Here is a 72089-nt window from a genome sequence, read left to right as displayed (position 1 = left end):
TTGGACTACTGGTAACAAAATCTTGTATGCCCTGCACACGAGCAGCAAGCTGATCCACACTTGTAATCAAAGTCTGGACATTCATGTCTGCAGCAAGCACAAGCCACTCAGAGGTAAAGGGGAGGAAAAAAGAGAGGAAAGAAAAAAAAAAAAAAAAACTCAGACTTTCCTTTCTTGTAATCCCACTTCTGCAATGCATTAAACATTCAACCTTGGCCTGGCATACTGTTATGACCCCAATGGCAGAGGGTCTCAAAAGTACATACCAAGTCTGCAAACACAAAAAACCAGCTCATAGGGCAGTGGTAACTGGGCTGACCATATATCTAATCCTAGCACCACAAATAGCAGCAGCCGGGGAACGTGCCTACGTTGGTTCTAGACGTCTTGCGCCAGCCGGAGAACTAACTAACCCTAGAAGGGAAAAGATAGACCTTTCTTGCCTCCAGAGAAAAGACCCCAAAAGTTGGATACAAGCCCCCAACAAATAATAACGGTGAGGTAAGGAGAAAAGACAAACGTAAGAATGAACTAGATATTTAGCTAAGAGAGGCCCACTGACTAATAGCAGAAAATAGTAAGATGACTTATACGGTCAGCAAAAACCCTATCAAAATTTCCACGCTGGATATTCAAGAACCCCCGAACCGTCTAACGGCCCGGGGGGAGAACACCAGCCCCCTAGAGCTTCCAGCAAAATCAGGAATCACATTTAGTACAAGGTGGACAAAAATAAGAGCAATGCAAATAGCCAAAAAACAAGGAAGCAGGACTTAGCTTAATTTTGCAAGATCCAGGACCAGCAGACAGGAGCAAACAGAAAGGAACTGATTACAACAATGCCAGGCACAGGACTGAGAATCCAGGAAGTTTAAATAGCAACACCCCTGGACTAACGACCCAGGTGGGTGCCAAACTGAGGAAAGACAATCCCAGAGTCATATCACTAGTGACCACAAGAGGGAGCCAAAAAAGTCTAATTCACAACATCTGCCCCAATGTCCAGCATTGCCCCCAGTGTGTCCAGCAATCTGCCCCAGTGTCCAGCATTACCCCCAGTGTGTCCAGCATTGCCCCCAGTGTGTCCAGCAATCTGCCCCAGTGTCCAGCATTGCCCCCAGTGTGTCCAGCAATCTGCCCCAGTGTCCAGCATTACCCCCAGTGTGTCCAGCAATCTGCCCCAGTGTCCAGCATTGCCCCCAGTGTGTCCAGCAATCTGCCCCAGTGTCCAGCATTGCCCCAGTGTGTCCAGCAATCTGCCCCAGTGTCCAGGATTGCCCCCACTGTCCAGCATTGCCCCCAGTGTGTCCAGCAATCTGACCCAGTGTTCAGCATTGCCCCAGTGTGTCCAGCAATCTGCCCCAGTGTCCAGCATTACCCCCAGTGTGTCCAGCATTGCCCCCAGTGTGTCCAGCAATCTGTCCCAGTGTCCAGCATTGCCCCCAGTGTGTCCAGCAATCTGCCCCAGTGTCCAGCATTACCCCCAGTGTGTCCAGCAATCTGCCCCAGTGTCCAGCATTGCCCCCAGTGTGTCCAGCAATCTGCCCCAGTGTCCAGCATTGCCCCAGTGTGTCCAGCAATCTGCCCCAGTGTCCAGGATTGCCCCCAGTGTCCAGCATTGCCCCCAGTGTGTCCAGCAATCTGCCCCAGTGTTCAGTATTGCCCCAGTGTGTCCAGCAATCTGCCGCAGTGTCCAGCATTGCCCCAGTGTGTCCAGCAATCTGCCCCAGTGTCCAGCATTGCCTCAGTGTGTCCAGCAATCTGCCCCAGTGTCCAGTATTGCCCCCAGTGTGTCCAGCAATCTGCCCCAGTGTCCAGCATTGCCCCAGTGTGTCCAGCAATCTGCCCCAGTGTGTCCAGCATTGCCCCCAGTGTCTCCAGCATATTGCCCCCAGTGTGTCCAGCAATCTGCCCCAGTGTTCAGCATTGCCCCAGTGTGTCCAGCAATCTGCCCCAGTGTCCAGCATTGCCCCCAGTGTGTCCAGCAATCTGTCCCAGTGTCCAGTATTGCCCCAGTGTGTCCAGCAATCTGCCCCAGTGTTCAGCATTGCCCCAGTGTGTCCACCAATCTGCCCCAGTGTCCAGCAATCTGCCCCAGTGTCCAGCATTGCCCACAGTGTGTCCAGCAATCTGCCCCAGTGTCCAGCATTGCCCCAGTGTGTCCAGCAATCTGCCCCAGTGTCCAGCATTGCCCCCAGTGTGTCCAGCATTGCCCCCAGTGTCTCCAGCATATTGCCCCCAGTGTGTCCAGCAATCTGCCCAAGTGTTCAGCATTGCCCCAGTGTGTCCAGCAATCTGCCCCAGTGTCCAGCATTGCCCCCAGTGTGTCTGAGTCAGACATAAAGAAAAAAAAAATGTAAAATCCTCACCTCTCCCGTTCCCAGCGCAGGTCCGGTGCACTCAGCGTCTCTCCAGCTCTGCAACGCTCAGGACAGAGAGGCTGAGCGCGCAGTGATGAAGTCATCGCACCCTCTGCCCTGAGACGTCACAGAGTCAGGGGGTGCCAAAGACGCTGCAGCTGCCGCAGGAACCAGGAGAGGTGAGTATTAAAGGGGGGCCCAATGCCAGCGCTGATATCGGGGGGCCGTCGGCACCGCCCGAAGATTTAAAGGGCCCGCGTCTCTTTTTTTTTTCTTCCTCCTCCTCCTCTCTGGGTCGGACCCGCCCCCGGCATTGTGCCGCCCGGGGCGGCCTGCCCCCCCCCACACCCCCCTTCCTACGGCACTGGGAGCAGCTGACGTTACTGAACCCCAATAACAGAGGAGCGACTGTTGACTGTGCGGACAGCACTTCCAGGCACCAACTAGCGGTCGTGGAGCCCAGGGACAGCAGGAGGAGCAGATAGGAGGTATTGCAGCACACACAGCAGGGGAGCAGCTGACGTTACTGAACCCCAATAACACGGCAGCAAGTGTTAACTGTGCATCCAGCACTTCCAGGCACCAACTGGCGGTGTTAGAGCCCAGGGACAGCAGGAGGAGCAGATAGGAGGTATTGCAGCACACACAGCAGGGGAGCAGCTGACGTTACTGAACCCCAATAACAGAGGAGCGACTGTTGACTGTGCGGACAGCACTTCCAGGCACCAACTAGCGGTGTTGGAGCCCAGGGACAGCAGGAGGAGCAGATAGGAGGTATTGCAGCACACACAGCAGGGGAGCAGCTGACGTTACTGAACCCCAATATCAGAGGAGCGACTGTTGACTGTGCGGACAGCACTTCCAGGCACCAACTAGCGGTGTTGGAGCCCAGGGACAGCAGGAGGTGCAGAGGAACACCGTTTAGGCTGAAGCCTGATTGGAGCAAGTCGAAAGGTAACCTTTAACCCCCACCCCAAAAGGCGTTTGTAGCTGAAAAAGCCAGCTTTTGCATCACAAAGGATGCCAAAGGAAAAGTTGGCTCTTTTCATTATGCTCCTTGCAAACACAGAACTAAACACTTAAAGTGTGTCCACTGATACCGTAAAACCATCCCGGAGGTGGGACTTTCCTTTGTAATGTGACGCAGCCCAGCCGTCATTCCTACCCCCTTGGTGCCATGCGCCGCCTTCTCAGCGTTGCTTGATTCCGTCCCGGAGCCTGTGCTGTTATGTTATCCCTTGGCCAGGCGCACTTTGCGGTGCCCGTCTTCTGACATCATTTTGTGTCAGGCTGGCTGCGCCTGTGTGGCCGCGCTGGCCGAGATCCCACCTCGCAGTGTCGTCTAATGTAATCCCACCGCGGGCCTGGGATCCGAGGCCATGCGCAGTGCATATCCTCGCCTCTCACTCCCCTCCCTCCGGATTCTTCAGACTGTGCGGTGTCACGGCCGTGGCATGCTATTAGGGATCAGCTGACGGCGCACAGTCTGAAGAAGGTGGAGGGAGATGAGTGAGAGGCGGAGGTGAAGATATGCACTGCGCATGCCCATGGATCCCAGGCCCGCAGTGTGATTAAATCAGAAGACACTGCGAGGCAGGAACTCGTCCGGCGCGGCTGCACAGGCGCAGCCAGCCTGACACCAAATGATGTCAGAAGATGGGCACCGCAAAGTGTGCCTGGCCAAGGGATAACATAACAGCGCTGGCTCCGGGACAGAATTAAACAACGCGGAGGAGGCGGCGCACGGCACCAAGGGGGTAGGAATGATGGGTGTGCTGCGTCACATTACAAAGGAAAGTCCCACCTCTGGGATGGTTTTACGGTATCAGTGGACACACTTTAAAAGTGTTAAGTTCTGCGTGTGCAAGGAGCTAAACAAAAATAGTTACCTTTTCCTTGTGCAGCATAACTGCTGCACAAGGTGGCTATTTCAGTAACAAACGCCTGGGGGGGGGGGACAGGTTCCCTTACATTTCAGTTGTTGTGTCAGCGTGGCGGTCGCAGGACACATTGCCGGCTACACAGCTGGGGATCAGCTGACGTTACTGACACCCAATAACACTGGGTCGTATGTTTTGACTGTGCAGACGGCACTTCTGAGCCTCAACTGGCGGAGTTGGAGCCCAGGAATTACAGTTCAGGTGGTAGAAAGATGAACACAACAGGAGACCTGGATACTGTAGACAGTCACCCAATTATTTAATCAGGAACAGGAGTGGCAAATTCCTGCGAGATCCAGGCCTGGTTCATTTTCAGGAAAGTAAGCCGGTCAACGTTATCGGAGGATAGTCGCATGCAACGGTCAGTTAGTACACCACCTGCAGCACTAAAGACGCGTTCCGATAATACACTAGCCGCAGGGCAAGCCAGCACCTCCAATGCATACTTGCTTAGCTCTGGCCATGTATCCAGCTTAGAGACCCAAAACTTGAAAGGGTAAGAGCCGTCTGGGAGTACAGCAAGAGGGCAAGACATGTAGTCTGTCACCATCTGACGGAACCGTTGCCTCCTGCTGACTGAAGCCGTCTGTGATGGTGTAGACATTTGTGGCGGGCACAGAAAACTGTGCCACAGTTGGGCCATACTGGTCTTGCTTTGGGCAGAGGCACTGCTTCTGCTCCCTCTTTGTGCAGAGCCTCCTCCACTGCCTGGATGCACTGAGCTGCTTTGTAAAGCACTAGCAGCACTTCTCTCAGTTGGACTGGAGAAGATGATGGAATTCACCAGTGTGTCTTGGTACTCCCGCATTTTACGCTCCCGGTTCAACGGTTTGATGAGGCTTTGTACGCTGTCCCGGTAGCGTGGATCGAGGAGGGTGAACACCCAATAATCAGACATGTTGAGAATGTGGGCGATGCGGCGGTCTTTTCTCAGGCACTGCAGCATGTAATCAACCATGTGCTGCAGACTGCCAGCTGGCCAAGAAACGCTGTCCCCTGCTTGAGGCGTGATCTCTGCCCGCTCGTCATCACCCCACCCTCGCTGTACACACTGACTACTGGACAATTGTGTAACTCCCTCCTCTGGACGGATGTCTTCCTCCTCCATTGACTCCTCCTCATCCTCCTCACAAAGTGTCCCCTGCCTACGCGTTTGTGAGGAACCACGTGGCGCTGACTGTCCAGAAGATGATGGAAATGGTGAATCCTCATCCTCCACCTCTTCCACAACATCATCCCTTAGCGCTTGCAGTGATTTTTCAAGCAGGCAGATAAGGGGGACAGTCATGCTGACTAGTGCATCATCTGCACTCGCCATCCGCGTGGAATAATCGAAGGGACGCAAAACCTGGCAGACGTCCTTCATAGTGGCCCACTCTGTGGTTGTGAAGTCTGAACGGCGCGGAGTGCTACTTCTTTGCGCCTGATGCAGCTGGTACTCCATTACTGCTTGCTGCTGCTCACACAACCGCTCCAACATATGTAACGTGGAATTCCACCTGGTAGGTAGGTCACATATGATGCGATGTTCCGGAAGGCGGAATCGGCGCTGCAGAGCCGCAATGCGCGATTTTGCCGTGCTGGAACACCGCAAGTGAGCACACTCTAGGCGGACCTTGTGCAGCAGTGCATCAAGATCCGGATAGTCCCTCAAAAAACTCTGCACGACCAAGTTGAGCACATGTGCCAGACATGGGATGTGAGTGAGGTTGCCGAGGCCCAGAGCTGCCACCAGATTTCGGCCATTATCACACACTACCATCCCTGGCTGGAGATTCGCTGGCACAAACCACACTTCGCTCTCCTGCTTGATGGCATTCCAGAGCTCCTGCGCTGTGTGGCTTCGATTCCCCAAAGAAATTAATTTCAAGACGGTCTGTTGACGTTTAGCCACGGCTGTGCTCATGTCGGTCGTAACAGGTAAACTTTCATGGGTCCATGTGGAGGTGGACTGTGACGGCTCCTGCAGCGATGATTCTGAGGAACTTGTGTAAGAGGAGGAGTCAATGCGTACAAACTGGATTCCTGCAATCCTTGGAGTGGGCAGGACACGTCCTGCGACACTCGCACGATCTGTACCCATCTTAACAACATTAACCCAATGGGCAGTGAGGGAAAGGTATCGCCCCTGTCCATGTTGACTGGTCCACGCATCGGTGGTGAGGTGGACCTTGCTACTGACGGCGTTCAGTAGCGCGTGTTTTATGTGTCCCTCCACATGCTTGTGCAGGGCAGGGACTGCTTGCCTGCTGAAATAAAAGCGGCTGGGCACATTGTACTGTGGGACTGCCAATGACATCAAGTCACGGAAGCTGTCAGTCTCCACCAGCCTGAATGACAGCATTTCCAGTGACAGAAGTTTGGCAATGCCTGCAGTCAGAGCCTGTGCTCGTGGGTGGTTTGCCGAGAAAGGCCGCCTTTTCTCCCATGCCTGTACTACCGATGGCTGTAGACTGGCCTGGGAGTGTGAGGATGACTGGGAACGTGGTGCTGCGGGTGGAATTACAGTGGGTCTCTGGACAACAGTGCCAGAGGTTCTTCCATGGCGATCCTGGGAGGAAGCCGAACCAGCTGTGTGTGAGCTGGAGGAAGAGGCAACACGAGCTGAAGAGGTGGTAGCTGCCGCTGTTGGTTGGCCTAGCTCTTCAGTGTGTTTCTGTAACTCCGCCGCGTGCCTGGTCCGCACATGTTTCCACATGTTGGAGGTATTGAGGTTTCTGACATGTCTCCCTCTTTTGACTTTGTGATGACACACCTTGCATTTGACATAGCAAATGTCATCTGCAACTGTGTCAAAAAAGGACCAGGCACTGCAAGTCTTGGGAGCGCCCTTTTTGGCTTTTGGAAGAGACACGCTCCTAACGGGTGCCAAAGTGGAGGCTACAGGATCCGCAGTCTTCCCTCTCCCTCTCCTTCTTTGGCCCATTCGGGGAATCTCTTCCTCAGAGCTGCTCCCACCACCTTCCTGTCCCTCACGCCACGATGGGTCAAGGACCTCATCATCTACACTACCCTCTGCCACCAACTGCTCCTCCTGGGTAGTCTCAGCAGCAGAGCACGCACCAGAAAGTGGCACCTGAGTGTCATCAGCGGATGCGTTCTGCGGTGTGGTGACCGGAGGCACTGGCCCACCCGCCTCTTCAGACTCAGAGAGAAAAACCTGTTGGGCATCACTGCACACTGCCTCTTCTTCCATTTCTCCAATGCTGCTTGGCTGGCCCCCTGTTTCCAAGCCAAGAGATTCAGAGAACAGAAGTAGAGACGGCTCCTGTCCTGGGCTCTCTGTCTGCCTGGGCAATTTGGCAGGTGGCGAAGAGACACATGGGTGCTCTCCAGTGCTCTGTGTCTGAGAGGATGTGGCACTAATTGAAGTCGATGCGTTAGCTGCCATCCATCCGACAACGGCTTCTTTTTGGTCTTCACGCAGCAGCGGTGTACGGCGCTCTCCGACAAAGCTGCGCATGAAGGACTGTTCCCTGCTGAAACTGGGTGATGATGAGTCACCGGTGCCCGCAGCAGGCACAGAATCCCCACGTCCTCTCCCTGCTCCGCGCCCACGCCCACGTGCCTTACTCCCTGCCTTCTTCATCTTGGTTGACTGATACAGATAAGCAGAAAAGTACTAACGGCTTAGTGTGCTTATTCCTGAACAGCTCCTAACAGGTATAAGAAACACTAATTTTCTAAAGTGTGGACTAGACTTTAATATGAGCTAATGTGGCCTACACAACTGTAAAGTGGTGTGTTTGGTGAACTTTATTCTTTATTTATTTTTTGGGGGATGAACTGACAACAGGGAGAGCTGCACTCACACGGAGACCATGCAGACAGCCGTAAACGGCGCTGCAAGGCCCAAAAAAACTACTCTAGGTTATCCTATGTAGTGTTTTTCCACAATTTAGCTGGATATGGGTGGAAAGTCACTAATAGGAATTATTTGAAAAAAATGTGCAGCAGCCTGCACTACTTGCAAAAAAGGACAATGGAATGGATAGAACTGTATGAGTCAGTGAACCACCCTGAGCTGCATACAACCGGCTGTGGCTGCACACAGACTACAGGGCGAGCTGCACTCACACGGAGACCGTGCAGACAGCCGTAAACGGCGCTGCAAGGCCCCAAAAACCTCCTCTACGTTATCCTATGTAGTGTTTTTCCACAATTTAGCTGATACGGGTGGAAAGTCACTAATAGGAATTATTTGAAAAAAATGTGCAGCAGCCTGCACTACTTGCTAAAAAGGACAATGGAATGGATAGAACTGTATGAGTCAGTGAACCACCCTGAGCTGGATACAACCGGCTGTGGCTGCACACAGACTACAGGGCGAGCTGCACTCACACGGAGACCGTGCAGACAGCCGTAAACGGCGCTGCAAGGCCCCAAAAACCTCCTCTACGTTATCCTGTGTAGTGTTTTTCTACAATTTAGCTGGATACGGGTGGAAAGTCACTAATAGGAATTATTTGAAAAAAATGTGCAGCAGCCTGCACTACTTGCAAAAAAGGACAATGGAATGGATAGAACTGTATGAGTCAGTGAACCACCCTGAGCTGGATACAACCGGCTGTGGCTGCACACAGACTACAGGGCGAGCTGCACTCACACGGAGACCGTGCAGACAGCTGTAAATGGCGCTGCAAGGCCCCAAAAACCTCCTCTACGTTATCCTATGTAGTGTTTTTCCACAATTTAGCTGGATACGGGTGGAAAGTCACTAATAGGAATTATTTGAAAAAAATGTGCAGCAGCCTGCACTACTTGCAAAAAAGGACAATGGAATGGATAGAACAGTATGAGGCAGTGAACCACCCTGACCTGAATACAACCAGCTATGGCTGTGCAGCCCTGATGACCGCAGTGACAAGCAAAGATCCCTGAGTGTGATAAGTGACTGCCCAGTGTGTGTGTGACAGCGTTATTACAGAAAGACTGTCAGCCTGGTACACAGAGGCTCCTGCAGCAGCGACGGAGGCTGTGCTATTTCCTGGTTCCAGTTTCACTTTGAGAAGAACAGGCTGCAGAGGCTTAACCCCGGACTTTCCAGGAGACACAGAAGAGACTTCAGGATCTCAAGCCCTGCTGGTGACTGTATCCACATTGGGAAATAAGGACCCTCCAGTCAGGACCTCCCTGGGCTGATAAGTTACCAGAACACTCGTTAACCCTTTTGATTCCGCTTAATTGTTTATGGTTTACTGTTTGACTCCATTAACCCCCTGTTTACTCCCTGCGAGGAGAATTTCACCCCTGTTAATAAATCCCCTTCAACAGTTGGTCTGTCTGTTCCGTGGTGACATACGCAACCCTGCACTCTATTACACTGCCACTATGACTGGAAGAGCAAGGCTGCTAGGAGGAATAAAGTTAATTTTCTCCTGACAGTGGGACTCTCAATGTGGGTGCCGTGCGGTGTCAGAATGCTATTAACTATTATAATGTGTTTTGGGGAAGCAGTGGAGACATCATTCTATGTATAGGGAACTCTGGGGGACATCATACTGTATGTATGGGAGCTACAGGCCCATCAAAAAGTGTATAAGGGAGCTGTGAGCCCATCATACTGTGTATAAGGGAGCTGTGGGCTCATCATTCTGTGTGTAGGGGAGCTGTGAGATGAATTATACTGTGTATAAGGGAGCGGTTGGGCCCATTATACTGTGTACAGGGGAACTGTGGGGGACATGATACTGTATGTATGGCAGCTGTGGGCCAATAATACTGTGTATAAGAGAGCTGTGGGACCACCATACTTTGTATAGGGGAGTTGTGGGGACTTTATACTGCGTATTAGGGAGCGGTTGGCCAATTATACTGTGTACAGAGGAACTGTGGGGAACATCATACTGTATATACGGGAGCTGTGGGCCCACCATACTGTGCATAGGGGAGCTATGAAGGCATTATACTGTGCTTAGGGGAGCTGTTTGCCCATTATACTGTACATAGGGGAGCTCTGGGGGCATAATACTTTCTATAGTGGAGCTCTGTTGGCATAATACTGTGTATAGGGGAGCTGTGGGCTCATCATACTGTGTACAGGGGAGCAGTGGGCATATCTGTTATGACCCCAATGGCAGAGGGTCTCAGGAATAAATACCAAGTCTGCAAACACAAAAAACCAGCTCATAGGGCAGTGGTAACTGGGCTGACCATATATCTAATCCTAGCACCACAAATAGAAGCAGCCGGGGAACGTGCCTACGTTGGTTCTAGACGTCTCGCGCCAGCCGGAGAACTAACTAACCCTAGAAGGGAAAAGAAAGAGCTTTCTTGCCTCCAGAGAAAAGACCCCAAAAGTTGGATACAAGCCCCCAACAAATAATAACGGTGAGGTAAGAGGAAAAGACAAACATAAGCATGAGCTAGGTATTTAGCAAAGAGAGGCCCACTAGCTAATAGCAGAATATAGTAAGATGACTTATATGGTCAGCAAAAACCCTATTAAAATAGCCACGCTGGATATTCAAGAACCCCCGAACCGACTAACGGCCGTGGGGAGAACACCAACCCCCTAGAGCTTCCAGCAAGGTCAGAAATCACATTTAGTACAAGCTGGACAAAAATAGAAGCAAGCAAATAACTCAAAAAACAAAGAAGCACGACTTAGCTTAATTTTGCAAGAGCCAGGACCAGCAGACAGGAGCAACAGAAGGATCTGATTACAACGATGCCAGACACTGGACTAAGGATCCAGGAAGTTAATATAGCGACACCCCTGGACTAACGACCCAGGTGAGTTCCAAACTGAAGAAAGACAATCCCAGAGTCATACCACTAGTGACCACAAGAGGGAGCCAAAAAGTCAATTCACAACACATATCATACTGTGTAGAGGGGAGCTGTGGACTCATCATACTGTGTATAGGGGAGCAGTGGGAACATCATACGGTGCTTAGGGAAGTTGTGGAATCATCATACTGTGTATAGGGGAGCTGTGGGGAAATGTACTGTATATATAGAAGCTGTGGGTCCACCATATTGTGTATAGTGGATGTGTACATGGGGGTAACTTAGGGGACATTATAAAATATTAAGTGGGCACTTAAGCATTATTGTTATAGGGGCACTCAGAGTATTGTGACCATCAAAGTTGCATATGGGGCATTATTACTTTTTAGGGACAAAATGTGGTGGGTACTAGCACAGGGCGTTAATATTTTCTAGGGGGAATTTTACTATCTAGAGAGCACAAAGGAGTCATTATTACTATGTAAGGTGCTCAGTGGTGGCATTATTATGTGGGTTAGTAAGAGGAGCCGTTAGCTGTTATTGTACCACACAGCAGGTGCTGTAGGACACATACGGCAGCAGCGGCTCAGTATTGGGGTATCAGCAGATTGATCGGTTTGTGCAGGTTGGGAATAGATATGGACCGTGCTGGAAATGTGAGAAGTCAGATGTGTTTTTGTTGTAATCTCTGCAGACGAGTCCTGGCTGGAGAAGTTGTCATGTCGGTCTGGGCTAGATGGAACAGATGGGAAAAGTGAACGACTCCATCAGAAAGAACGTCAGCGGTAAGTCATTATCTGTAACTGTGCTGTGATCTCTTATATGGTCTGCTGGACTGATATCCAACACTGAATGTCACCATATGTAATCACTAGTGATGAGAGAGCCTGCTCGCAAATACTTGGTGCTCGCACGAGCATCGCACTGCTCGCGAAGCTCAGAGCTTGCCGAGTATCTGGCTGTAAAATTTACCTTCTGGAATTTTTTTTGGAGGGGGCATTACTGAGGTTCACAGACAAAGCCAGCAGGGCACATGTCCTACAAGTGTGTTGTGCACTGCTTCTATAGTGCTCCATGCACAAGTATAGCATTCTAAATAATATTATTTCAGTAGCTAAATGGGAAAAAGCCTGCTGTATCCCACATATTAGCTAGTTAGCTAGGTGGTTGTGTATTAGTCAGATACTATAGGTAGCTAGTGTCTAGTGTGGCTGTTAAAGGGAATCTGTCACCCCAAAAATCGTATATGAGCTAAGCCCACCGGCATCAGGGGCTCATCTACAGCATTCTGTAATGCTGTAGATAAGCCCCCGATGTAACCTGAAAGGTAAGAAAAACAGGTTATATTATACTCACCCAGGAGCGGTCCCGCTGCGATCCGGGTCCAATGGGCATCGCGGTCCGGGTCCGGCGCCTCCCATCTTCATACGATGCCATCCTCTTCTTGTCTTCCTGCCGCGGCTCCGGCGCAGGCGTACTTTCTCTGCCCTGTTGAGGGCAGAGCAAAGTACTGCAGTGTGCAGGCGCCGGGACTCTGACTCTCTGGGCTTATCTATAGCATTACAGAATGCTGTAGATAAGCCCCTGATGCCGGTGGCCTTAGCTCTTATACGATTTTTGGAGTGACAGATTCCCTTTATATTTACCTTCCAGCACTTTTTTTTCTTTTCAGGCCATACTGAGGTACAGAAAGAAAGCCAGCAGGGCACGTGTTGTGCACTGCTTCTATTGTGATCTATGTACAAGTATAGCATTCTAATTCACATGTAGCTAGTTAAAAAAAAATTTAACCCCTTAACCCCCGGAGATTTTTTCAGTTTTGCTTTTTCATGTTTCGCTCCCCTCCTTCCCAGAGCCATAAGTTTTTTATTTTTCCATCAATATGGCCACGTGAGGGCTTATTTTTTGCGGAACGAGTTGCACGTTTGAACGACACCATTGGTTTTACCATGTCATGTACTAGAAAATGGGAAAAATTCCAAGTGCGGTGAAATTGCAAAAAAAAGTGCAATCCCACACTGGTTTTTTGTTTGGCTTTTTTATAGGTTCACTAAATGCTAAAATTGACCTGCCATTATGATTCTCCAGGTTATTACAAGTTCATAGACACCAAACATGTCAAGTTTATTTTTAGTCTAAATGTTAAAAAAAAAAATTCCAAACTTTGAAAAAACAAATTGTGCAATTTTCTGATACCAGTAGCGTCTCCATTTTTTGTGATCTCGGGTTCGGTGAGGGCTTATTGTTTGCGTGCCGAGCTGATATTTTTAATGTTACCATTTTGGTGCAGATATGTTCTTTTGATCACCCATTAATGCTTCTTAATGCAATGTCGTGGCGACCCAAAAAATTAATTCTGGCGTTTTAAATTTTTTTTCTCGCTACGCCGTTTGGCGAACAAGTTAATCTTTTTTTATTGCTAGATTGGGTGATTCTGAACGCGTCTATACCAAATATGTGTAGGTTTGATTTTTTTATTGTTTTATTTTGAATGGGGCGAAAGGGGGGTGATTTGAACTTTTATATATTTTTGATTTTTTCAGATTTTTTAGAACTTTTTTTTACTTTTGCCATGCTTCAATAGACTCCATGGGAGGCTAGAAGCTGGCATAGCCTGATCGGCTCTGCTACATAGGAGCGATTCTCAGATCGCTACTATGTAGCTCAATTACAGCATTGCTATGAGCGCCAACCACCGGGTGGCGCTCACATCAATCTGGCATCAACAGCCATAGAGGTCTCCAGTAAACGTCTGGTTGTCATGCCAATGCACCGATGACCCCCGATCACGTGACGGGTGTCAGTGGTGCGCGCCTTTCTGGCCCAATGGCCAGAAGCGCTTGTTAAGTGCCGCTGTCAGAGGTTGACAGCGGCATTTAACTAGTTAATAGGCATGGGCGGATCGCGATTCCACCAGCGGCTATTGCGAGCACATGTCAGCTGTTCAAAACAGCGGACATGTCCCGGCTTTGGTGCGGGCTCACCGCCGGAGCCCACATCAAAGAGGGGGTTCTACCATTGGATGTAGTATTCCGTCCGATGGCAGAAAGGGGCTAAACAGCCTGCTGTAACCCACCTTGTCATTTAGTGCTATGGTGATATAAGATTATAATTTTTCAGTTGCAAAAAGTTAGACAACCTGCCATATCACACTTTGTCATTTGCTTGGGTTGAAATTAAGCTGTAGAGGCCTGATCCAGAGGCCACAAAAATTCTTCTGTTATTAACGTCATACAGTAAGGGACCGGACTTTAAAAATAGTTTGTAGCATCTAGTGTGTTATAGAGGCCTGATCCTTGGTCCAAAAAAAATCCTTTTGTTATTAACGTCATACAGTTAGGGACTAGGGAAATCCCATCCCAGTCTGGTGCGGTAGTGCTCTGTGGTGCAGGGGCTGCACTGGCATTTTGTGAAAGCCCGGAGGCCCCGCACATCCAGGAGCGGTCCATGCCCAGGTTGAGATCTCAGCAACGAGATCTCGTCTCGAAAATCTCGTTGGCGCTCATTCTGAGCATGCGTCGTCCCCGGTGTCCAGTTTACCGGAGGCCACGCATAGCAGCAATGGATGTGGGGCCTCCAGGCTTTCACAAAATGCCGGTGCAGCACCCACACCACAGACCAGCCTGGGAAGGGAGTGTGATCATAGCCCTGCAGCATTGGACCGCCACAGAATCGCCCGACTCCTGCTGCCGCCACACTATTTGCAAGTTTATTCCGACTATAAGACAAAACCCCATTTTCCCAAAACTTTTTTGAGAAAAAAGTGTGTATTATCGTCTGAAAAATACGGTAATATAGTATTAAAAATAACAATGCTATCTAAAGAGAGAAAACAGGGGCTCCAGAGCATCGTGTGGTACCTGAGATAGATAGGAGACCCAGCGTCTCTAATAATAGTCAGGTATACTCAAAGAAGTTCTGACATAAAAGAATGAATAATGATGGGCGAGCACTAAAATGCTCGGGTTGAGCAAATGGGAATGCTCGGGTGCTCGACCCGAGCAATGAGCCCAATGTAAGTCTATGGGAAACTCAAGCATTTTTGCCGTATGTGGAGTCAGGAAGGAATTTTTTTCCCCAATGTGAAGCTTACTCTTTGCCACATGGGTTCTTTTTGCCTTCCTCTGGATCAACATGTTAGGGCATGTAAGGTTACGATATGGGTTGAACTAGATGGACTTAAAGTCTTCCTTCAACCTTAAAAACGATGTTACTATGTTACTTTTACAGACTCACAATAAAACATACAAAAACGAAACCATGGATTTTCCTAGGAAATATGTTAAGAAACATACTTTCCAGGGTAATGACTTGTATATAAGGCAAAATAAATAACCAAAAACAAAAATGCTCCTCTACACCTTGGCCTATTGTAACACCCCAGGGTCCTGGTTGTTAAAGTGGCATTGCTTTCCTCGCGGGGAGAGTGATGTCACGCTTGGAGGCAAGGGAAGATCTACTCTATCAGGTAATCACAAGCATACATGTTCACACTCCAGGCCAGAAGGGGGATCTCTGATCCAGCTTACGGGTGGCTCCCCTGGATATATATTCTGGTCTGGAGGGAAAGTGGTCAGATTGTGAGAGGACAGTGAAGCAGAAAGATGTGCTAAGAAGGAGCTCCCTGTCAGAGGGGGCTAGAAAGAGATTGCCAGAGGGGAGCTTGTCGAGGAACATCAGCTTAGGTGGAGTTGGTAAGAGAGGAGTGCAGCTGAGAAGATGTAGGAGTCTGCAGCTCCTGGCAGACAGAGAAGAGAGACAAAGGACTGAGGGGCCGTGCAGCCACGCGGGTGCTGCAGCTCGTGGACAGAAACAACATTGAAGAAAGAAAATATTGTAGTGAGCGTGGAGGAGAGCAAAGCACAGGAGAGTGAGAACTGGGGAGAATAGCTGCGATTGAGCTACGCCCCTGCAGAACGCAGATACCGGTAGCCGGAAGACCAGGGTTGTATCGTACTCCACGAGGCACAGCAGAGACTAGCAGGACAGCTGGACTACATATCACCTGCCCTCCCTAACACCTGGAGACACAGTGGCGCATAGAGCCCGGGTCATGATAGGGACCCTGTAAAAAGGCTCGAGCCAACTGTCATGTAGGTTAGTGTCTTACCCTTTAAGGAGGACAGAGAGAGAACAGTGAGGACCTTGACAGAAGCTACAGGCAGCAAGGAACTATACCACAGCGCTGGTAGGAAGGCTTCTAACTCCACCTGGTAAAGAGGACTCTGAACGTGCTTCCAAGCTGGCCGGACCCTGCCTGTACCCATGATCTGGTGCCCTGGACTGCTGCCTTCTGAAGTCTTCAGTAAACCAGGTAAAGAGACTGCAAACCTGTATCCTCCATTTCTTACTGCACCATTCACCATCTCCATCTCTACACCGGGAGCCCTGGGGACCCAGCTTCACCTGTGGGAAGCCATACCATCTCAGCTGCCATAACACTACCCCAGAGGACCCCTTTAAACAGCGTCGGTCACCTCTGACTGAGAACCACAGGTGGCATCACGAACACAAACTTTATTCACTAATCCCTTTAAAGACATTCCTTTTTACATGGGCACTCAGGGCCACTGACCGGGTTGCCGCCACCATGACACATCCCCTTAAATACTGGACCTGGTACCCCACGGCCCTGGCGGGCGTTCCACTATGTTCACACGTAGCGTGTTTGATGAGTTTTTGAACTTTAGAATTGCTTTCAAAAAAGACAAATGGATTCACTGGGAAATGTCATTTAATATTTTACAACCTTATCTGGCCATGTGGTGTGTGACACATCATCAGACACATCCTGTTTCATTTACAAAGGTAGGACTCTGAGGGTATGTGCACACGCTGCGGAATGGTGTGCGGATTTTTCAGCACTGATTTTGGTAAATCCGCACTGCGGATTTACTGCGGAATTACCGCGGATTTACCGCGGTTTTTCCACGTTTTGTTGTGCGGATTCCACCTGTTGTTTTTCACGTGCGGATTTCAATTATGGAGCAGGTGTAAACCGCAGCGGAATCTGCACAAAGAATAAACAATGCTGCATTTCCATGTGTTTTTTTCCGCATCATGTGCACTGCGGATTTTGTTTTACATAGGTTTACATAGTACTGTAAACTCATGGGAAACTGCTGCAAATCCGCTGAGGCCAATCCGCTGTGGATCTGCAGCAAAATCCGCAGTTTGTGCACAGACCTTGAAAGTCACAAAGCCTATATTTATAGGGCCATCAGGTGGCTTTTACTATTCTTAAACTCTTTCTGCCATCCGACGTACTATCCCGTCGAGGTGACCTGGGCCTGTCTGACCATCGACGGGATAGTACGTCATACGCAATCAGCCGCACTCACGGATGGAGCGTTGCCGGGTGTCAGCTGATTATCACAGCTGACACCCGGCACTATGTGCCAGGAGCGGTCATGGACCGCTCCCGACACTTTAACCCCCGAACCACTGCGATCAATCAAAATGGCAGCATTACGGTGGCATAGGGAAGCTGCATGCTTCCCTGAGACCCTCAGAACAACGCGATGTGATCGCGTTGTTCCGGGGGTCTCCTCCCTGCAGGCCCCCGGATCCAAGATGGCCGTGGGGTCCTTCTGGGTCCTGCAGGGAGGTTTCTTGTCAGTGCCTGCTGAGAGCAGGACCTGAGAAGCCTCTTTCACTGCCTGTCAGATCGCTGATCTGACACAGTGCTCTGCAAAGTGTCAGATCAGCGATCTGACACTATAGTAATCATGTCCCATCGTAGGACAAAGTAAAAAAGTAAAAAAAATATATTTTTAAAAATTCCTAAATCCTCACAGACTTACCAGTGGAAAAGCCAAACTTCACATGCCAGAAATGCAAGCTTTTGTCCATGTTGGAGGAAAATTTGCAAAATCTAGAAGAAAGGTTAGCTACATTGAAAACCATTAAGGAAGGTGAAGAGTTCTTAGACAGAGCAGAATTATCTCTTCATGTTACAGAAAGAGAAGAAATTCGAAGTGCATCTGAAGAAACAGAGAAATGGAAGCATGTGACCCAGAGAAGCAGGAGGATCAAGAGGCAGTCAGCACCCATACTGCTCAGGAACCAGTACCAGGCTCTCACGCAGGAGAACAATGAACAAATACATCAAGATAAGACTTTACCCACAAAGAACAACCTTCTACACCCTCAGAGTTCTCCTGGATGGAGAAAGAAAAATGCTGTGAAGAAGAAACGGAGAGTTGTGGTCATGGGGGATTCCCTATTGAAGGGAACAGAGGCCGCAATCTGCAGACCGGATATAACCTCAAGAGAAATGTGCTGTCTTCCAGGTGCAAAAATTGAAGAAGTGTCTGACAGGATATCAGGACTCTTCAGACCTAAAGATGACCACCCATTCCTGCTAATACATGTGGTGACAAATGACACCGCAAGAAACAACCTGGAAACCATCTGCAGTGACTTTGAAAACTTAGGTAAGAAAGTGAAAGAACTGGGAGCGCAGGTGGTCTTTTCTTCCATCATTCCAGTGGATGGATCCAGTGGAAGATTCTGCAGGTGAACAACTGGCTACGTTGATGGTGCCGTCAGCAAGGATTTGAATTTCTGGATCACGGAGTGAATTAGCTATACGTCTAGTACTTGCTAGAGATGGGGTGCACCTTACAAAGACTGGAAAGCATGTATTTATTTGGAAGTCGCCTTGCTACACTCATCAGGAGAGCTTTAAACTAGAACAATGTGGGAAGGGAAGCAAAAGGACAGAAAAAGCCATACACCTGACAAATACTAGTAAGAACTCTGCTATTAGAAGTGGAAAAAAAGAACAAAGACAAAAAAAATCTAAATAATAAAAATATTGGAGGAAGCAAAATCAATCACAAACTAAAATGTTTCTATACAAATGCACAAAGCATGGGCAATAAACAAGGAGAATTGAAACTACTAACAGAGGAGAAGAAATATGATGTCATTGGAATCACTGAAACTTGGTGGGACGATACACATGATTGGAATACAAGGCTAGATGGATACAACTTATTTGTAAGAAACAGACTTGATAAATGAGGAGGAGGTGTCGCATTGCATCTTAGAAAAGCATATATCTGCCCAGAGATTGAAGCTTCAGAGACTGGGAGTTCTGTGGAAACTGCTCAGAATACAAGGAGAGAACAACGGAAAGGACACCATTATAGGCATTTACTACAGGCCACCTGTGCAAGCAGAAGATATGGATGAACTCTTTATGCATCAAATGGCTAAGTTCTCCAAAAAATATGACATACTTGGGAGATTTCAACTATCCAGACATTTGTTGGGAATCTCTCTCAGGCAAAACTAACAGGTAAAGCAAATTCTTATTCTCTCTTGCTGACAACTTTATCTTCCAAAAAGTAGGTGAGAAAACATGGGGATCTGCTACATTGGATCTAATGCTCATAAACAGGGAGGAAATGGTTGAGGAAGTAAGAGTGGCTGGGACCCTAGGAGGTAGCGACCATTCTATTTTAGAATTTTGGATAACTAGAGGAGGAAGACCTGTGAAGACTCAGACGTCAAGGTTAGATTTCAGAAAGGCAGATTTTAAGGGACTTCGAAAGAGAATCGGAGGGATCCAATGGCTGGATATCCTTGAGGACAAAAATGTCCAGAAAGGATGGGAAATTTTGAAAAATTAGATTCTCAAAGCACAATCATTAACAATTCTGAAAAAGGGAAGAATAGGAAGCATTTAAGGAAACCAGGATGGATGAACACAGAGCTTAACCCCTTCACCCCCAAGGGTGGTTTGCACGTTAATGACCAGGCCAATTTTTACAATTCTGACCACTGTCTCTTTATGAGGTTATAACTCTGGAACGCTTCAACGGATCTTGGCGATTCTGACATTGTTTTCTCGTGACATATTGTACTTCATGATAGTGGTAAAATTTCTTCGATATAACTTGCGTTTATTTGTGAAAAAATGGATATTTGGCGAAAATTTTGAAAATTTCGCAATTTTCCAACTTTTAATTTTTATGCCCTTAAATCACAGACATATGTCATGCAAAATACTTAATAAGTAACATTTCCCACATGTCTACTTTACATCAGCACAATTTTGGAACCAAATTTTTTTTTGTTAGGGTTAAAAGTTGACCAGAAATTTCTCATTTTTACAACACCATTTTTTTTTAGGGACCACATCTCATTTGAAGTCATTTTGAGGGGTCTATATGACAGAAAATACCCAAGTGTGACACCATTCTAAAAACTGCACCCCTCAAGGTGCTCAAAACCACATTCAAGAAATTTATTAACCCTTCAGGTGTTTCACAGGAATTTTTGGAATGTTTAAATAAAAATGAACATTTAACTTTTTTTCACATAAAATTTATTTCAGCTCCAATTTGTTTTATTTTACCAAGGGTAACAGGAGAAAATGGACCCGAAAAGTTGTTGAACAATTTGTCCTGAGTACACTGATACCCCATATGTGGGGTAAACCACTGTTTGGGCGCATGGCAGAGCTCGGAAGGAAAGGAGCGCCATTTGACTTTTCAATGCAAAATTGACTGGAATTGAGATGGGACGCCATGTTGCGTTTGGAGAGCCCCTGATGTGCCTAAACATTGAAACCCCCCACAAGTGACACGATTTTGGAAAGTAGACCCCTTAAGGAACTTATCTAGATGTGTGTTGAGCACTTTGACCCAACAAGTGCTTCACAGAAGTTTATAATGCAGAGCCGTAAAAATAAAAAATCATATTTTTTCACAAAAATGATCTTTTCGCCCCCATTTTTTTTATTTTCCCAAGGGTAAGAAAAGAAATTAGACCACAAAAGTTGTTGTGCAATTTGTCCTGAGTACGAAGATACCCCATATGTGGGGGTAAACCACTGTTTGGGCGCATAGCAGAGCTCGGAAGGGAAGGAGCGCTATTTTACTTTTCAATGCAAAATTGACTGGAATTAAGATGGGACGCCATGTTGCGTTTGGAGAGCCCCTGATGTGCCTAAACATTAAAACCCCCGACAAGTGACACCATTTTGGAAAGTAGACCCTCTAAGGAACTTATCTAGATGTGTTTTGAGAGCTTTAAACCCCCAAGTGTTTCACTACAGTTTATAACGCAGAGCCATGAAAATAAAAATTCCTCTTTTTTTTCACAGAAATGATTTTTTAGCCCCCAGCTTTGTATTTTTACAAGGGTAACATAATAAATTGGACCCCAAAAGTTGTTGTTCAATTTGTCCTGAGTACGCTGATACCCCATATGTGGGGGGGAACCACTGTTTGGGCACACGGCAGAGCTCGGAAGGGAAGGAGCGCCATTTGGAATGCAGACTTAAATGGATTGGTCTGCAGGCGTCACGTTGCATTTGCAGAGCCCCTGATGTACCCAAACAGTAGAAACCCCCGACAAGTGACCCCAAATTGGAAACTAGACCTCCCAAGGAACTTATCTAGATGTGTTGTGAGAACTTTGAACCCCTAAGTGTTTCACTACAGTTTATAACGCAGAGCCGTGAAAATAAAAATTCCTCTTTTTTTTCACAGAAATGATTTTTTAGCCCCCAGCTTTGTATTTTTACAAGGGTAACATAATAAATTGGACCCCAAAAGTTGTTGTCCAATTTGTCCTGAGTACGCTGATACCCCATATGTGGGGGGGAACCACTGTTTGGGCGCATGACAGAGCTCGGAAGGGAAGGAGCGCCATTTGGAATGCAGACTTAAATGGATTGGTCTGCAGGCGTCACGTTGCATTTGCAGAGCCCCTGATGTACCCAAACAGTAGAAACCCCCCACAAGTGACCCCAAATTGGAAACTAGACCTCCCAAGGAACTTATCTAGATGTGTTGTGAGAACTTTGAACCCCCAAGTGTTTCACTACAGTTTATAACGCAGAGCCGTGAAAATAAAAATTCCTCTTTTTTTTCACAGAAATGATTTTTTAGCCCCCAGCTTTGTATTTTTACAAGGGTAACATAATAAATTGGACCCCAAAAGTTGTTGTCCAATTTGTCCTGAGTACGCTGATACCCCATATGTGGGGGGGAACCACTGTTTGGGCGCATGACAGAGCTCGGAAGGGAAGGAGCGCCATTTGGAATGCAGACTTAAATGGATTGGTCTGCAGGCGTCACGTTGCATTTGCAGAGCCCCTGATGTACCCAAACAGTAGAAACCCCCCACAAGTGACCCCAAATTGGAAACTAGACCTCCCAAGGAACTCATCTAGATGTGTTGTGAGAACTTTGAACCCCCAAGTGTTTCACTACAGTTTATAACGCAGATCCGTGAAAATAAAAAAAATTTTTTTCACAAGAATGATTTTTTAGCCCCCAGTTTTGTATTTTCACAAGGGTAACAGGATAAATTGGACCCCAAAAGTTGTTTTCCAATTTGTCCTGAGTATGCTGATACCCCATATGTGGGTGTAAACCACTGTTTGGGCGCATGGCAGAGCTTGGAAGGGAAGGAGCGCCGTTTGGAATGCAGACTTAGATGGATTGGTCTGCAGGCATCACGTTGCATTTGCAGAGCCCCTGATGTACCTAAACAGTAGAAACCCCCCACAAGTGACCCCATATTGGAAATTAGACCCCCCAAGGAACTTATCTAGATGTGTTGTGAAAACTTTGAACACCCAAGTGTTTCACTACAGTTTACAACGCAGAGCCGTGAAAATAAAAAATCCTTTTTTTCCCCACAAAACGTATTTTTTAGCCCCCAGTTTTGTATTTTCCCAAGGGTAACAGGAGAAATTGGACCCCAAAAGATGTTGACCAATTTGTCCTGAGTACGCCGATACCCCATATGTTGGGGTAAACCCCTGTTTGGGTACACGGGAGAGCTCTGAAGGGAAGGAGCACTGTTTTACTTTTTCAACGCAGAATTGTCTGGAATTGAGATCGGATGCTATGTCCCGTTTGGAGAGCCCATGATGTGCCTAAACAGTGGAAACCCCCCAATTATAACTGAAACCCTAATCCAAACACACCCCTTACCCTAATCCCAACGGTAACCCTAACCACACCCCTAACCCTAATCCCAACCCTATTGCCAACCGTAAATGTAATCCAAACCCTAACCCTAACTTTAGCCCCAACCCTAACTGTAGCCTTAACCCTAGCCCCAACCCTAGCCCTAACCCTAGCCCTAACCCTAGCCCTAACCCTAGCAGTAACCCTAACCCTAGCCCTAACCCTAACCCTAGCCCTAACCCTAGGAATAACCCTAGCCCTAACCCTAGCCCTAACCCTAACCCTAGCAATAACCCTAGCCCTAACCCTAGCCCTAACCCTAGCAATAACCCTAGCCCTAACCCTAGCCCTAACCCTAGCCGTAACCCTAACCCTAGCCCTAACCCTAGCCCTAACCCTAACCCTAGCCCTAACCCTAACCCTAATGGGAAAATGGAAATAAATACATTTTTTTAATTTTTTTATTTTTCCCTAACTAAGGGGGTGATGAAGGGGGGTTTGATTTACTTTTATAGCGGGTTATTTATCGGATTTTTATGATTGGCAGCCGTCACACACTGAAAGACGCTTTTTATTGCAAAAAATATTTTTTGCATTACCACATTTGAGAGCTATAATTTTTCCATATTTGAGTCCACAGAGTCATGTGAGGTCTTATTTTTTGTGGGACGAGTTGAAGTTTTTATTGGTAACATTTTCGGGCACATGACATTTTTTGATCGCTTTTTATTCCGATTTTTGTGAGGCAGAATGATCAAAAACCAGCTATTCATGAATTTCTTTTGGGGGAGGCGTTTATACCGTTCCACGTTTGGTAAAACTGATAAAGCAGTTTTATTCTTCGGGTCAGTACGATTACAGCGATACCTCATTTATATAATTTTTTCATGTTTTGGCGCTTTTATACGATAAAAGCTATTTTATAGAAAAAATAATTATTTTGGTATCGCTTTATTCTCAGGACTATAACTTTTTTATTTTTTTGCTGATGATGCTGTATGGCGGCTCGTTTTTTGCGGGACAAGATGACGTTTTCAGCGGTACCATGGTTATTTATATTTGTCTTTTTGATCGCATGTTATTCCACTTTTTGTTCGGCAGTATGGTAATAAAGCGTTGTTTTTTGCCTCGTTTTTTTTTTTCTCACGGTGTTTACTGAAGGGGTTAACTAGTGGGGCAGTTTTATAGGTTGGGTCGTTACGGACGCGGCGATACTAAACATGTGTACTTTTACTGTTTTTTTTTTATTATTTAGATAAAGAAATGTATTTATGGGAATAATATATATATTTTTTTCTTTATTTAGGAATTTATTTTTTATTTATTTTTTTACACATGTGGAAAAAATTTTTTTTTAACTTTTTTACTTTGTCCCAGGGGGGGACATTACAGATCAGTGATCTGACAGTGTGCACAGCACTCTGTCAGATCTGCGATCTGCTGTGCAGGGCTGCAGGCTTACCAGCGCCTGCTCTGAGCAGGCACTCGGTAAGCCACCTCCCTCCCTGCAGGACCCGGATGCCGCGGCCATCTTGGATCCGGGACCTGCGGCGAGGAGGGAGGTAGGAGACCCTCGGAGCAACGCGATCACATCACGTTGCTCCGGGGGTCTCAGGGAAGCCCGCAGGGAGCCCCCTCCCTGCGCGATGCTTTCCTATACCGCCGGCACACCGCGATCATGTTTGATCGCGGTGTGCCGGGGGTTAATGTGCCGGGGGCGGTCCGTGACCGCTCCTGGCACATAGTGCCGGATGTCAGCTGCGATATGCAGCTGACACCCGGCCGCGATCGGCCGCGCTCCCCCCGTGAGCGCGGCCGATCGCGTATGACGTACTATCCCATCGGTGGTCATACGGGCCCACCGCACCTCGACGGGATAGTACGTCAGATGTCAGAAAGGGGTTAAACACATGCTAAAAAGGAAGAAAGAAATGTTTATCAAATTGAAAGAGGGAGGCATATCTAAAGAAGAATATAATGCTGTCGATAGAACCTGCAGGGCACAAATCAGATTATCTAAACCTGACAACAAATTAAGACTTGCAAGAGATGTCAAAATCAATAAAAAGGATTTTGGGGATATGTCAAAAGTAAAAGAAAAGTCAAAGATGCTATGGGATTTTTACAGGATGAAAATGATGAAATGGTAAGACAGGATGTTGAGAAGGCCGAACTTTTAAATTCCTATTTTGCATCTGTTTTCGCTCAGAAAGAAAATGTAACATCAACTGATTTTCACTGTCCTATTAAGGGAATAGAATAATCCAGGATATCTATAAAGAAAAAGATAGTGAGGAAACACTTAGCTAACATAGTCATCATGGGTGACCAACATCCCCACTGATACCATTCAGTCAAACGCCTCCAAACTTCTGTCCCTTACTTCATCTTTTGGACTTACTCAGTGGTCCTCCGCAGCCCCCCACACAGACGGACATACACTAGACCTGGTCTTCACCCGTCTCTGCTATCTATCTAACTTCACCACCTCCCCTGTCCCTCTATCCGACCACCATCTGCTCACCTTCTGATCCCTGTCCTCCTCACCAGTCACCCATGTCCAGCAATATGCACCCCCCCGCAGAAACCTTGCACACCTAGACACCCACACACTCTCTGACTCTATCCTACCACTGGCATCCATATCCTCACTCCACGACACAGACAGTGCCACTGCTTTCCACAATGCCACTGTCGCATCAGCTATTGACAAGGTTACCCCTCTCGTTCATGGCAGAGTGCGACGTATCAATAGACAACCCTGGCACAATAACACCACTAAATAGCTGCGGCAAGTGTCCAGGGTTGCAGAGCGGCATTGGAAGAAAACACATTTGCAAGATGACTTCACTGCATTCAAACAGGCAACACTCACTTTTAAATCTGCTCTCACCTCTGCTAAACAGGCCTATCTCACAACCCTTGTATCTTCCCTATTCTTCAACCCCAAACAGTTATTCAAAACCTTTAACTCCCTCCTCCGCCCCGCACTGCCTCCTCCAACCTCCTTCATCTCTGCTGAGGACTTTGCCACACACTTTAAAAATAAGATCTACCAAACAAGGCAAGTCTTCATTGTTCAACCACTACAACCCCTTTGTATACCAGGCCTATGCCCAAACCCCATAACCTCCCTAACCAACATCAAAGAAGGGGGGCTTAATTGTCTCCTATCCAAATCGCACAACACCACCTGTGCGCTTGATCCCATCCCATTCCACCACCTCCCCAACCTCACCACCATTCTTATCCCATCCCTAACCCACCTCTTCAACCTATCACTAACTTCTGGCACCTTCCCTTCTGCTTTCAAACATGCCACAATCACGCCTATCCTTAAAAAGCCAGCCCTCCACACAACAGCTATATCCAGCTATCGCCCAATATCGCTGCTCCCATTCGCCTCCAAACTCCTGGAGCCGCACGTCCATGCTGAACTTTCCTTCTACCTCTCATCTAACTTGCTGTTTAACAATCCACAATCTGGTTTCCGCCCCCATCACTCAACTGAGACAGCCCTGACCAAAATCACTAACGACCTACTTACAGCCAAAGCTAACGGACAATACTCTGTACTCTTCCTTCTAGACTTGTCCTCTACTTTCGACACAGTTGACCACTGCCTCCTACTACAGATCCTCTCCTCCTTTGGCACCAAAGACCTTGCCCTATCCAGGATCTCCTCATACCTTTCCAACCGCACATTCAGCGTCTCCCGCTCCCACACTACCTCCTCATCCCACCCTCTCTCTGTTGGAATTCCATAAGGCTCTGTTCTAGGATCTCTACTCTTCTCAATCTATACACTCAGCCTGGGACAACTCATAAAGTCTCATGGATTCCAGTACCACCTTTATGCTGATGACACTCAGATCTACCTTTCTGGCCCAGACGTCACCTCCCTGCTGTCCAGAATCCCGGAGTGTCTATCAGCCATATTCTCCTTCTTCTCCTCTCGCTTCCTCAAACTCAATGTGGGCAAATCTGAACTCATCATCTTTCCTCCATCTCATAGATCTTTCCTTACCTGACCTATCTATCGCATTAAAGGACATCACACTTTCCCCCGTACAGGGAGTCCGCTGCCTCGGAGTAACCCTTGACTCTGCCCTGTCCTTCAAAACACACATCCAAGCTCTTTCCACCTCCTGTCGCCTCCAGCTCAAAAATATCTCCAGAATCCGTCCTTTCCTCAACCGTCAATCTACTAAAATTCTTGTGCATGCCCTCGTCATCTCCTGCCTTGACTACTGCAACATCCTTTTCAGTGGCCTCCTTGTTAACACCCTTGCACCTCTCCAGTCCATCCTTAACTCTGCTGTCTGACTAATTCATCTCTCTCCTCGCTACTCCTCCGCTTCCTCCCTCTGCAAATCTCTTCACTGGCTCCCAGTCCCTCAGCGTATCCACTTCAAATTACTAATACTGACCTACAATGCCATCCATAACCTGTCTCCTCCATATATCTCTGAACTAATCTCCCGATATCTTCCCTCACGTAATCTCTGGTCCTCCCAAGAACTCCTTCTCTCCTCCACACTTATTCACTCCTCACCCAACCGCCTCCAAAACTGCTCCCGAATATCCCCCATCCTCTGGAATTCTTTGCCCCAACATGTCTGACTATCAACCACATTCGGATCCTTCAGATGTAACCTGAAAACCCAGAAAAATGATGAAGGACAGCATCCAATCCAGGTGAAAAAAACTTCTTTTATTGTGCCAAGTGCAACGTTTGAACCATCAAAGGTCTTTTTCAAGCATACAAAATGATTAAAATGGCGGCTTTAAATAGGGAATGGTTGTAAATCCCACCAATCTCTTTACAAGAAACCGCCCATATAATTTACATACAAATATATAATAAAGTGATCAATATATAAAAACACACATTTAGGCCATGTGCACACGTTCAGGATTTTTCGCGTTTTTTTCGCGTTTTTTCGCTATAAAAACGTGATAAAAACGCGAAAAAAACACTAACCTATGCCTCCTATTATTTACAGTGTATTCCGCATTTTTTGTGCAAATGTTGCGATTTTTTCCACGAAAAAATCGCATCGCGGAAAAAAAAGCAACATGTTCATTAAAAATGCGGAATTGCGGGGATTCCGCACACCTGCATTGATGCAGGTGCATTGATCTGCTTACTTCCCGCACGGGGCTGTGCACACCATGCGGGAAGTAAGCAGATTATGTGCGGTTGGTACCCAGGGTGGAGAAGAGGAGACTCTCCTCCACGGACTGGGCACCATATAAGTGGTAAAGAAAAAAGAATTAAAATAAAAAATAGTGATATACTCACCTTCGATGTCTTCCCGCCTCTCCGCTGCATGCTGCTGCTTCGGTTCCTGTAGCTGGTGTGCGGTGAAGGACCTGCGATGACGTCACGGTCCTGTGATTGGTTGAGACCGATCATGTGACCGCTCACGTGACCGCGACGTCATGGAAGGTCCTGCGCACACACACCATCTATACGGAACGGACGCCGCTGAGGTCTGCAGGTGAGTATAAGCATTTTTTTTATTATTTTTAAACATTCTATCTTTTACTATAGATGCTGCATAAGCAGCATCTATAGTAAAAAGTTGGTCACACTTATCAAACAGTATGTTTGACAAGTGTGACCAACCTGTCAGTCAGTTTTCCAAGCGATGCTACAGATCGCTTGGAAAACTTTAGCATTCTGCAAGCTCATTACGCTTGCAGAATGCTAAAAAAAACCGCAAAAAAAACGGAAAAAAACGCAAAAAAAAAAATGCGGATTTCTTGCAGAAAATTTCCGGTTTTCTTCAGGAAATTTCTGCAAGAAATCCGGACGTGTGCACATACCCTAATACATCACATCTACCTAAATAAATGTGTCAATTCTTATTTATATGGAGAGATTCCTAATAAAAACGCTATAGATGTCACTACTAGCACATGGAGTACATCAAATGTAAATAAACAGAAACATGCTGTTGTATCTAAACCAATCGTTACATCAAAAGGTGCTTTGGTCACTAATTCACTACCAATAAGATGTAACCTAACAAAGAGTGGTCACATGTCCAGATTAAACCAATCACAGCTCTAAAAAAGTCAACAAATCACAGTGTTATCTCTAGCATGGTCTAATACCAGGACTGCCATTGGCTACCAAAAAAATGGTCACATGTCCAGTTTAACCCAATCAGGGCTCCAGATATATCAGCAAATCACAGCGCTACCTCCAACATGGTTTACTACAAGGACTGCCATTGGCTACCAACAAAAAGTGGTCACATGTCCAGTTTAACCCAATCAGAGCACTAAATATATCAACAAATCACAACACTATCACCAGCACAGTCTGATACAGTGACTGCCATTGGCTATCGCGCCAGAATCTCAGGCCGACGCAGTAGAACCAATCCAAAGAAAACTCCACATCACCTGATCGGGGCCTAGCTTACCCGTCATATCCAGCAGAGATTCGGCTTCTCTCCAACGTGCAGTGCCAACTCCGGTATGCGAATACGCATGACACCCAGCTCCACATGAGCAGCGCCCATTGGACACGCCCAGGAGAGCCGTAAGACACGCCCACACACAAACACGGTGCCAGCTCCCACACTGTAGGAGGACAAAGTTACATAATCATGGCATGTGATTTATATAAATTTTCATATCCAGGATCGTAATTCTACTCCACCTCGGAAAATAAAATATCACGCCAATACATCACAACGATATTAACTTCCACAATGACCACAGGAGAACCAGTATTCTAACTGGGCGTATGCACATAACAAGAGGCTAAAAAAACTCGCCATTCAAAAACCTATACCCCCTACTTGCCTAACATTTATACACCATATCCATGGTTTCTTGAAAGGAAGGGGACCAATATATCTTTATACACGCTATACACGCTACCCAGAAAACCACCAGTTTTTTTCTTTTTTTCTAGTAAAAGGCACCCAAGCCATCATATCGGGGATTCCCAGCCAGTCTCCCATGTTGGTACTTACCCAGCCTCAAGCTGCTTAGCATTTGTGATTTGATGAGGACAGGCACATTTTACTTAAAGTGGCCATAGCTATCTTATTAGAATAACAATGTAGATAGTCTATATTCAGACCCCACAATAATAAACCATAGGAAAACGTAGGTGAGACCACCATGGGGGTCAAGGCACGAATTGGTAAGCACAAAAGCACCATCAGGACCAAATTGGTGGAATTGCCGGTGCCTAAGCATTTTGTGGAGAGTGGTCACTCGGTTAGTCAGTTGAGGTTTAGGGTAATTGACAGTGTACCCCCCTTGAGGAGAGGAAGTGTTAGGGTCAGATTGTTGAAACAGAAAGAACTAAAGTGGATCTCTAGACTTGGTTCCCTTTATCCGGGAGGTTTGAATATTGAATATAACCTACAGCTTATGTGCTTCTTAAATATACGTGCGGTATCTAGTCAGTGTAGTTTGTTTTTAATAATTGGTTGTTTTAATTGGTGTTTTGTATGGAGAGTTTTCCTATGGTTTATTATTGTGGGGTCTGAATATAGACTATCTACATTGTTATTCTAATAAGATAGCTATGGCCACTTTAACTAAAATGTGCCTGTCCTCATCAAATCACAAGAGATTGGTGGGATTTACAACCATTCCCTATTTAAAGCCGCCATTTTAATCATTTTGTATGCTTGAAAAAGACCTTTGATGGTTGAAACGTTGCACTTGGCACAATAAAATAAGTTTTTTTCACCTGGATTGGATGCTGTCCTTCATCATTTTTTTGGGTATGTACACTTCCACTTTGGTCCGTGGGACTAGGACGGGCATCCCATTGCCAGTTGTGCTGTCAGCTACTCTCTGAATTAGGAACCTAAAAACCCAGCTCTTCAGGAAAGCCTACAGCCTGCCCTGACCCTGTTGCTGTTGTGAATTAGACTTTTTGGCTCCCTCTTGTGGTTACTAGTGATATGACTCTGGGATTGTCTCTCCTCAGTTTGGCACCCACCTGGGTCGTTAGTCCAGGGTTGTTGCTATATAAACTTCCTGGATCCTTAGTCCAGTGCCTGGCATCGTTGTAATCAGATCCTTTCTGTTTGCTCCTGTCTGCTGGTCCTGGTTCGTGCATAATTAAGCTAAGTCCTGCTTCTTTGTTTTTTGGTTATTTGCTTTGCTCTTATTTTGTCCAGCTTGTACTAAATGTGATTCCTGACTTTGCTGGAAGCTCTAGGGGGCTGGTGTTCTCCCCCCGGGCCGTTAGACGGTTCGGGGGTTCTTGAATATCCAGCGTGGATATTTTGATAGGGTTTTTGCTGACCATATAAGTCATCTTACTATATTCTGCTATTAGCTAGTGGGCCTCTCTTTGCTAAATACCTAGCTCATTCTTACGTTTGTCTTTTCCTCTTACCTCACCGTTATTATTTGTTGGGGGCTTGTATCCAACTTTTGGTGTCTTTTCTCTGGAGGCAAGAAAGGTCTTTCTTTTCCCTTCTAGGGTTAGTTAGTTCTCCGGCTGGCACGAGACGTCTAGAACCAACGTAGGCACGTTCCCCGGCTGCTGCTATTTGTGGTGCTAGGATTAGATATATGGTCAGCTCAGTTACCACTGCCCTATGAGCTGTTTTTTTGTGTTTGCAGACTTAGTAATTATTTCTGAGACCCTCTGCCATTGGGGTCATAACAGTATGCCAGGCCAACATTGAATGTTTAATGCATTGCAGAAGTGGGATAATAAGAAAGGAAATTCTGAGGTTTTTTTTTTTTTTTTTTTCCTCTCTTCCTCCCCTTTACCTCTGAGTGGCTTGTGCTTGCTGCAGACATGAATGTCCAGACCTTGATTACAAGTGTGGACCAGCTTGCTGCTCGTGTGCAGGGTATACAAGATTTTGTTACCAGTAGTCCAATATCTGAACCTAAAATACCTATTCCTGAACTGTTTTCTGGAGACCGATTTAAGTTTAGGAATTTCAGGAATAATTGTAAATTGTTTCTATCTCTGAGACCCCGTTCATCTGGAGATTCAGCTCAGCAAGTTAAAATTGTTATCTCTTTTTTACGGGGCGACCCCCAGGATTGGGCTTTCTCGCTAGCGCCAGGAGATCCGGCATTGGCAAATATTGATGCATTTTTTCTGGCGCTCGGATTGCTTTACGAGGAACCCAATCTTGAAGTTCAGGCAGAAAAAGCCTTGCTGGCTATTTCTCAGGGCCAGGATGAAGCTGAAGTGTATTGCCAAAAATTTCGGAAATGGTCCGTGCTTACTCAGTGGAATGAGTGTGCTCTGGCCGCAAATTTCAGAAATGGCCTTTCTGAAGCCATTAAGAATGTGATGGTGGGTTTCCCCATTCCTACAAGTCTGAATGATTCCATGGCGCTGGCTATTCAAATTGACCGGCGTTTGCGGGAGCGCAAAACCGCTAATCCTCTGGTGGTGTTGTCTGAACAAACACCTGATTTAATGCAATGTGATAGAATTCAGACTAGAAATGAGCGGAAAAATCATAGACGTCCGAATGGGTTGTGTTTTTACTGTGGTGATTCTACACATGTTATATCAGCATGCTCTAAACGCCTAACAAGGGTTGTTGGTCCTGTCGCCATTGGTAATTTGCAACCTAAATTTATTTTGTCTGTGACGTTAATTTGCTCATTGTCTTCTTACCCTGTTATGGCGTTTGTGGATTCAGGTGCTGCCCTGAGTCTTATGGATCTGTCATTTGCCAAGCGCTGTGGTTTTGTTCTTGAACCGTTGGTAAATCCTATTCCTCTTAGAGGTATTGATGCTACGCCATTGGCGGAAAATAAACCGCAGTTTTGGACGCAGGTAACCATGTGCATGACTCCTGAACATCGGGAGGTGATTCGTTTTCTTGTTCTGCATAAAATGCATGATTTGGTCGTTTTGGGTCTGCCATGGTTACAGACCCACAATCCAGTCTTGGATTGGAAGGCAATGTCTGTGTCAAGTTGGGGCTGTCAGGGAATTCATGCTGATTCCCCGCCGGTGTCTATTGCTTCCTCTACTCCTTCGGAAGTTCCTGAGTATTGAGGGAAGACTATTTAATCTGTCTGTACCTGAGCATACCGCAATGCGTTCGTATATCAAGGAGTCTCTGGAGAAGGGGCATATCCGTCCATCCTCTTCCCCTCTTGGTGCGGGATTCTTTTTTGTGGCCAAGAAGGACGGATCTTTGAGACCTTGTATTGACTATCGGCTTCTGAATAAAATCACTGTTAAATTTCAGTATCCTTTGCCTCTGTTGTCGGACTTGTTTGCCCGGATTAAAGGTGCCAAGTGGTTCACCAAGATAGATCTTCGTGGTGCGTACAACCTTGTGCGCATTAAGCAAGGAGATGAATGGAAGACAGCATTTAATACGCCCGAAGGTCATTTTGAGTACTTGGTGATGCCTTTTGGGCTCTCTAATGCTCCATCAGTGTTTCAGTCCTTTATGCATGATATTTTCCGGAAGTATCTGGATAAATTTATGATTGTTTATCTGGATGATATTCTGGTTTTCTCTGAAGATTGGGACTCACATGTGGAGCAGGTCAGGATGGTGTTTCAGGTTTTGCGTGAGAATGCTTTGTTTGTTAAGGGCTCAAAGTGTCTCTTTGGTGTACAGAAGGTTCCCTTTTTGGGGTTTATTTTTTCCCCTTCTGCTGTGGAGATGGACCCAGTCAAGGTCCGAGCTATTCATGATTGGACTCAGCCCACATCAGTTAAGAGTCTTCAGAAGTTCTTGGGTTTTGCTAACTTCTACCGTCGTTTTATCGCTAATTTTTCTAGCGTTGTTAAACCTTTGACGGATATGACCAAGAAAGGTTCTGATGTTGCTAACTGCACTCCTGCAGCCGTGGAGGCGTTCCAAGAGTTGAAGCGCCGGTTTACTTCGGCGCCTGTTTTGTGCCAGCCTGATGTCTCACTTCCCTTTCAGGTCGAAGTGGATGCTTCTGAGATTGGGGCAGGGGCCGTTTTGTCGCAGAGAGGTCCTGGTTGCTCGGTAATGAGACCATGTGCTTTCTTCTCTAGGAAGTTTTCGCCTGCTGAGCGGAATTATGATGTTGGCAATCGGGAGTTGCTGGCCATGAAGTGGGCATTTGAGGAGTGGCGTCATTGGCTCGAGGGTGCTAAGCATCGTGTGGTGGTCTTGACTGATCACAAAAATGTGATGTATCTCGAGTCTGCTAAACGCCTGAATCCTAGACAGGCCCGCTGGTCATTGTTTTTCTCCCGTTTTGACTTTGTGGTCTCGTATTTACCAGGTTCAAAGAATGTGAAGGCTGATGCTCTTTCAAGGAGCTTTGTGCCTGACTCTCCTGGAGTCGCAGAACCAGTGGGTGTTCTTAAAGAGGGAGTTATCTTGTCGGCCATTTCTCCTGATTTGCGACGTGTGTTGCAGAGATTTCAGGCTGGTAGACCTGACTCTTGTCCACCTGACAGACTGTTTGTTCCTGATAAGTGGACCAGCAGAGTCATTTCCGAGGTTCATTCCTTGGTGTTGGCAGGGCATCCGGGAATTTTTGGCACCAGAGATCTGGTGGCTAGGTCCTTTTGGTGGCCTTCCTTGTCACGGGATGTGCGGTCATTTGTGCAGTCCTGTGGGACTTGTGCTCGAGCTAAGCCTTGCTGTTCTCGTGCCAGCGGGTTGCTCTTGCCCTTGCCTGTCCCAAAGAGGCCTTGGACACACATTTCCATGGATTTCATTTCAGATCTCCCGTGTCATGAATCCCAATGGCTAGGGATAGCAAGGGACAAGCAAAGTAAAAATAACGGACGAGCTCTAGGGTGATGGAACCTGGGCTGACCGCTGCCCTACTCCTGACAAACACAACTAGAGATAGCCAGGGAGCGTGCCTACGTTGGTTCTAGACGCCACGCACCAGCCTAAGAGCTAACTAGTACTGCAGAGGAAATAAAGACCTCACTTGCCTCCAGAGGAATGAACCCCAAAAGGTATAGTTGCCCCCCACATGTATTGACGGTGAAATGAGAGGAAGGCACACACATAGAGATGAACATAGGTTTAGCAAATTGAGGCCCGCTGTAACTAGAAAGCAGAATGATACAAAAGGGGTCTGAGCGGTCAGCAAAAAACCCTAATCAAAAACCATCCTGAGATTACAAGAACCCATGTGCCAACTCATGGCACATGGGGAGAACCTCAGCCCACTAGAGCTACCAGATAGCATGGAGTCATAATAAGCAAGCTGGACAAAAAACCAAACAACTGAAAATCAGCACTTAGCTTATCCTGAAAGATCTGGGAGCAGGTAGTCAGGAACCAAACAGAGCACATCTGAATACATTGATAGCCGGCAAGGGAATGACAGAAAGGCCAGGTAAAATAGGAAACACCCAGCCTCTGATGGACAGGTGGAAACCAGAGGCACAACCCACCAAAGTCACCCAGTACCAGCCGTAACCACCAGAGGGAGCCCACAAACAGAATCCACAACACTCCCGGTGTCTCAGGGCATGTCTGTCATCTGGGTGGTATGTGATCGCTTTTTTAAAATGGTCCATTTGGTGCCTTTGCCTAAGCTGCCTTCCTCTTCCGATCTGGTTCCTGTGTTCCTTCAGAATGTGGTTCGTTTACACGGCATTCCTGAGAATATTGTGTCTGACAGAGGATCCCAGTTTGTTTCCAGGTTCTGGCGATCCTTTTGTGCTAGGATGGGCATTGATTTGTCGTTTTCGTCTGCCTTTCATCCTCAGACTAATGGACAAACGGAGCGAACTAATCAGACTCTGGAGGCTTATTTGAGGTGTTTTGTTTCGGCAGATCAGGATGATTGGGTGACCTTCTTGCCGTTGGCTGAGTTTGCCCTTAATAATCGGGCTAGTTCCGCTACTTTGGTTTCGCCATCTTTCTGCAACTCTGGTTTCCATCCTCGTTTTTCCTCGGGACATGTGGAGCCTTCTGACTGTCCTGGGGTAGATTCTGTGGTGGATAGGTTGCAGCAGATCTGGAATCATGTGGTGGACAACTTAAAGTTGTCACAGGAGAAGGCTCAGCGTTTTGCCAACCGCCGCCGCGGTGTGGGTCCCCGACTTCGTGTTGGGGATTTGGTATGGCTGTCTTCTCGATTTGTTCCTATGAAGGTATCCTCTCCTAAATTTAAGCCTCGTTTCATCGGTCCTTATAAGATATTGGAAATCCTTAATCCTGTGTCCTTTCGCTTGGATCTTCCGGTGTCGTTTGCCATTCACAACGTGTTCCATAAGTCTTTGTTGCGGCGGTACGTTGTACCTGTGGTTCCTTCTGTTGAGCCTCCTGCTCCGGTGTTGGTTGAGGGCGAGTTGGAGTACGTGGTGGAGAAGATCTTGGATTCTTGTCTCTCTAGACGGAGGCTTCAGTATCTGGTCAAGTGGAAGGGCTATGGTCAGGAGGATAATTCCTGGGTGGTTGCTTCTGATGTGCATGCGGCCGATTTAGTTCGTGCCTTTCACGCTGCTCATCCTGATCGCCCTGGTGGTCTTGGTGAGGGTTCGGTGACCCCTCCTTAAGGGGGGGTACTGTTGTGAATTAGACTTTTTGGCTCCCTCTTGTGGTTACTAGTGATATGACTCTGGGATTGTCTCTCCTCAGTTTGGCACCCACCTGGGTTTTTAGTCCAGGGGTGTTGCTATATAAACTTCCTGGATCCTTAGTCCAGTGCCTGGCATCGTTGTAATCAGATCCTTTCTGTTTGCTCCTGTCTGCTGGTCCTGGTTCGTGCATAATTAAGCTAAGTCCTGCTTCTTTGTTTTTTTGGTTATTTGCTTTGCTCTTATTTTGTCCAGCTTGTACTAAATGTGATTCCTGACTTTGCTGGAAGCTCTAGGGGGCTGGTGTTCTCCCCCCGGGCCGTTAGACGGTTCGGGGGTTCTTGAATATCCAGCGTGGATATTTTGATAGGGTTTTTGCTGACCATATAAGTCATCTTACTATATTCTGCTATTAGCTAGTGGGCCTCTCTTTGCTAAATACCTAGCTCATTCTTACGTTTGTCTTTTCCTCTTACCTCACCGTTATTATTTGTTGGGGGCTTGTATCCAACTTTTGGGGTCTTTTCTCTGGAGGCAAGAAAGGTCTTTCTTTTCCCTTCTAGGGTTAGTTAGTTCTCCGGCTGGCGCGAGACGTCTAGAACCAACGTAGGCACGTTCCCCGGCTGCTGCTATTTGTGGTGCTAGGATTAGATATATGGTCAGCTCAGTTACCACTGCCCTATGAGCTGTTTTTTTGTGTTTGCAGACTTAGTAATTATTTCTGAGACCCTCTGCCATTGGGGTCATAACAGTTGCCTCCTCACCACTACCGAAGCTATCGCCTCACCAACACCGGAGCTCCTGCAACCCTCAACCTTTTGTCTCTATCCCCACCATCATCTAGAATGTAAGCCCACAAGGGCAGGGTCCTCGCCCCTCTGTATCAGTCTGTAATTGTTAGTTTGCTTACTGTAAGCAATATCTGTAATTACTACATAACCCCTTCTCATGTACAGCACCATGGAATCAATGGTGCTATATAAATAAATAATAATTAATAATAAAACAATTCAAGTCTCCGGGTCCAGATGAATTACACCCCAGAGTACTGAAGGAGATAGCAGAAGAAATCTTTGAAAATTATTGGAGAACAGGAGAAGTCCCAGAAGAGTAGAGAAGAGCAAATGTTGTTCCTATCTTCAAAATGTGAAGAAGGTGGACCCAGGGAACTATAGGCTGGTGAGTCTGACGTCTATACCAGGAAAGATCTTTGAACAAATTATTAAACAACATGTATGTAAGTACCTGGATAAGAATGAAGTGATTAACCAGAGTCAGCATGGGTTTGTAACTAATAAGTCATGTCAGACTAACCTAATTTCCTTCTATGACAGAATCACTGACTGGGTGGATCAGCGAAATGCTGTAGATATAGTATATCTTGACTTCAGCAAAGCATTTGACAAAGTATCTCACACAGTCCTTTTTGAAAAAATGACTGGATTCCTAACTGGCTTAGTGATTGGACCCAAAAAATGGTCGTAAATGGCTGCACATCCAGTTAGAAGAATGTCTCAAGTGGGGTACCACAGGGCTTTGTCCTGGGCCCTGTATTGCTCAACATCTTTATCAATGATTTAGATGAAGGAATTGAGGGTACACTGATTACATTTGCTGATGACACAAAGAATGGTTTTTAACAAGGGAAAATGCAAAGTACTACATCTGCGCAATAAAAATGAAAAAAGCATATACCGAATGGGAGGAATAGGGCTAAGCAACAGCACATGTGAAAAAGACTTGGGTATACTAATAGATCACATATTGCCCTCTAGTCCTCTTTGGTCAGACCTTATCTGGAATACTGTGTCCAGTTTTGGGCACATTTTATTGATCAATATATTTTTATTAAGCAAGAAGGTGGAGTTCACAAACATTATAATGGTAACCATTTATATTAGTAACAACATTCCACCCCCCTCCCTCTCATCAGTAACACCACTACCACCATGGTGGTTCTATAGCAGTTTATACATTCTATTTGTATATAACATGAGAAGGAATAGAGTAGGTCGCACTCACAAAAGGAAAAATAAAGAGACACAGAGAATGTTAAGAAAAGAAAGAAAGGAAAAGAACGGAGGTCAGTAGAGGTATAATGATAGGACTCCAACAACCCACAACCTGGTAATTTTTCCATTATGAGGGACGGGGTAGTACACCCTGCGATAACCACAATTGTAAATGTTGAGCCTCTTTAAATTGAATCCACGGATGCCACACCGCATAGCAGCTGACACCCGACCTGTCATCAAAAGCCCTCATCTCCTCCATCCTGCACAGGACATCCAACGCCTCCACCCAGTCGATCCGCCTCGGAGCTACCGGGGACCTCCATAGTCTGGGAATGATTTGGCACATTGCATTCATGAAGTATGGCAATACATTCTTCTTATTTGTGGACACAGAACCCGGGAAGATTGACAATAAGGCTATCTCTGGTGTCACCTCTACTTGCTTGTTAGTAATGTTATTATATAGCGCAAATATTTAATTCCAGAGTGGTCTGACACCACTGCAGCTCCACAATATGTGTAGTATGGATCCCACCGCCCGGGCACCACATTTTATAAAAGACATCAACAAACTGGAGCAAGTTCAGAGAAGAGCGACCAGAGTGGTGACTGGTCTGCAAACCATGTCCTATGGGGAAAAAAAAAGACAGAGAGGAGACTTAATAGCTGTCTACAAATATCTCAAGGGCTGTCACAGTGTAGAGGGATCATCTTTATTCTCATTTGGACAAGGAAAGACTAGAAGCAATGGGATGAAACTGAATGGGAGGAGACACAGATTAGATATTAGAAAACATTTTTTGACAGTAAGGGTGATCAATGAGTGGAACAGGCTGCCTCAAGAGGTGGTGAGTTCTCCTTCAATGGAAGTCTTCAAACAGAGGCTGGACAGACACCTGTCTGGGATGATTTAGTGAATCCTGCTTTGAGCAGGGGGTTAGACCAAATAACCCAGGAGGTCCCTTCCAACTCTAACATTCTATGATTCTATGATTCTATTCTATGAACCATGGTACCGCTGAAAATGTCATCTCATCCCACAAAAAACGAGCCACCATACAATGTCATCAGCAAAAAAATAAAAAAGTTATAGCCCTCAGATGCAAAAATAATTATTTTTTATATAAAATAGTATTTATTGTATAAAAGCGCCAAAACATAAAAAAATGATATAAATGAGGTATCGCTGTAATCAATCTGACCCAAAGAATAAAACTGCTTTATCAATTTTACCACACGCAAAATGGTATAAACGCCCCACCCAAAAGAAATTCACGAATTGCTAGTTTTTGCTCATTCTGCCTCCCAAAAATCATAATAAAAAGCAATCAAATGTCATGTGCCTGAAAATGCTACCAATAAAAATGTCAACTCGTCCCGCAAAAAAGAAGACCTCACATGACTCTGAGCCAAAATATGGAAAAATTATAGCTCTCAAAATGTGGTGATGGAAAAACTATTTTTTTGCAATAAAAGGCATTTTTTTAGTGTGTAATAGTGTTGAGCATTCTGATACTGCAAGTATCGGGTATCGGCCGATACTTGCGGTATCGGAATTCCGATACCGAGATCCGATACTTGCCGCATATCGGATACCGGAATCGGAAGTTCCCAGGATTCAAACTGCACGAATTCAGCCAATGAGGAATGATTCCAAGTGTGGGCACATCCTGTTCAGCATGGTGGGCATGAAACTACTGGCAAGGCTGTGATTGGCTGCTGAAATGATGTCATGCTGCAGTTTAAAAGTCGCTGGCGCCATTTTGGGCTCACTCTGCTGTGAATTCAGTTAGTGACAGGACGCTGTGTTCTGACTGAGGGCCAGTTGAGATAGCGATTTGCTTCTTTGTGCTTTTCCCAGGCTAATTTAGCAACCGCTGTGTGTTCACCTTGCTTTTGCCTTGCAGCGCTGTTTTCACAGCGATCTGCAAGGTCTGTGTGTGTGTGTGTGTGTGTGTGTGTGTGTGTGTGTGTGTGTGTGTGTGTGTGTGTGAGTGCAGCCCACTCTGTAGTCTGTGTGCAGTAGGGTGACCGGATCTTATATGGGTTTGAAAAAATGTGGGAATCTTGTCCGTCTGGACCCCACAAAACGATTCCCCTTTCCGGATATTGAGATAGCCAAACTTAGAGCTCGATCAAACGACGTTAACCCGTGCCGCTCGTCGCTCAAAGTTTGAAAAAATCCGAATTTTTGCCCAAAAAGCTGACATATGAAGCCATAACTCCAGAATGGTAAATAATAAAAACACACTTAATATCTCAAAAGAAAGCTAATGTTGTTCTTCAAAATTTGTATTTTATACATAATTGTTATTTTAAGTCAAACTGAGTTAAAACATCTTTTAGCCCCAAGAACGTGACCTGGTACCACTAGGAGCATACTTCGTATATTTTGTTATTAAGTGATACATTTTTTTTTTTTTGGTATATTTTTGAGTTTAAACTAGAAATATACCGTATATACTCGAGTATAAGCCGAGATTTTCAGCCCAAATTTTTGGGCTGAAAGTGCCCCTCTTGGCTTATACTCGAGTCATGATCGGTGGTGGGGTCGGCGGGTGAGCACTGTCATATACTTACCTGCTTCCGGGGCTCCTGGTGCCCCCCCTGCACGTCCCACTGTCTCCGGGTGCCGCAGCCTCTTCCCCTGAGCGGTCACGTGGGACCGCTCATTAGAGAAATGAATAGGCTGCTCCACCTCCCATAGGGGCGGAGCCGCCTATTCATTTCTCTAATGAAGCGGTGCCCGTGACCGCTGACAGAGGAAGAGGCTGCGGCACCGAAGACAGCTGTCCGGGGGAAGGAGCGGGACGCCGGGAGCAGGTAAGTATCGCATATTCACCTGTCCGCGTTCCACACGCCGGGCGTCGCGCCATTTTCCCGGCGTCTCTCTGCACTGACTGTGCAGGTCAGAGGGCGCGATGACGCATATAGTGTGCGCGCAGCCCTCTGCCTGATCAGTCAGTGCAGAGAGACGCCGGGAAGATGGCGCCGAGGAGCTGCAAGCAAGACAGGTGAGTATGTGTGTTTTTTTTTTTTTTATTGCAGCAGCAGCAGCACAGATTTATGTGGAGCATCTATGGGCCAATGGTGCAGAGCACTATATGGCACAGCTATGGGGCAACAGTGCAGAGCACTATATGGCACAGCTATGGGGCAACGGTGCAGAGCACTATATGGCACAGCTATGAGGCAACGGTGCAGAGCACTATATGGCACAGCTATGGGGCAACGGTGCAGAGCACTATATGGCACAGCTATGGGGCAACAGTGCAGAGCACTATATGGCACAGCTATGGGGCAACGGTGCAGAGCACTATATGGCACAGCTATGAGGCAACGGTGCAGAGCACTATATGGCACAGCTATGGGGCAACAGTGCAGAGCACTATATGGCACAGCTATGGGGCAACAGTGCAGAGCACTATATGGCACAGCTATGGGGCAATGGTGCAGAGCACTATATGGCACAGCTATGGGACAACGGTGCAGAGCACTATATGGCACAGCTATGGGGCAATGGTGCAGAGCACTATATGGCACAGCTATGGGGCAACGGTGCAGAGCACTATATGGCAGAGCTATGGGGCAACGGTGCAGAGTACTATATGGCACAGCTATGGGGCAACGGTGCAGAGCACTATATGGCACAGCTATGGGGCAACGGTGCAGAGCACTATATGGCACAGCTATGGGGCAACGGTGCAGAGCACTATATGGCACAGCTATGGGGCAACGGTGCAGAGCACTATATGGCACAGCTATGAGGCAACGGTGCAGAGCACTATATGGCACAGCTATGGGGCAACGGTGCAGAGCACTATATGGCACAGCTATGAGGCAACGGTGCAGAGCACTATATGGCACAGCTATGGGGCAACGGTGGAGAGCACTATATGGCACAGCTATGGGGCAACGGTGCAGAGCACTATATGGCACAGCTATTGGGCAACGGTGCAGAGCACTATATGGCACAGCTATGGGGCAACGGTGCAGAGCACTATATGGCACAGCTATGGGGCAACGGTGCAGAGCACTATATGGCACAGCTATGGGGCAACGGTGCAGAGCACTATATGGCACAGCTATGGGGCAACGGTGCAGAGCACTATATGGCACAGCTATGGGGCAACGGTGCAGAGCACTATATGGCACAGCTATGAGGCAACGGTGCAGAGCACTATATGGCACAGCTATGGGGCAATGGGGCAGAGCACTATATGGCACAGCTATGGGGCAACGGTGCAGAGCACTATATGGCAGAGCTATGGGGCAACGGTGCAGAGCACTATATGGCACAGCTATGAGGCAACGGTGCAGAGCACTATATGGCACAGCTATGGGGCAACGGTGCAGAGCACTATATGGCACAGCTATGGGGCAACGGTGCAGAGCACTATATGGCACAGCTATGGGGCAACGGTGCAGAGTACTATATGGCACAGCTATGGGGCAACGGTGCAGAGCACTATATGGCACAGCTATGGGGCAACGGTGCAGAGCACTATATGGCACAGCTATGGGGCAACGGTGCAGAGCACTATATGGCACAGCTATGGGGCAACGGTGCAGAGCACTATATGGCACAGCTATGGGGCAACGGTGCAGAGCACTATATGGCACAGCTATGGGGCAACGGTGCAGAGCACTATATGGCACAGCTATGGGGCAACGGTGCAGAGCACTATATGGCACAGCTATGGGGCAACGGTGCAGAGCACTATATGGCAGAGCTATGGGGCAACGGTGCAGAGCACTATATGGCAGAGCTATGGGGCAACGGTGCAGAGCACTATATGGCAGAGCTATGGGGCAACGGTGCAGAGCACTATATGGCAGAGCTATGGGGCAACGGTGCAGAGCACTATATGGCAGAGCTATGGGGCAACGGTGCAGAGCACTATATGGCAGAGCTATGGGGCAACGGTGCAGAGCACTATATGGCAGAGCTATGGGGCAACGGTGCAGAGCACTATATGGCAGAGCTATGGGGCAACGGTGCAGAGCACTATATGGCACAGCTATGGGGCAACGGTGCAGAGCACTATATGGCACAGCTATGGGGCAACGGTGCAGAGCACTATATGGCACAGCTATGGGGCAACGGTGCAGAGCACTATATGGCACAGCTATGGGGCAACGGTGCAGAGCACTATATGGCAGAGCTATGGGGCAACGGTGCAGAGCACTATATGGCACAGCTATGGGGCAACGGTGCAGAGCACTATATGGCACAGCTATGGGGCAACGGTGCAGAGCACTATATGGCACAGCTATGGGGCAACGGTGCAGAGCACTATATGGCACAGCTATGGGGCAACGGTGCAGAGCACTATATGGCAGAGCTATGGGGCAACAGTGCAGAGCACTATATGGCACAGCTATGGGGCAACGGTGCAGAGCACTATATGGCACAGCTATGGGGCAACGGTGCAGAGCACTATATGGCACAGCTATGGGGCAACGGTGCAGAGCACTATATGGCACAGCTATGGGGCAACGGTGCAGAGCACTATATGGCACAGCTATGGGGCAACGGTGCAGAGCATTATATATATGGCACAGCTATGGGGCAACGGTGCAGAGCATTATATATATGGCACAGCTATGGGGCAACGGTGAAGAGCATTATATATATGGCACAGCTATGGGGCAACGGTGCAGAGCATTATATATGGCACAGCTTTATGTGGAGCATCTATGGGGCCATAATGAATGGTATGGAGTATCTATTTCTAATTTTGAAATTCACCGGTACCTGCTGCATTTTCCACCCTAGGCTTATACTCGAGTCAATAAGTTTTCCCAGTTTTTTGTGGCAAAATTAGGGGGGTCGGCTTATACTCGGGTCGGCTTATACTCGAGTATATACGGTAATAAAAAAACAAGTAATACTGATAAGTCTAATGACTTTTTTTATTTTAAAATATAAAAATGAGGTATTTAATACATACAAAACAGACAGAAAAGATACAGACGTAGTACCTACATGAGTTGATAATTTTACATAGTTATCTAATCTTACCAAACTCTCCCCGCTCCAATCTGTCCTGAATGCTGCTGCCAGGATCATATTCCTCACCAACCGTTACACCGATGCCTCTACCTTGTGCCAGTCATTACACTGGCTACCCATCCACTCCAGAATCCAGTATAAAACTACTACCCTCATCCACAAAGCACTCCATGGCTCAGCACCACCCTACATCTCCTCTCTGGTCTCAGTCTACCACCCTACCCGTGCCCTCCGCTCCGCTAATGACCTCAGGTTAGCATCCTCAATAATCAGAACCTCCCACTCCCGTCTCCAAGACTTTACACGTGCTGCGCCGATTCTTTGGAATGCACTACCTAGGTTAATACGATTAATCCCCAATCCCCACAGTTTTAAGCGTGCCCTAAAAACGCATTTGTTCAGACTGGCCTACCGTCTCAACGCATTAACCTAACTATCCCTGTGTGGCCTATTAAAAAATAGAAAAAAAAAACAAAACAAACAAACAAAAAAAAACAACACATAATCAGGTTCCTTGCATCGTGTTCTCATACACTTTATGCAGTTAATAGCATTCTGTGTCTGTACTGCTACATACTTAGGCAGTTAACTGGTTCATGCAGCTTTACATGAACACCCGAGCCTTACACTATGGCTGGTCCAAATAACTAAAGCAATTGTTACCATCCTCCTCTCGTGTCTCCCCTTTTCCTCATAGTTTGTAAGCTTGCGAGCAGGGCCCTCATTCCTCCTGGTATCTATTTTGAACTGTGATTTCTGTTATGCTGTAATGTCTATTGTCTGTACAAGTCCCCTCTATAAGTTGTAAAGCGCTGCGGAATATGTTGGCGCTATATAAATAAAAATTATTATTATATATTATAATCTATTCTAGAGGTTTTGTTAAAGTAGTTTTTGAAACGTCAGAATATAATGCTCGGCATTTGCTTACAACTTGCAGGACATATTGCTTTTGTTCTTCATTTTTTGTCAGAAGGTCGTTAAAGTCGGTTATTAATTTAACACCACGCTCAGCCATATCATTAACTACTTTTAATGTTTTGACAATTTTCAATCCTTCTTGGAAGTCATTATTTTGAAGCCAGGTGTTTGGATTTTGTCTTAGGAAATCCGTTTTTATATTAAATCGGTCAAAGAATGTAAATGTTTCTTTGGTAAGTAAATTTAACAATCCTCCATCAACGACCTCTTTTACTTTTTCTTTCTTAACGTTTGGATTTACAACCCTAGCGTGCTCTGATGGTTCATCTGTGCTACTGAGCAATTTATTAGCCATTAACAACTTTTCATCGTCTGTAATGTTGGGATCAAAAAACGATAATCCCACCAACTCTGCATTCAAATACCACAAATGGTTCGAAAATTTGGTCAGGGCTATTTCTGCAATGTCGTTGTCACATTCTTTATAGTCTAACAGACTATGCAAAATACCTAAATCTTGCTTTGGCGCAAGATGAGCTTTTGGAGCATTGAACCAAGCTTTACAATAAATTTTAACTAGGAAAACAGAAATGGCACGCACAGAACTTTCTTCTTCTTTAGACATCTTAAATTGACGACGAAAAATGAACATTTTTAAGCAGTAAATAGCCTTTGCCATTACCTAGCGTGATGAATGGCTCCTGGAGTTCTAAAACCCACAACATTGCCGTCTAGTGATCCAACAAATACGAGAACCAACTGCAACAGCTCCTTGTAGTCATCTCTGGGGTGGCTCTCAGTTAATTTGGTCTCGAATTCAGCAGTAACATTTGCAATTACTTCTGTAGTTAGCTGCTTTTGTATTAGCTTGTCACTGATACCTGTGTCGTATTTTCCTTTGTCTATCTTGGGCCACGCAGTGAGGAATCTTTTGAAAATGTCTGCATGAGGTCCAGTGGTTGATCCCATTTTTGTGTCGAATACGCCTCTTAACACAATTTCCAAGATATGGTGACGGCAAGCTAGGTGTAGCAATTCTCTTCCTAACATTCCCGTGTTCGATGCTGCAGTGTCGAAGCACATCGCCTTGACGGTGTTGGGAAGACCCCATTCCTGTAGGCATTCATATACGGCTACGGCTTGCTCCTCTCCAGAGCTGCTTGCTGTTACAGGAACTCCCAGCAGCTGTTCCTTTTCGCCATATGAAATAGCAATAGCTATTCGCTCACATTGCTCATTTTTTAAAACACCCGGTAAAAGTTTACAGTCCCAATGGACAACCACGGGCTCTTTTTCAGGAATGTTTACTTTATCTAACATGTTTTTAGTATATTGTTCTCTGAACGTTTGCCTTCTAGAATGTAATAAAGTTTTCGAGACTTTGTACTCAAGAGGGTCAAGGTTTAGTGCTTCTAGAGTAGCTATTAAAATTCTCGTGGCATTTCTGTCGGATAACTTACATCGATCTAACACAATGGATAATTTCATGTTTAAAATCTCTTTAACGCCCCTTGCAAATGAAAGTTTCATCCTCTTGCTCTCAGATGGTCCTGGATCTTCTGCAGCTTCTTCAGGGATGTTGTCCATTTCCTCCAAGCTCTCAAGTGCTTGGTAGATGTTGTCCTCTTCAGTATCTTCTTCTTCTTTTCCTTCTTCGAGCTTGTCTTCATCATCCGTCTCTAAGAAGTAACAAAAGAAAGAGAAAAAAAAGACTATAAAAACTTGTCGTTTTAGCAGAATAGTAATAATACATAGGTACTAAATTACCTTCTTCTAATTATCAATAGGTATTATTTTAAGAATATAAACTCAATCATAAAGATGCCAAATGATGCTTTCATGTACAATTTTCTTTCAATTATATTGAAACTATTTACTTATTTGTTTATCTACTTTTTAGAATAATAATAATAAAATAAACTCACCAATATCAAAAGTTTCTTCTTGGATTTGTCGGTTCATTTTTGCAAGTTCCTTTTGCGCCTTGATTTCTTCAGCTTGACACAACTTGATGTCCACTCCAGCCATGGAACCTGGGCGGCCCTTCTGCCTCTGTTTCACGAGAAACGCCTTATCTTCTTCCGATTTCAACAGAGCCAAGGCATCTTGTTGAGCAATATCAAAGAGATCATCCAACCTTTCAACAAACTGTTTAAATTTGTTCTTGGCCGTTTCCGATGTTTTCTTCCGGTCTTTTTGAAGACTTCTCCACGCGGCGTGAACTTTTTCCAGCTTAGTAATTGCATCTTGCTCATGTTTAGTCGGGATTCGAGCTTTCCACCAAAAAATGAACACTTCTTGTATGGTCAGTTTTGCTGATTCTCTTAAAGTCAATTTCACAGTACGTAAATTATAAAATAAAGCACATAAGACTTGACGATTTGAGGGTAGTTTACAACCGGTGATCTGGTGAATGGGATAGCCCACAAGAAATAATTTATCCTTGTTCCGGCTTTGTACACCTGATGTGAATGCCATTTCAGAGTCCAATAGGTAAATAACAGTTAACTAGAAAAACGAAAAAAAATATATTAACTTAAATTTCAATAAAATATTTTCAAATATCTTTTAAAATAATACTATAATAGCTATAAAAACAATAACACACACTTGGAAAATTTTAAGCAGCATGTGCTTGTTTTTATGAGGAGCGCAGTCAGATTAGATTAGATAACTATGTAAAATTATCAACTCATGTAGGTACTACGTCTGTATCTTTTCTGTGTCTGTTTTGTATGTATTAAATACCTCATTTTTATATTTAAAAAAAAAAAAGTCATTAGACTTATCAGTATTACTTGTTTTTTTATTATGATTCTACTTTAAACTCAAAAATATACCAAAAAAAAAAAAAAAGTATCACTTAATAACAAAATATACGAAGTATGCTCCTAGTGGTACCAGGTCACGTTCTTGGGGCTAAAAGATGTTTTAACTCAGTTTGACTTAAAATAACAATTATGTATAAAATATAAATTTTGAAGAACAACATTAGCTTTCTTTTGAGATATTAAGCGTGTTTTTATTATTTACCATTCTGGAGTTATGGCTTCATATGTCAGCTTTTTGGGCAAAAATTCGGATTTTTTCAAACTTTGAGCGACGAGCGGCACGGGTTAACGTCGTTTGATCGAGCTCAAATTTTGGCTATCTCAATATCCGGAAAGGGGAATTGTTTTGTGGGGTCCAGACGGACAAAATTCCAACATCGATTTTTTTGTGGTCACCCTACTGCACAGTCACTGTATCTGATTCAGGAGGCTTCCAAATCTACACCCCCGCATCCAGCCTTCACGCTGGTGGGTATCTCAGCCTCAGTGCCCTCACGGGGAGCACTACTTTTAGGGGAGCACGGCGCTGCAGCCTGCCCTCTCTTTGGCGCGCTGCCTTCTCTCTGCTCTCCCGCTCTTTTCTGTCCCCTCTCTCTTCCCAGCAGTCCCCTGGTCCCCTCTGTCCAGGGCAGAACGTCTTCCCCCCAACAACCCAGCTGTCTGACTATGTGGTTCCAGGCAAGGAGCAGGGAAAGCAACCTCCTTACATTCCCCCTCTCTTAAAGCTCGCCATTCCACGGGCGAGGTCTCTTCGTGCTTCTCTTAGTTCTTCTGAGTTGAGTCAGATACTGGCAATCCTTGCATCTCCTTCTGTCTTTCTTCTTGCACATACTCCCAAACTAAATGGTTTAGGAGCTGTTCATCAGTCAGGTTGAGATATACTTTCTCTGCTTCATCAACAACTGCTGTCCTCTTCTTCTTTTTCTTCTTCTTCTTAGCCTTGCCGGTAACAGGTGTTTGCGTAGGGGCTTCTTGCTCGGGTTCCTCAGTCTGGGGGCTTAGTACAGGTAATTCTTCTCCATAGCTCTCCCTCTCTTTGACAGGAGCATTCTCGTCGAAGCTTGAGTCAGATGAATTAAGACCATGCAGGCCGGACTCTTTGTCACCTGCGCCGGGCTCTGCGGACATCACTTCCCAGGGCTTCTCAACCACACGCCCTGTCTCGCACAGCTGTTCCATTTCCCCTGTCCGATCAGGAACTGGTGAGCTGACAGCCAGCACATTCTTCACCTCAGGGGATGACATCAGTGGTTTCTCCTTCTCATTGGCTCGGACCTTGAAAACGAGTGTCGCAGGAACACTTGGCACTTTCTCTCCTCCGGACTGAGTCTCACCAACAAAACCTTCAGACCCAGGCTGTAGATCCACCAGGTTCGCCTTTACGCATTGGGACAGCGCAGTCATTTCACCAGAGATGCTTGACACCTTCTCCACCTCTCCTTGGCTTCCGACATTGTGATACTAGTATAGAAGAATAGGAGACAAAAAAGCGCATATAGGGTCTTATCCTCAGGACTGCTCTTAAAGAATTATGAGAGAACTGCTCACCTGATGGTGCAAAGTAAAGGCGTGTAATTTGTCAGCTGCTGCAGATCCACAGGTCGGCGCTGCGACCTCTTAGAGACGTTATAATAGATGAATGTGGATAAAATCTGCGCTGCTGTGACAAATAATGAATCCAGATATAGTTGTAAGGTGTTCAGGTGGTTTATTCAACGCGTTTCGAAGCTCATGGCTTCTTCTTCAGGAAGTTTCCACACGAAGATTTGTGTGGAAACTTCCTGAAGAAGAAGCCATGAGCTTCGAAACGCGTTGAATAAACCACCTGAACACCTTACAACTATATCTGGATTCATTATTTGTCACAGCAGCGCAGATTTTATCCACATTCATCTATTATAACGACATTGTGATACTGTCTTGTCCTAGGCGGAACTCTTCTCTTTCTGCCGTACCATTCCCTCCAGGGGCAACGTTCCCTCCAGTTAGCAGGACCCTCAGAGGGGTGAGCGGATCTCTGCCACCGCTCTTCTCGGGTAGGGCAATTTCTGGACATGTGTCCCACCTTTCTGCACGACCAGCACTCACGTCTGCGACGGTCTGGAGGGCGCTTCAGTCTGGATCGTCGACCTCGGCGGGGGACATCTCTCATCTGCGGCTGCTCTTCACCCCAGCATATGGAGTTACACTCTGGGGCCACCACCGAAGCCTTCTTCATGCTGCTCACCTCTCCTCTATCTCTTTCTGGTGGCTTCCACACGTTGCCTCGGGGTATGCCGCTGGTCCCCAAAACGGCAGTAAGGGCTTTCCCCAGACTCTCAATCTCCTCCCAGATTCTTCTTATCTTCAGCTGGGAATCTCGGGTCCACATCGCCTCCTCTTCATTGTGACTGGGTGCTCTGCAGTTGTAGCATCTAGGCAGTCTTCTTTGCCGAGCGGCACTAGTCTCACTTTGGGGGGCGGTCTCTCTTTCTCGCACCGGAGGGCCGTACTCTGCAGCAGAGATCTTCTTATATTCAGCCACCTCCTCACGGACTCGCTTAACCTCCTTCTTCAAGTCTTCTACCCATTGAGGGGCTGTTACCTCCCTGCTCCATACCTTTGCCACTGGCCCTACCACCCCTTGCTCTTGCTCGCGCGTGCGTGCCTCACTCCCGACCTCAGAGAAAGTCATATCTAGCTTTACGCGCATGCGCTCTCGCAGGGCCTGTTTCATCAACACATCTCGCAAGCCTGTCACCAGTTGGTCTCGCAGCACAACGTCAACTGACCCCACACCTACGCCGTCCTTCCGTATAATGGCAGTATGAATCTCCTGCAGTGCGTTCATATATTGCGTCACGGTCTCCCCCTCTCTTTGTACCCGGCGGAACAGTCGCATGCGCAGCTCCCCTACGTCAGTGGGGTCCCCATGCGTCTCCTCAAGTATACGTAATACTTTGTCCAGGGTATCTCTCGCCTGAGGGGGTCTGAGCATAACAGAGTCCCGTGCATCCCCCTCTAGGGCCATCACAGCTATTTCCGCCTGCAGAGCCGGTGTCATAGGATGCATCCGCATCATCCCTCGGATGCGCTCCGTCCAACCCCACAACATGACATTACTCCCTGAAAATCTTGGCAGGTTAGCTAACATGGCTCCCAGGGAGATGCTAGACCTGGGACCTCCATCAACTGCTTGGTCTGCCCCTTCCGCGCTACCGTGTGACATCCTGCCGACTACGCCAAGTGTAATAGAGTGCAGGGTTGCGTATGTCACCACGGAACAGACAGACCAACTGTTGAAGGGGATTTATTAACAGGGGTAAAATTCTCCTCGCAGGGAGTAAACAGGGGGGTTAATGGAGTCAAACAGTAAACCGTAAACAATTAAGCGGAATCAAAAGGGTTAACGAGTGTTCTGGTAACTTATCAGTCCAGGGAGGTCCTGACTGGAGGGTCCTTATTTCCCAATGTGGATACAGTCACCAGCAGGGCTTGAGATCCTGAAGTCTCTTCTGTGTCTCCTGGAAAGTCCGTGGTTAAGCCTCTGCAGCCTGTTCTTCTCAAAGTGAAACTGGAACCAGGAAATAGCACAGCCTCCGTCGCTGCTGCAGGAGCCTCTGTGTACCAGGCTGACAGTCTTTCTGTAATAATGCTGTCACACACACACTGGGCAGTCACTTATCACACTCAGGGATCTTTGCTTGTCACTGCGGTCATCAGGGCTGCACAGTCACTGTCTCTGATTCAGGAGGCTTCCAAATCTACACCCCCGCATCCAGCCTTCACTCTGGTGGGTATCTCAGCCTCAGTGCCCTCACGGGGAGCACTACTTTTAGGGGAGCACGGCGCTGCAGCCTGCCCTCTCTTTGGCGCGCTGCCTTCTCTCTGCTCTTTTCTGACCACTCCCCTCTCTCTTCCCAGCAGTCCCCTGGTCCCCTCTGTCCAGGGCAGAACGTCTTCCCCCCAACAACCCAGCTGTCTGACTATGTGGTTCCAGGCAAGGAGCAGGGAAAGCAACCTCCTTACAGCAGCACCAACATGATTTCAGCTATTCAGCTACGGCTCTGTGTATAAAGAGCAGCAGCTGTAACTGCACCCCCGATCCTGACTGACAGCCACCTCAGCACCCTCTACCACCTGGTAGCTATGCTACTGGTGCACCTATAAACAATAATACTTCTTAAGTGCCCACTTAACATTTATTAATGTCTCGAGTCCCCCCATGTACAGTAACAATTGCCCCAGCATCACTGATGTCAGCAGTAGACATGAGCGAATATGTCCGGCTCCCTCCCTATTTGGCAGGCTATAGCGCTTACTGAAAAAGCTGCAGTGGGAACCTGGATGCCTGGAGCGCTCCGATAATCAGGTGTCCGGTGCCACAGCTGCATGTGTCGCGGCTGTGTGATAGTCACAACCAGGGCCGCCATCAGGGCATTACTGACCTGACTGGCATATGGGGCCCTGTGGGCAGAAGTGGCCCACAACGGGCCCCATCTCTTCTGCTCATCGGGCCCCAGGGGCAGGCTTCTGTCGGTACAGTAACTGAACCTGCGTCCGAGATGCAGGTTCAGTTACTCTATTGCCTTGCGAGCCCGCACGGCAATGGTTAAAGCCGCCAGCCAATCAGAAGCTGGCAGCTGATGTCAGCGTGCATCGCCGGCGTATGACGTTATTGTCATTCGCCGACTAATGAACGCTGAAACGCCGGGAGGGATCTCCGCCGCAGGAGCACGGCCAGGTAAGAAGAAAGGTGGGTTTTTTGTTTTTTTAACATGATCTTTATTGAAAGCGGCAAGCCGCAATGTTTCACCGGCAGGATGGAGACGCATGGGACACAGGGGGCAGAATGGAGACGGGGAAGAATGGAGACGGGGCAGAATGGAGACACGGGGGCAGGATTTGAGACACGAGGGGAAGAATGGAGACAGAGGGGAAGAATGGAGACATAAGGGCAGAATGGAGACACGGGCAGAATTGGAGACATGGGGGCAGAATGGAGACACGAGGCAGACTAGATACAGGGGGCAGAATGGAGACACGGGGCAGAATAGAGACAGGGGGCAGAATGGAGACATGAAGGCAGAATGGAGACAGGGGGCAGAAAGGAGACACGGAGCAGAATGGAGACATGGGGGAAGAATGGAGACACAGGGGGAAGAATGGAGAAACGGGGGGCAAGAATGGAGACACAGGGGGCAAGAATGGAGACAGGGGGCAAAATGGAGACATGGGCAGAATGGAGACAGGTAGAGTGGGGACATGGGGCAGAATGGAGACACGGGGCAGGATTGGAGACACGAGGGAAGAATGGAGACAGGTGGCAGAATGAAGACACGGGGGCAGACTGGAGACGGGGGCAGAATGGAGACGGGGCAGAATGGAGACAGGGGGGCAGAATGGAGACAGGGCAGAATGGAGACGGGGCAGAATGGGAGGTAGAATGGGGAAAAGGGGCAGGATTGGAGACACAAGGGGAAGAATCGAGACAGTTGGCAGAATGGAGACACGGGGCAGACTGGAGACAGGTGGCAGAATGAAGACACGGGGGCAGACTGGAGACAGGGGGGCAGAATGGAGACACGAGGGGAAGAATGGAGACACGAGGGGAAGAATGGAGACGGGGCAGAATGGAGACACGGGACAGGATTGGAGATGGGGCAGAATGGAGACACGGGACAGGATTGGAGACACGAGGGGAAGAATGGAGACAGGAGGCAGAATGGAGACATGGGGCAGAATGGAGACACGGGGGCAGGATTCTAGACACGAGGGGAAGAATGGACACATGTGGCAGAATAGAGACACGGTGCAGAATGGAGACATGGGGGCAGAATGGAGACACGGGGCAGAATGGAGATACAGGGGCAGGATTGGAGACAGGGGGCAGGATGTAGACATGGTGCAGGATTGGAGACAGGGGGCAGGATGGAGACATGGTGCAGGCTGGAGACAGATGGGGCAGGAATATGGGGCAGGATGGAGACAGATGGGGCAGGATCATGGGGCAGGATGGAGACATGGTGTAGGATCATGGGGTAGGATGGATACAATGGAGACAGATGGGGCAGGATCAAGGGACAGATGGGGCAGGATCATGGGACAGGTGGGGCAGAATCATGGGACAGATGGGGCAGAATCATGGGACAGATGGGGCAGGATCATGGGACAGATGTGGCAGAATAATGGGAGAGATGGGGCAAGATCATGGGACAGATGGGGAGATCATATGGGGCAGGATCATGGGACAGATGTGGCAGAATAATGGGACAGATGGGGCAGGATCATGGGACAGATGGAGCAGGATGGGGAGATCATATGGGGCAGGATGGGACATCACATGGGGGCAGGATAGAACATATGGCTGGAGCCAGGAATGAGACACACGGGGGCCAGGATGGGGGATATTATTACCATAAGGGCTAATTGAGGGATATTATTATTGCAGTGAATCATGATGTATTTATTTTATTTTTTGAGGATACTGTTTTAAATGGGGGGGGGCGGTCCTGTTACTGTGCAGAGCAACACTGTCGTTTTTTTTCTTCATCTGTTGTAGTTTAGAATTTTGGTAAAAAAAAGTAATGTGTTCTGCAAGCGGAGCTCTAGATAACTTATTTCCTGCAGAGATGAGCCCTGGCTAGGTGAAGTGATGGCGGTTTGTGCTGGATGAAGATTAAAAGCAAAGATGAAGGACTTCACCTAGAGATGTCACTGGTGAGTCAGTGTGTTACCTGTACACTGATGCTATACACTATATACAGAGGTCCTGTGTACAATGTCACCAGTGATTACTGTATTACCTTTATACACAATATACAGAGCTCCTGTGTATAATGTCACCGGTGATCACTGTATTACCTGTACACAGACACTGCATACTAAGTACAGACAGATCTCCTGTGAATAATGGCACTTATGGTGATTAGTATTGTGGGTTTTTTTAAATTACTGATCAGTATTGTAGTATTCAGTTACTATGTGATGGTAATATGTTACCCGACCATGGTGTGGCAGTATTTGTTCCTTGTATGTGCTATTATTTGGTCGCTATGTGGTGATAATATGTAGTCTGGACATGGTGTGGTGGTATTTGTTCCTTGTATGTGATATTTGGTCACTATGTGGTGGTAATATGGTGTCTGGTCATGTTGCGGTGGTATTTGTTCCTTGTATGTGGTATTATTGGTCATCATATGGTGATAATATGTGGTCTGGACATGGTATGGTGGTATTTGTTCCTTGTATGTGCTATTATTTGGTCGCTATGTTATGGTAATATGTAGTCTGGACATGGTGTGGAGGTATTTGTTCATTGTATGTGGTATTATTCGGTCACTGTGGTGGTAATATGTGGTCTGGTCATGGTGCGGTGGTATTTGTCCCCTGTATGTGGTATTATTGGTCATTTTAAAAATTGAAAAATAAATTTAAATATACCTAAATAGTATTGGATATTTGAACAAATGTTTAACCCCTTTCTGACATCTGACGTACTATCCCGTCGAGGTGGGGTGGGCCCGTATGACCACCGACGGGATAGTACGTCATACGCGATCGGCCATGCTCACGGGGGGAGCGCGGCCGATCGCGGCCGGGTGTCAGCTACCTATCGCAGCTGACATCCGGCACTATGTGCCGGGAGCGGTCACGGACCGCCCCCGGCACATTAACCCCCGGCACACCGCGATCAAACATGATCGCGGTGTACCGGCGGTATAGGGAAGCATCGCGCAGGGAGGGGGCTCCCTGCGGGCTTCCCTGAGACCCCCGCAGCAACGCGATGTGATCGCGCTGCTCCGAGGGTCTCCTACCTCCCTCCTCGCCACAGGTTCCGGATCCAAGATGGCCGCGGCATCCGGGTCCTGCAGGGAGGGAGGTGGCTTACCGAGTGCCTGCTCAGAGCAGGCGCTGGTAAGCCTGCTGCACTCTAAGTGAGATCGGTGATCTGACAGAGTGTTGTGCACACTGTCAGATCAACGATCTGTAATGTCACCCCCGGGACAAAGTAAAAAAGTAAAAAAAAATTTTTTTCACATGTGTAAAAAAATAAATTCCTAAATAAAGAAAAAAATATATATATATTATTCCCATAAATACATTTCTTTATCTAAATAAAAAAAACAAAACAATAAAAGTACACATATTTAGTATCGCCGCGTCCGTAACGACCCAACCTATAAAACTGCCCCACTAGTTAACCCCTTCAGTAAACACCGTAAGAAAAAAAAAAAAATGAGGCAAAAAACAACGCTTTATTACCATACCGCCGAACAAAAAGTGGAATAACACGCGATCAAAAAGACAGATATAAATAACCATGGTACCGCTGAAAACGTCATCTTGTCCCGCAAAAAACGAGCCACCATACAGCATCATCAGCAAAAAATAAAAAAGTTATAGTCCTGAGAATAAAGCGATACCAAAATAATTATTTTTTCTATAAAATAGCTTTTATCGTATAAAAGCGCCAAAACATAAAAAAATGATATAAATGAGATATCGCTGTAATCGTACTGACCCGAAGAATAAAACTGCTTTATCAATTTTACCAAACGCGGAATGGTATAAACGCCTCCCCCAAAAGAAATTCATGAATAGCTGGTTTTTGATCATTCTGCCTCACAAAAATCGGAATAAAAAGTGATCAAAAAATGTCATGTGCCCGAAAATGTTACCAATAAAAACGTCAACTCGTCCCGCAAAAAAAAAGTCCTCACATGACTCTGTGGACTCAAATATGGAAAAATTATAGCTCTCAAAATGTGGTAACGCAAAAAATATTTTTTGCAATAAAAGTCGTCTTTCAGTGTGTGATGGCTGCCAATCATAAAAATCCGCTAAATGACCCGCTATAAAAGTAAATCAAACCCCCCTTCATCACCCCCTTAGTTAGGGAAAAATAAAAAAAAATAAAAATGTATTTATTTCCATTTTCTCATTAGGGTTAGGGCTAGGGTTAGGGTTAGGGCTAGGGTTAGGGCTAGGGTTATTGCTAGGGTTAGGGCTAGGGTTAGGGCTAGGGTTAGGGCTAGGGTTATTGCTAGGGTTAGGGCTAGGGTTATTGCTAGGGTTAGGGCTAGGGCTAGGGTTAAGGCTACAGTTAGGATTGGGGCTAAAGTTAGGGTTAGGGTTTGGATTACATTTACAGTTGGGAATAGGGTTGGGATTAGGGTTAGGGGTGTGTCAGGGTTAGGGGTGTGGTTAGAGTTACCGTTGGGATTACGGTAAGGGGTGTGTTTGGATTAGGGTTTCAGTTATAATTGGGGGGTTTCCACTGTTTAGGCACATCAGGGGCTCTCCAAACGGGACATGGCATCCGATCTCAATTCCAGACAATTCTGCGTTGAAAAAGTAAAACAGTGCTCCTTCCCTTCAGAGCTCTCCCGTGTGCCCAAACAGGGGTTTACCCCAACATATGGGGTGTCGGCGTACTCAGGACAAATTGGACAACATCTTTTGGGGTCCAATTTCTCCTGTTACCCTTGGGAAAATACAAAACTGGGGGCTAAAAAATAAGTTTTGTGGGGAAAAAAAGGATTTTTTATTTTCACGGCTCTGCGTTGTAAACTGTAGTGAAACACTTAGGGGTTCAAAGTTTTCACAACACACCTAGATAAGTTCCTTGGGGGTCTCATTTCCAATATGGGGTCACTTGTGGGGGGTTTCTACTGTTTAGGTACATCAGGGGCTCTGCAAATGCAACGTGACGCCTGCAGACCAATCCATCTAAGTCTGCATTCCAAACGGCACTCCTTCCCTTCTGAGCTCTGCCATGAGCCCAAACAGTGGTTTACCCCCACATATGGGGTATCAGCGTACACAGGACAAATTGGACAACAACTTTTGGGGTCCAATTTATCCTGTTACCCTTGTGAAAATACAAAACTGGGGGCTAAAATATCATTTTTGTGAAAAAAAAAATAATTTTTATTTTCACGGCTCTGCGTTATAAACTGTAGTGAAACACTTGGGGGTTCAAAGCTCTCAAAACACATCTAGATAAGTTCCTTAGGGGGTCTACTTTCCAAAATGGTGTCACTTGTGGGGGATTTCAATGTTTAGGCACATCAGGGGCTCTCCAAATGCAACATGGTGTCCCATGTCAATTCCAGTCAATTTTGCATTGAAAAGTCAAATGGCGCTCCTTTCCTTCCGAGCTCTGCCATGTGCCCAAACAGTGGTTTACCCCCACATATGGGGTATCGTCGTACTCAGGACAAATTGTACAACAACTTTTGGGGTCCATTTTCTCCTGTTACCCTTGGTAAAATAAAACAAATTGGAGCTGAAATAAATTTTGTGTGAAAAAAAGTTAAAGGTTCATTTTTATTTAAACATTCCAAAAATTCCTGTGAAACACCTGAAGGGTTAATAAATTTATTGAATGTGGTTTTGAGCACCTTGAGGGGTGCAGTTTTTAGAATGGTGTCACACTTGGGTATTTTCTGTCATATAGACCCCTCACAATGACTTCAAATGAGATGTGGTCCCTAAAAAAAATGGTGCTGTAAAAATGAGAAATTTCTTGTAAACTTTTAACCCTTATAACTCCCTAACAAAAAAAAATTTGGTTCCAAAATTGTGCTGATGTAAAGTAGACATGTGGGAAATGTTACTTATTAAGTATTTTGCGTGACATATGTCTGTGATTTAAGGGCATAAAAATTCAAAGTTGGAAAATTGTGAAATTTTCAAAATTTTCGCCAAATATCCATTTTTTTCACAAATAAACGCAAGTTATATCGAAGAAATTTTACCAATATCATGAAATACAATATGTCACGAGAAAACAATGTCAGAATCGCCAAGATCCATTGAAGCGTTCCATAGTTATAACCTCATAAAGGGACAGTGGTCAGAATTGTAAAAATTGGCCTGGTCATTAACGTGCAAACCACCCTTGGGGGTGAAGGGGTTAATAGGTTAGAGTAGAGTAGCGGCTTAAAAAATCTTTTGACAGTGGACAGTTCGAGGGGTAGACGCGGGGCTGGGGTGGAGCCTGGGTGGAGTCTCAAGGGGCCCCGAAAAGTTTGCCAGCATGGGGCCCCGAAATTCCTAGTGGCAGCCATGGTCACAACACATGCATGAAGAGCCTGTGTGTTGTGACTGTCACATAGGCGCGAGACATGCAGCTGCGGCACCAGATCCCTGATTATCAGAGCGCTCCAGGTATCCAGGTTCCCAATACAGCTTCTTCGGTAAGTGCTATAGCTTGCCGAATAGGGAGGGAGCCGAACATATTCTCTCATGTCTAGTCAGCAGCAGATCATATGACGACTCTTTAGGCTTCTCTCAATTCTCTTCTATTGAGAGAAGCCAAACTTTCTAGACCACATATGCACATAGCAAACGTGGTCGCATGCCCACCTGATAACACCAGTGATATTAAAGTCTCATGACAGCAGGCGCTGCCTGCCATGGTTTGGCAGTCTGCAGTCACATAAAGTGACTGCAGACATTTAATCCAAACTTTTTTTTAAACTTTATAATAATAAATTGCTTCTTATTAAATTATTAAAGCACCACTCCAGCAGTGTTTTTTTTTTCCACTGCAGGAGTGGTGCTTTAAGTGCAAGTCCCCTGCCCCGATCATATACTCATCCTCCGGCGTATTCACCATTTTTTGGCACAGCTCCACTGCTGTAGCTTCATCTTCAGAGCGCAGCTTCTTCTGACTAGCCAGAAGGTAAAAGCTAAGTCACAAGAGCTCAATGTAAATCTATGAAAGCGAGAATAAGGCCAGAACAAGGTTCCCATAGACTTACATTAGTGATCTCCACGCCACTCCATGAAACACTGGAGCAGCGGACAGGTCACAAACTGCAGGACACAGACCAGAGTAGCAGTGAAAACAGATGAAAATGCTGTAAGGTATCAGACAGTTGGTAGAGGTCTTGGATTTTAAGGATCACTACAGTGGTGAAATAAAAAAAAGTGCTGGAGTGGTGCTATAAATGTGATGCCACTCATGTTTACTATATGGGGGCTTTTTATACTAATACTTGTAAAAGACCCAGCTGGTAAGTATAAAAAGCCCCTGACCTCCCCATCATCAGCCCCCCAGACAGCATTATTACATGCAATGGAGTGCATTTAATATCATAACAAAACAGTATAATAATCAGCTCCACAGTGCTCTGTCGCCCCTCCTCCACCTCATCCCTCACAATACCCCCATCCTCTCACATTCATCTCCCAGTGCCTTGTACTCGATCCCTCACCTCCACTGCAACCCTCACAATACTCCCATCCTCTCACATTCAGCCCCCAGTGCCCTGTACCATATCCCCTATATCCACTTCAGACCCCACAATACTCCCAACCTCTCACATTCATCCAACAGTGCCCTGTACCCGATCTCCCACCTCAGCCCACACAGTACCCCCATTGTCTCACATTCACCCCCTGTGCCCTAGCTCCCACCTCCACTTCAGTCAACACAAAATACCCCCATCCTCTCACATTCACTCCCCAGTGCCCTGTCCTCCCTCCATCACAATACTCCCATTCTCACATTCACCCAGTGCACTGTGCCCCCTCCCCCACATTACCCCCATCCCATAACATTCATCCCACAGTGACCATGACATACCTACATTTATTCAATCTAATAAATTCTATTCCCACTTACTGATGAGGTTTGCAGGCAGTGAGGCAGGACCAGGACATGTCTGAGAGAAATCCAAGGTGGGCACTAGGACCCAGCATGCCTGTCCTGAGCCAATCCATGCTTGCAGAGTGAAGCAAACTGCCACTGTGCTAACCAGCTTGCAGTTTGTCAGACTGGAGCAGGCATTTTGCTGTTCTCCACCTGTGCTGTGTTCTGCCTCATCACAGCAGTGGCAATGGCACCTGGTGGGCCCCTTCATGTGACGGGGCCCGGGCTGCAGCCTCTGCAGCGCCCCAGAGTCCTGGTCGTTGCAGTACTGTCGCTCCGCCACTAAGGGGAGTGATGGTACGTCTGATGGCACTAAAGGAGTTCACCTGACCAGGTATCACAGTCACACATTACACTTCACACTCCGGCCACCAGGGGGAGCAAAGGGTTCTATGTATTAGGCCACTCCTCACACTCTGGTAAAACTGGGGGTTGGATAGGAAGTTAGGGAGAAGCTGACTGGGTTTTGCCCAGGTAACATCTAGTGAGAGAAGAGCGTTGCTTGGGAAGATTCAGGGGGGTTCCTGTCAAGGGTGGGATCCTGACAGAGGCCTAGCGAAAGGACAGATCGTTACAGAGCCGTGCCTGCACTTCATTGCGGCGGCATCTTAAGAAAGGACACGAAGCAAAGTATATTGTGGAGAAGTGAGAAACGAGATCACAGCACAAAGGCGATAGAACCAGTAGGAATCGTGCCCCGAGATCAGCAACATCCTACTGAGGCACTTAGCCGGTGGCCGGAACGCCGAGGAAGTATTGGGCTCTACGCATTACTTCAAACCAACGGCAGGGCAGTTAATTTTAGGTTGGCTGCCTCACCTTAATCACCTAATGAAGACAACGGAGGCAATTGTGGGAGAGGGGCGTCTCTAGGGTCCCTATAAAATAACTCCAGGCCTACCCCGTCATACGAGTGCATCCTATCCATATCATCTGGGGGACGGAGAGAAAGAACAGAAACATACACGACAGTTGTGAGGACTATCCCGTGGTGCTCAGCAGGGAAGTACTACAACACCCAGGCGCTAGTAGGTAGGCACTGATTTCCACCTGCAAAGGGAACTCTGGATGTGCCTTCGGACCGGCCGGTCTCAGCCAGCCCTGTTAGCAGTGCTCTGGATTGTGGATGCCGAAGCCTTCAGTAAAGAGGTAAAGAGACTGCAACCCTGTGTCCTCGTTATTTACTGCGACCCACACCACCACCTACACCTTTTATTGGGCGCCCCTTAGCAGGACCACGGACCGGGTCAGGCCACCGTGACATCCTCAGAACCGTGAGACCCGGATCCGAGTAACCCGCTGTTCTGCGTCTGGGGGCCGCTCCACCTCCTCTGCCCCCCCAGTAGCTATGCTACTGCTCAGGCAACTTCCTCTCCCGTGATTTTGGTTGTCCATGCGGGGGGAAATGATTTTTGCTCTTTTCATCTAGCCGAGCTACTCACCATGACGCGTTTGGACATTGATAAATTTCCCGGAGCTAACTCTGGTCTGAGGTAATTTCCCACGTTGCATGGCAAGGTGCGAGGGATGCGATGGCTGTGGAGTGTTCTAGGTGCACGCTAAATGCGCGCATGTCTGGCTTTATACGTTTTAAAGCCAGAGTGGTTATCAGGCATCATCAGTTGGAAGAAGACAATTCCGATTTGATGTTGCCTGATGGTGTTCATCTCAAGGAAATTGATTTGGACATTTTTCTCTCTGGCTTCAGGACACTATAGAGCAGGCCTTGTACCAAATGGGTGGGGGTCGGAGGCGCAGTATAAATTACTTTGCTCCTCCTTGGTGGTCAAGTTGTTATTTTATAACAGTTTTGATGTGTACGAAGTCGGACTTGTGCCGGAAGTCCGGCTGGCATATCGATACTACCAGTTCTTGTGGCAAATGGTGCCTTATCGTGATCTTTGATATTCACGTACTGTGCACGTCCCTATCGATGTGACTGACCTTCACCCATTAAAAGTAAATTGGTGGTTTAAATATGTGTATTGTCGTTTTTCATAGTACACCACGGGAAGAAGCATGGTTTGGTGGCTCTCACCAGTCTGAAGGGCACTTCAATCATTTATTTGATGCACTCTGACTAGTACGCCCCGTTCACAATGGGTTAATGTTTTGTGTCCCAATATTCTTGCATTATTCATATCCCCCCCCTTCCTGTTGGTCATTAGGGCCAACTTCCTCTGTATTCTCCTCCCTTTACCCCCATTTATAAATGTTGTCTCTCTTCCTGTCTCTCTCCTCACAACTGTGGGACCCGGAGGCTGTGTTGTCCCACCTTCCCGCACTTATTTTATTTTACAGTATTTTCATTGACATGTTGTTGGTGTTTAAGTCACAGCGGCGGTCAAGTTGTTATTTTATAAGAGTTTTGATGTATACAAAGTCAGACTTGAGCCGGAAGTCCGGCTGGCATATCGATTCGTACCAGTTCTTATGGCCAATGGTGCTCTATCGGTGATCTTTAATATTCACGTGCAGTGCACGCCCCTATCGCTATGACCGACCTTCACCCACTAAAAGTATATTGCTGGTTTAAATATGTATATTATCGTTTTCAAGGGACACCACAGGAAGAAGCATGGTTCGGTGGGTCTCACCAGTCTTTAACCCCTGAAGGTTAGTCAGAAGGTGACTAATAGAAAAAACATATATCCCACATCTCAGTATATAGGGTGAGGTGACGTATGCACACTCTCCAAGCCTCTATTTCTATGAGTTTCATCGTCCTCACTAAAGGCGACTCATCAAGAGACTATTTAATATTGACCTATATTCAAGTGAGACTAGACAAAGAAAACACTAAAACCATGTATCATGTTATCCGAAACAGTCAGAAAACTAAACATATATAGGCATATCCCAGACTTAGGGTTATTATATACTGTACTTCGGCAGTTTATAAGCCACTTAAGTGTCAGGAATAGATCGTATGTGAAAATACAGTATATACCGCTCAGGGAACACTTAACTTCCAGAGATAGGTTCCATATTCATACTAAATAGCACAGATCTCCCAGACATTATGATTGCACATATCCCTAGTCTTTATAATGATATTGCACTCATTCCATGACTAACTGTAAAAAAGATATAGAGTGCTCTCAGTGGGAGAAACAAAATCGGAATCTTTTAATATAGTGCATTTTGTTAGCCATTACAAGGTGTCACACTCACAAGATTCCCATTTTGTTTCTCCTATTGAGAGCACTCTGTATCTTTTTTTCTACTGGCTTTCATGGTACCAAACCAGTTTTTTTGTTATGACTGACTGTAGCATGGCCATTAGTTAGAAGCTGCAAATCATCGTTGGAGCAGGTAAGTTTTCCCTGAGTGGTGCATATTGGGTCGTCTGAAAACTGAGTTTAGTCTAGGCCAATTTGTCTGCACTACTAATTGACTGCTGTTACAATACCAAACTAGGGCAATCCCTACAGGAGGAAAAACACAATAATTATTCCTGACTGACTGCCACTGGAGTGGCTTATAAACTTACAAAGTATATTTGAAGTCTCGGGTCTGCCTATATATGGCTAGTTTTCTGACTGTTTCGGACATGATACAGCATTTTAGGTTTTTTTATCTAGTCTGGCTTGAATATAGGTCAATATTAAATAAAGTCTTCTGATGAGTTGACTTTGTTGAGGACAAAACTCGCAGAAATGAGAGGCTTGGAGAGTGAGTATGTATACATCACCTCACCCTATATACTGAAACGTGGGGTATATGTTTTTCCTATTAGTCACTTTCTGACTAACCTTCAGGGGGTGAATTATGGGTAGAGATTTACACTTGGCGTTAATAAAGTTTAGTTTTATCCTTTTGTCAGCAAACATGAGGAATGACAAGAGACAACCCCTTTAAGAAGATCCAATTTTGGTTATTATTATTATTAGGCTGGTTTCACATTTGCGGTTGTGTCCGCAGCGTTTCTGACACATACATACGCATGTGTCAGGCGTCCCTATCTTTAACATGGTGTACGCAGGTACATGCGTTTGCATGCTTTTGCCTGCATTTGCTTATGCATGCATCTAACGCACCATGTTGCAATTTTTGAGGTGACAAATTTCCATCAAATATGCGCAGTCATGAGCATGCGGATGAGTGCGTAACAAAAACGCATTACTCTCTATGGGAACACATGCGTACGCATGTCCTTGCCAAGGCATGCGTTCGATGCGCTTGCATACTTCGGACTGCACATGTCCAGGAACTGATTGAGACATACCCATTGAGACACGCCCTCCTGGAAATATCGAATGCATGCGCATAAAAAACACAGACAAAAAAGGCGTATAAACACATGCACAAGCTTTTTTTGCCGTCATGCGTAAGCTGATGCGGATAAAAAACGCTACATTATAATGTCTTTTTGCATGCGTTTGCGGACGATACACTGCGGACTCAACCGCAAATGTGAAACTAGCCTTATTCCATGGTGCTTTACATGTGAAAAGGGGCTAATATAGACAAGTACAATAAACATGAGTAAATGAGCAAAAACAAAGCACTAACAGATACAGAAGGAGAGAGGACCCTGCCCGCGAGGGCTCACAGTCTACAGGAGATGGGCGTGGAGACACTATGAGAGGGTAGAGCTGGTCGTGCGGAGGTTCAGTACTGTAGATTGAGGATCGCTGCAGGCTGTAGGCTTGTTGGAAGTTAATAAGGGGACAATACAAATATCTCTCAGAGGATCTGTTTATACCAAGGAAGGTGACGGTTACAAGGGGGCATTCTCTGCGTCAGGAGGAGAGAAGGTTTTTCCAGCAACATAGAAGAGGATTCTTTACTGTTAGGGCAGTGAGAATCTGGAATTCCTTGCCTGAGGAGGTGGTGATGTCTTCCTGGAGCGTAACAATATTGTATCTTACAGTTAGTTATTAGGTTATTTAGAAGGACGTAGATCTGGGGATTTATTCTGATGGTATATAGGCTGAACTGGATGGACAAATGTCTTTTTTCGGAATTGCTAGCTATGTTACTATATTAATGCCTCACATATATTCAAGGCCATGTATGGATTTGATGTGAAAAACCAAACTACTATAACTCGGGATCCCAGAAAAGAGTATAAACCAAAAGAAAAAACAAAGATCCCTAAAATATAACCTTTATTAATGACGGTTAAAAAGACTATATTGATTCAAAATAGATAAAAAAGTATTAAATGTACCTAATGAGACCCTACATCAACCTATAATGAGTCCTGCCTGGCAGTGGAGGTAGGCACCCTACTGTAACACGGTTGGCGCCCCCACTCCTCGATGGCTCACCCTACAGTACCCTAAAAGGTGCCTACAATCAGGAAAATAACTGGTGAGCCCTAATACAAATTACTATAATGCCAACTGCCTGACAGTGGAGGTAGACACCCTAATTTACTGCGGTAGGTGCCCCCACTCAGCGACGGCTAACCCTAGGGTCCCTCCTATTCCCTATAATAGGAGAAAGACAAAAGATATTGTCCCACACACACCTCCGATACCCGTGAAAGAGAAAAGAAAATGAACAAAATGCAAAAATCAACCCAAAAAAATTATTATAAAAAACAAAAAATGAATAATCACAAATGTACTTATTCAAAATGCCAAAGGGGGCAAATACTAAGCACAATGTCCGGAGAACAATGCCCCTCTGAAGATAAGGTAGGGTCAGATAATTCACTGGCCAACAGTGAAAATGTTTCTGAAATGAAAATAGCTGGTTTGTAATAATTTTAGCATCCTAAAAACGAATATGTTACTTAAAAATCATTATTAGCTCTTGTTGCTGAGATACAGGTCATTTAAGATTATTATGCAGGAAAATAGGGAAATTTTGAATTTTCAACAAATGTGTATTGGTAAACCTGATTACAGACCTGTTGAACCAATGTCAGCCATTTTATAAATTGTGTCTGCATAGTTTGTACTAATTGAAGTCTCTTTCTCTTGTTGCAGTAATTTTGTGGAGAGAATTTACACTTTGAAAATGCCTCGTAAATGTGCAAATATTGTTAACAATTTTTGTTACGTGTGTGGTTATGTGACATTTGCCAACCAAAGAAGACCAATTACTCCACTTGTGAAGACTGCTTACCATCATTACTTTGCTTATACGTGGCACTTAAATACGTGGCACTTATACGTGGCACTTAAATACGTGGCACTTATATACGTGGCATTTTGAGACCTATAATTTTTCCACATTTTGGTCCACAGAGTCATGTGAGGTCTTGTTTTTTGCGGGACGAGTTGACGTTTTTATTGGTAACATTTTCGGACACGTGACCATTTTTTATCACTTTTTATTCCGTTTTTTGTGAGGCAGAATAACCAAAAACCAGCTATTCATGAATTTCTTTATACCGTTCTGCGTTTGGTAAAATTGATAAAGCAGTTTTATTCGTCGGGTCAGTACGATTACAGCGATACCTCATTTATATCATTTTTTAATGTTTTGGCGCTTTTATACGATAAAAACTATTTTATAGAAAAAATAATTATTTTGGCATCGCTTTATTCTGAGGACTATAACTTTTTTATTTTTTTGCTGATGATGCTGTATGGTGGCTTGTTTTTTGCGGGACAAGATGACGTTTTCAGCGGTACCATGGTTATTTATATCCATCTTTTTGATCGCGTGTTATTCCACTTTTTGTTCGGCGGTATGGTAATAAAGCGTTGTTTTTTGCCTCGTTTTTTTTTTTTTTTTCTTACGGTGTTTACTGAAGGGGTTAACTAGTGGGACAGTTTTATAGGTTGGGTCGTTACGGACGCGGCGATACTAAATATGTGTACTGTACTGTGCAATTTATACTCTTGTAATGAATTCTTCTCGCTACCTACAGCACATACTTCCATGGCGTGTATCTAAAAAACGAGAGCTAATTAAACAATTCTGTGGGTATATTTGAGTTTCTCGACCCAAAATTAGTAATATTTGCCTATTTTCATCAAAGAAACATAAAAAAAGTTGTTTTTTGTTGGCCTGTGATTAAACCCACATACGGGTACACAGAGTGCTAAATGTTTTGTCCAAAAAAGGATAAAAAATGCAAGCACCAATGTGCATTAGATAATCAAATTAGTCAACCATAGAACATAATTATACACACTCCTCTATTTTGTTGAATAAAGTATAAACTTGTCTTGTTGTTTAATATACCAATGTTAAATGTAGGAGGCAAAAAAAGGGACTATCAGTATGTGTCCTCAAGATTGGATATGATGTAATAATCCACGGTCTCTTAACCATGACAAGATATACAAAAAATATATACATGAACTTTCAGGTAGCAGGAACGGGACCCAAGAATACTAATCAATATCAGTATAGGAAGAATACCTTAGTATAGATATAATGAGGACCAGAGGACTCAATCATCCTATTACTGCAGATAAATCAAAAGAAAAAAATATTAAAGGACACAGTGTACTCATCTGTTTGTTGAGATCTCCCATGATATGGACCCGGCTGCTACCAAAAATCAAAGCGATTCCATGCAGATGCAGATGAATCTACACAGCATATATCATACTAGACTGTGGCCCGATTCTAACGCATCGGGTATTCTAGAATATGCGTCATGTCCCCGTAGTATATGGACAATGATGATTCCAGAATTCGCGGCAGACTGTGCCCGTCGCTGATTGGTCGAGGCAACCTTTATGACATCATCGTCGCCATGGCAACCATTATGACATCTATGTCGATACTGTGCCCGTCGCTGATTGGTCGAGGCCTGGCGGCCTCGACCAATCAGAGACGTGGGTTTTCCATTATGACATCATCGTCGCCATGCTGTGCCTGTCTCTGATTGGTCGAGGCCTGGTGGCCTCGACCAATCAGAGACGCGGGATTTCCAGGACAGACAGACAGACAGACAGAAAGACAGACAGACAGACAGACAGACAGACAGACAGACAGACAGACAGACAGACGGAAAAACCCTTAGACAATTATATATATAGATTATCCCCAAACAATGCCCGAAGCGTTTCCCCCCCATATAAGATATGACGGGGGTTCATCAGGGGTTAGGCAGCCACACACAAGATAAAGGAGCTGTTAGGGCATGAGCCACTCACCATGTACGCCTTTATACCAACAAGAGGATCGCACTCTGAAGACGCCGGTAACAACTCCACGTGGAGTATGCCGGAAATGACGTCACCGAGGCGCTTGGAATATACGGCGCCTAAATCTAGCGCCAGCTACTAGAAAATGAAGAAGCGGCTCCATATGGCCACAAAAAAATGGCCGAATCAACCGCGCATGCGCATTGATGCAGAGATACTGAAAAATGAAGACGCAGCTAAATAGATACATGCAAATGGCCAGCAAGAATAAGAAAAATATATAAATTAGCGCGGCGTCCTAGCATAAGGCCGTACTAGGCACTGCGGTACAAAACATAAACGGTAAGTGGCAATTCGGACAAAAAAGAAGAATTAATAAAGTCTAAAATGATCAACAAAATACTAAAGAGTCAGAATGTCAGACCCTAATTACACATCATATAGATATATACAGCCATTATGTTCAAATGCGGGATAACCACCATAGAAAGCTAGATAAAACTAGCAAAGGATAACTGTTCATTTAGGCCTATAGGACTCATAGATTTAAGTAAATAAATCCACCTAGACTCGCGCTGCAGCATTCTCCTATCCACATCCCCAAGTCTAGCCGAGGGAGTAATTACCTCAATGACCCTAAACGATAAGGACCCAATATCACCTCCATGCTCAGTATTAACGTGTCGTGCTACTGGTGTATCTCTGCCGTGTCTAATATCCCCAAGGTGTTCGCTGATGCGGACACGAAGTTCACGTTTTGTTTTCCCAATATAATCTGTTGTGAAATTGGATTTTGGGCTCCCCCGGTGGCCACTGGTGGAATTGAACTGGTGTGCATCATCCTCTCTGTTCACCTGTTTCCATCAGGATGTGGGAGTCGCTATTTAGCCTTGCTCCTCTGTCACTTCCATGCCGGTCAACATTGTAATCAGAAGCCTTTCTGTGCATGTTCCTGCTGCTAGACAACTCCCAGCTAAGTTGGACTTTAGTCCTTGTTTGTTTTTGCATTTTGTTCCAGTTCACAGCTGTAGTTTCGTTTCTGTGTCTGGAAAGCTCTTGTGATCTGAAATTGCCACTCTGATGTTATGAGTTAATACTAGAGTCTTAAAGTAATTTCAGGATGGTGTTTTGATAGGGTTTTCAGCTGACCATGAAAGTGCCCTTTCTGTCTTCCTGCTATCTAGTAAGCGGACCTCAATTTTGCTAAACCTATTTTCATACTACGTTTGTCATTTCATCTAAAATCACCGCCAATATTTGTGGGGGCCTCTGTCTGCCTTTCGGGGAAATTTCTCTAGAGGTGAGCCAGGACTATATTTTCCTCTGCCAGGATTAGTTAGTCCTCCGGCCGGCGCTGGGCGTCTAGGGATAAAACGCAGGCTACGCTACCCGGCTACTGTTAGTTGTGCGGCAGGTTTAGTTCATGGTCAGTTTAGTTTCCATCCTTCCAAGAGCTAGTTCTTATGTTTGCTGGGCTATGTTCTCTTGCCATTGAGAACCATAACAGTTTGACCGGCCTCAAAAAGGGTTAAATTAATTGACAGAGAAAGGAGAGAAAAGAGAAGTCTGCTGAAGATTTTTTTTTTTTTTTTCCTTCAGTTCTGAGTGTGCTTGTAATTGAATCTCTTGCAAGTCTGCCTATATTGCAGCCTTTCTCTCTCTCTCTCCTTCTAATCCTGGAATGGCTCTGTGTTCACCTGTTTAAAATGGATATTCAGAGTTTAGCTGCAGGTTTGAATAATCTCACCACGAAAGTTCAAAATTTACAAGATTTTGTTGTTCATGTTCCTATATCTGAACCTAGAATTCCTTTGCCTGAATTTTTCTCGGGGAATAGATCTTGCTTTCAAAATTTCAAAAATAATTGCAAGTTGTTTTTGTCCCTGAAATCTCGCTCTGCTGGAGATCCTGCTCAGCAGGTCAGGATTGTGATTTCCTTGCTCCGGGGCGACCCTCAGGATTGGGCTTTTGCATTGGCTCCAGGGGATCCTGCGTTGCTCAATGTGGATGCGTTTTTTCTGGCCTTGGGGTTGCTTTATGAGGAACCTCAGTTAGAACTTCAGGCGGAAAAGGCCTTGATGTCCCTATCTCAGGGGCAAGACGAAGCTGAAATATACTGCCAGAAATTCCGTAAATGGGCTGTGCTTACTCAGTGGAATGAGTGCGCCCTGGCGGCGAATTTCAGAGAGGGTCTCTCTGATGCCATTAAGGATGTTATGGTGGGGTTCCCTGTGCCTGCGGGTCTGAATGAGTCCATGACAATGGCTATCCAGATCGATAGGCGTCTGCGGGAGCGCAAACCTGTGCACCATTTGGCGGTGTCTACTGAGAAGACGCCAGAGAATATGCAATGTGATAGAATTCTGTCCAGAAGTGAACGGCAGAATTTTAGACGAAAAAATGGGTTGTGCTTCTATTGCGGTGATTCAACTCATGTTATATCAGCATGCTCTAAGCGTACTAAGAAGCTTGATAAATCTGTTTCAATTGGCACTTTACAGTCTAAGTTTATTCTATCTGTGACCCTGATTTGTTCTTTATCATCTATTACCGCGGATGCCTATGTCGACTCTGGCGCCGCTTTGAGTCTTATGGATTGGTCCTTTGCCAAACGCTGTGGGTATGATTTGGAGCCTCTTGAAACACCTATACCCCTGAAGGGGATTGACTCCACCCCATTGGCTAGCAATAAACCACAATACTGGACACAAGTAACTATGCGGATTAATCCGGATCACCAGGAGATTATTCGCTTTCTTGTGCTGTATAACCTACATGATGTGTTGATGCTTGGATTGCCATGGCTGCAATCTCATAACCCAGTCCTTGACTGGAAAGCTATGTCTGTGTTAAGCTGGGGATGTAAGGGGACGCATGGGGACGTACCTGTGGTTTCCATTTCATCATCTATTCCCTCTGAGATTCCTGAATTCTTGACTGAATATCGTGACGTTTTTGAAGAACCTAAGCTTGGTTCATTACCTCCGCACCGGGAGTGCGATTGTGCCATAGATTTGATTCCGGGTAGTAAATACCCTAAGGGTCGTTTATTTAATCTGTCTGTGCCTGAACATGCTGCTATGCGAGAATATATAAAGGAGTCCTTGGAAAAGGGACATATTCGT

The 72089-nt window shown here is 46.1% G+C and overlaps 1 protein-coding gene across 1 annotated transcript; it reads right to left on the bottom strand.

Annotated features, from left to right (window-relative positions):
• Positions 1-45725: 45725 nt before the first annotated feature.
• On the bottom strand, positions 45726-48692 carry LOC143766386 (uncharacterized). The gene is made up of 2 exons (XM_077254036.1): positions 47353-48692; positions 45726-47106 (listed from the first exon to the last, which is right to left on the bottom strand). Exons 1-2 carry the CDS (start codon positions 47903-47905, stop codon positions 46106-46108), a joined length of 1554 nt encoding a protein of 517 aa, XP_077110151.1. The 5' UTR covers positions 47906-48692; the 3' UTR covers positions 45726-46105.
• Between the last annotated feature and the right edge of the window lie 23397 nt (positions 48693-72089).

Source organism: Ranitomeya variabilis, chromosome 4, assembly GCF_051348905.1.
Source record: "Ranitomeya variabilis isolate aRanVar5 chromosome 4, aRanVar5.hap1, whole genome shotgun sequence".
Lineage (NCBI taxonomy): Eukaryota > Metazoa > Chordata > Amphibia > Anura > Dendrobatidae > Ranitomeya > Ranitomeya variabilis.
The sequence above is the reverse complement of the archived record's forward strand: the minus strand, read 5'-3'. Positions and strand labels throughout refer to the sequence as shown.

Bases quoted from the DNA above. Each gene is read 5' to 3' on its own strand.
- LOC143766386 (XM_077254036.1), bottom strand. From the start codon at position 47,905: ATGGCATTCACATCAGGTGTACAAAGCCGGAACAAGGATAAATTATTT. The intron at 47,107-47,352 runs GTGAGTTTATTT...GTTACTTCTTAG, and splicing joins AGAAGAAACTTTTGATATTG to AGACGGATGATGAAGACAAG.